General features: G+C 43.6%; 14 non-coding genes across 14 annotated transcripts in view; all 14 read left to right on the top strand.

Moving 5' to 3' along the window:
- Positions 1-30, top strand: part of TRNAF-AAA (transfer RNA phenylalanine (anticodon AAA)) — an 82-nt gene extending 52 nt beyond the window's left edge. Inside the window, exon 1 of the tRNA in view lies at positions 1-30. This exon is cut by the window's left edge and continues 52 nt beyond it. This is a non-coding gene — a tRNA (tRNA-Phe).
- Positions 31-19,865: 19,835 nt separating this feature from the next.
- Positions 19,866-19,947, top strand: TRNAS-AGA (transfer RNA serine (anticodon AGA)). Its single transcript has one exon. It is a non-coding gene; the product is annotated as a tRNA-Ser (tRNA).
- A 2,859-nt stretch (positions 19,948-22,806) lies between these two features.
- TRNAS-AGA (transfer RNA serine (anticodon AGA)) lies at positions 22,807-22,888 on the top strand. Its single transcript has one exon. It is a non-coding gene; the product is annotated as a tRNA-Ser (tRNA).
- Positions 22,889-27,119: 4,231 nt separating this feature from the next.
- TRNAH-GUG (transfer RNA histidin (anticodon GUG)) lies at positions 27,120-27,191 on the top strand. Its single transcript has one exon. It is a non-coding gene; the product is annotated as a tRNA-His (tRNA).
- A 1,498-nt stretch (positions 27,192-28,689) lies between these two features.
- TRNAS-AGA (transfer RNA serine (anticodon AGA)) lies at positions 28,690-28,771 on the top strand. The gene has a single exon. It is a non-coding gene; the product is annotated as a tRNA-Ser (tRNA).
- Positions 28,772-37,499: 8,728 nt separating this feature from the next.
- Positions 37,500-37,581, top strand: TRNAS-AGA (transfer RNA serine (anticodon AGA)). Its single transcript has one exon. It is a non-coding gene; the product is annotated as a tRNA-Ser (tRNA).
- Positions 37,582-40,440: 2,859 nt separating this feature from the next.
- Positions 40,441-40,522, top strand: TRNAS-AGA (transfer RNA serine (anticodon AGA)). The gene has a single exon. It is a non-coding gene; the product is annotated as a tRNA-Ser (tRNA).
- A 2,861-nt stretch (positions 40,523-43,383) lies between these two features.
- On the top strand, positions 43,384-43,465 carry TRNAS-AGA (transfer RNA serine (anticodon AGA)). Its single transcript has one exon. It is a non-coding gene; the product is annotated as a tRNA-Ser (tRNA).
- A 7,172-nt stretch (positions 43,466-50,637) lies between these two features.
- Positions 50,638-50,709, top strand: TRNAH-GUG (transfer RNA histidin (anticodon GUG)). The gene has a single exon. It is a non-coding gene; the product is annotated as a tRNA-His (tRNA).
- Positions 50,710-59,552: 8,843 nt separating this feature from the next.
- TRNAS-AGA (transfer RNA serine (anticodon AGA)) lies at positions 59,553-59,634 on the top strand. Its single transcript has one exon. It is a non-coding gene; the product is annotated as a tRNA-Ser (tRNA).
- Positions 59,635-62,493: 2,859 nt separating this feature from the next.
- TRNAS-AGA (transfer RNA serine (anticodon AGA)) lies at positions 62,494-62,575 on the top strand. Its single transcript has one exon. It is a non-coding gene; the product is annotated as a tRNA-Ser (tRNA).
- A 2,860-nt stretch (positions 62,576-65,435) lies between these two features.
- Positions 65,436-65,517, top strand: TRNAS-AGA (transfer RNA serine (anticodon AGA)). The gene has a single exon. It is a non-coding gene; the product is annotated as a tRNA-Ser (tRNA).
- Positions 65,518-68,377: 2,860 nt separating this feature from the next.
- Positions 68,378-68,459, top strand: TRNAS-AGA (transfer RNA serine (anticodon AGA)). Its single transcript has one exon. It is a non-coding gene; the product is annotated as a tRNA-Ser (tRNA).
- A 2,858-nt stretch (positions 68,460-71,317) lies between these two features.
- On the top strand, positions 71,318-71,399 carry TRNAS-AGA (transfer RNA serine (anticodon AGA)). Its single transcript has one exon. It is a non-coding gene; the product is annotated as a tRNA-Ser (tRNA).
- The last annotated feature ends 143 nt before the right edge of the window (positions 71,400-71,542 follow it).

Consider the following 71,542-nt stretch of genomic DNA (forward strand, 5'->3'; position numbering starts at 1 on the left):
CCCGCGCAGGTTCGAGACCTGCCGACAACGAGAATCTTTTTAACATCGGCTAAAATTTCAGAAGTTAACCTTTAGTATTTCTTCCATGTCAGATTTATAAATAGGAGGCTTATTTTGGTGTCACTATTGCCATATCACATATTTATTATCGCTCCCCCTTTCATATCTTTGCTATAACTCTCGTCCTTCATATGGCTGAGATACCCGCCACCCCCTCTCAACACAATCCCCAAGGATGGGAAACCGGAAACAGTTCTGAACTTTTGGAAGGTGGGAAGGGAGTTACCCTTCCCGGCCGTATTTATTAAAATATGAAACAAAATCAAAATATTAAAATATCAGTTTCATATCATGTACAATTTCGTTTCCACATTACGATGTTTTGGCTAACCTTAACATATTTCTAATACAAAGGTTCTCCTAGCCGAAACTAACATCCTACCAATACATTAATAACTTGAAATTGTACATCCTAACGTTAAGGGCCAACGGCAAGGTCGAACCGGTGTCAGATCCCTAAACCAGAAATACCCCCTCACTTGCGAGGGGCGACCGCACAGAGGGCTGTACCTCATGTGCACATACCAATTTCCCTTGTCTTGACGGGGGCCCCAATTAACTCGACGCCATTTTAAGGTCGTCCGAGGACTCGTGTGAGGTGTCTAGGAGGTAGCGTAGACCCCCTCCCCACCCCACACAACTTACCACATCTGCCGTCGCAGATGTCCTGGCCCCGGGAAATTCCCAGGAGGGGCCCGTAGCCCCTCCTATCCAGGGAGGGGCCTTGACCGCCTTCCCTTTCCTTTCGGCGTCCCATCCTTAGAAGGGACCGCCTACCCGTTGAGGGGCCAATGGCCACCTCCCCCCGGGCGCTCCCATCCGTAATGGGTGACGCCCCCCCATAGGGATCTTCCAATTACTGCTCACCGATCATGACCTTACCGCCACAGGCCGGATAGTTGACCGGCTATCCGGACCCCCCACAAAACTCCTACCTAAAGGTCATGCTGTAAACCCTTTAGCCAGGCTACGAGGTCTCCTATGAGTAACACATTCCCCACCCGGGACAAATGGACCCCATCCTCCAGGTACATACCATCCCCCTTGATACAACCATGAGGAATGGAATGCAATGCACTTGAACGGAACAGTCTACCCAATTTGTTGTTCACTTTCTTCACCGAATGATTTATAGCACACACCGAATTCGCCCCCCGCCACACCTTTTGGTGGAATCATATGGGACCATGCAATTGTGCACCCTGGAACCCTTCTCGGCAACCAGCTTACTGTGGATAGGATCGCCTCGAGAAGAAGTCGTCTACCAGTGGTCACCAAATCATTGCCCCCAAGATGCACTATGATTATAGATGGCGGTGACCTTGTCCGCCCTAACAAACCCTTGAAAAAGGATTGAAACTCGTCAATACAGAGCCCGCCCCTTCCGTAGAAGGTCACCCTGTACCCGTATTCCCCAGCTACGTGAAACATGTCACCTGCTTTGAATACGTCCGCGGCACGCCTCACGTATGAGTGGCCCACGACCCACACCACTATCTCCGCAGCCGGTGATCTTTGACCGCTGGTTCCCAGGTGTCGGGTCGACTGCACAGTCCGCCCCGCCTCGTAAGCTTGCGAAACTGTAAACCAAACAAAAACAAGAAGCGTGAGTACATGATATCAGCTTCACAACATGTGCAACCGCACATACCTTTTGTAACAATTCGAGGACCAACGCCCCAATTGTTTCACTTTTTCCACACTCAGACCCCCGGCTGTAGCCTCTGTAGCAGCCCCTATCCGAAAGGAATGGGTCCCAAACTCGCCGGGGTTCAAGCCCGCGGCCGAAATTGCCATTGCAAGCACCCGCTGGAACTGAAACCTCGTCAGTGGGGTGGCATCAGCGTGTCTCAACAAGGTCCCCCCCCATGATGCCGCCCTCTGTGCTAAATATTCCTCTACGCAAACAACAGGGCACATGGGAGATCCGGGATTCCGATGTATGACTACGCAGTCCCCGCTCGCACCCTGATCGGTCTTAGACCTGACAAACGAGACAATCATAGTCTCCCCCTTAACCTGAATGTGCTCTCGGCACAATCCTCCCACCGTATCCTGCTTGTTCTTCGCCACCAGTTCGCTTACCCGCATTGCCCCATGGAATGCTAACACAAAAGCGGCCCGGAATAACACTGCCTCATACTGGGATGAACATGTCGCAGGGAGTACGGATAACAACAGGGCCAACCTATCCAGACCTATCGGGTGCCTCTCATCTACTCTGCGACCCTCAAGGCGTTGCCACCCACGTAGCGCTTTCTGCACCACAAAAGACGCTGTCGGGTCCTGGATCCCATGCGCCCTCGCCATAAAGGAAATGGCGGCCCGGTGCCTTTGGGCCGTAGCTACTGACTTGCCTGCCTGATGTAAAGACAGCAAAAATTTTACGACAAGCTCTTCCTGGCCCCAAAGCTCCCCCCTAGCAGACCCCAAAAAGGACCAATAGGAACGGAACGCCCCTTCGTATGCCTTCCTTGTCCTGGGTGCTAAACTCTCTCCCACGAGGTTTTGTAGTTCGGGGCACCGAGAGACCAGAGAGCTTCGGGAAAGGGTGCCACCACCGGGTCCGCTGTGGGCAGAAAACCCCAGAAGGCCTGCATACGGAAACGAGAAAGCGCATCGGCCGCTTGGTTCAGTACCCCCGGGACATGTTTTGCCCTAAAGAGCACATTCAACTGCATACACAATAACACAATTTCTTTGAGCAGTCTCAGAATCCATTTGCAACGTGCTGCCTGACTATTGATACACTCAACCACGGTCATGTTATCAGACCAGAACACCACAGAGTGATCCCGGAACCCCTCAGGCCATGTTTTCAGGGCCACCAAAATAGGGAAGAGTTCGAGAAAAGCAATGTTATTCGTCAGCCCGCACTCGTGCCACCATGACGGCCATTTTTGAGCCGACCAATGTGTGCCGAATATGGCACCAAAACCTATACTCCCCGCCGAATCTGTCCACAGCCCCAGCTCCTCGCAGGAAACCGCCGGTTTATTCCAGACAATTCGACCATTGAAATCCGCCAGGAATGCCAACCAAATGCGCATGTCCTGGCGAATCTCTGCCGAGAGCCTCGTGCGGTGGTGTCCCTCCTTCAGGCCGACCATGGCTTGTGCAATCGAGCGGGAAAAGGGGCGGGCCATTGGCATTACTCTGAGGGTGAAATTCAACTGGCCCACCATTTGTTGCAATTGATGCAGGTTTACCTTAGTCTCATGAATACATGTTTCAAGGGATGCCCTGAATTTTACCACTTTTTCTCTTGGTAATCGAAAACAACCTTCTTCCGAGTCGAGCTCGATCCCCAGAAACTCGAGTGAAGTCGAGGGACCCACAGTCTTACCTGGTGCCAATGGCACACCAAAATGGTTCATTAAGACACAAAATTCATTTAAAGCCTGTCCACATTCTGGATCCCCGGCTGCCCCCAGGAACAGAAAGTCATCGAGATAATGCATAACGTGCTGAAAACCCGTCTTCTTTGTGAAGACCCATTGCAGAAAACAACTGAACTTTTCAAAATAAGCACAAGATATAGAGCATCCCATTGGCATACATCTATCCATGTAATAGCGACCCTGAAACATGAAACCAAGGAGACGCTGATCGTCTGGGTGTACCGGGAGCAACCGGAACGCTGACTCGATGTCTGACTTTGCCATCAGCGCCCCGGGCCCCAGGCGATTCATCATGGCGACGGCCTCATCGAAAGATGCGTACCGCACCGAACACACTTCCGGGTCTATCGCATCATTTACGGAAAGACCACGTGGAGCTGACAAGTTATGTATCAGCCTGAACTCACCCGGGTCCTTCTTAGGGACCACCCCTAAGGGGGAACAAACAAAGTTAGCAACCAGTGGTAAATCGAATGGACCGGCAACATGCCCTCGAGTCACCTCTTTCCCAATCTTTGCCTGTACCACCGCCGTATGCTGCAGGACCGACAGTTGGTTCTTACAACTTGCTACACCCCGAAAATCTCCCACTGGAATGCGGAAACCATATGAAAAACCGTCTCGCAACACTCCAGCGGAAACATGATCCGGGTATTCGTTGAGCCAAGGAATCATTGCCATGGTATCAATCGGGGTAGGTAAAGGCGCCCCTCGGCCTATTTCAGACCTGTTTGGCGCTTCCCCTACCACCGCTATCACCCGTCTTGGCTCTGCACATGGTCTCAGGATGAGAGGACTGTCCACACCCCCCACATTCATGTCTAAACTTGCATGACCCCTGGGGCCTCGTACATTTTCCCCTGTTAAAATTCCAACAAATCCCCCTTTTACCTGCGTTGCCACTCGACTTCGAGTGGTGCTCGTTACCTGCACCCGTCCGAAAGGGTGTCCCAGAGGATTGGCGGGAAGACTCACCCCCGTTACTCCCCGACAATGGTACTTTTAACATGCCTGAATTCTCCATCTTCTGCCAAGAAATGGAGTCATAACAATCCCATGTTAGAGCTGGGTCGTGCTCCTTAGCCTTCCTAAAAATATTGTCGTAACAAAACCACTGATTGCCCTCGTATGCTAGAGAATACTCCATGATACGTGTCTGATAAATAGGTAACTCTGTCAACAACTCAGGCCTTCGCTCACCCATAATGGAGGTAAAAATGCCAAATGCTCTGCCCCAAGTACCTATGTTTTCGTTGACCTTAAAGGCGGCCATTTTAGCGCGCCAAACACTCGGATGCATAAGCTCTTTTTGGCCCTTCACATGCTCCATCTCGTAATGGTCAGTAAGCAAAGAAAACATGTTCACATACTTATCGGCCCAAATCTTTTCCTTAATTTCAAGTGGAACATGCTGGGCCACTTTCTCCCTTCGTGAGGGTACAGACCCTTCCCCCGCAATCGGCAGTAACCGCTTACCTGCACTAGGTGCCGTACTTGCTGCCGAACTCGCGCCTGCTGCATTCCCAGCCACCGGAACCTGTGGGGGAACAGAAGATGGTGCTTTCGCAGCCTCTCTAGATTCCCGCAGTTGTCTCATTACTGCCCTGGCGTCGTCAGCCGTGGCGCCCTCACTATCTTTACCCAACCACGCTGCCAGTTGCGCCGCCAACTCTGGAGGCATATCATCCCCGTTCACAGGGGTAACCACCACGGGGATCGGATGCCCCTCCTTCGGAACCGAGATTGGCTCCTCTATCGGTGTATCGGGAACCGGGGCCTCCCCCCCAAGTGCCCCCCTCTTGGACATCTTGCTTCTCCCGCTAGGGGCTACTCCCGGCAATGCTGGTCCGACGATTCACTTCGGTCCTCCCTCCCCGTTCTTTGCCGCCATCTGCTTCTTCAAATCGGCTACCTCTTTTATGAGCATGCGGAGCATCTGATCGGTACCGACCCGCTTTCCGACCTTCTTGCCCGGCATTTTCACACGAAGATATCTGTAAAACAAAGACAAAAATTACAACGCTCAAAATTGGCTCTTCGTTCCGTCTCGAGCTCACGTGCAGCGGGGAGGTGCAGCTTCAGAGCACAGGAACAAGAGGATGCTTCTCTGGCTTGTTGCTCCTTTTATCCTTCTTCGGGCGGGCGTAAACCCGCCTCCGCCCGCCTCCGGGGGCGTGGTTGGCGGCTTCAGTGTCTAGGACAACCCACTCTAGGGCGGGAACAAAGCGCGCCCCGGCTACGCCGCTTCTGGCATACCAGCCGAGACTCGCCTCCCGCCCAAGATGGCTTCCCGGGGGATTCGGGGTACTCCACCATACGTTCGGGGGGACCGAGTGGTCGCCCCTTTCCATTAGCGCTGGTGCAAACGCTTCAAATTATTATACCCTGGCTCTCTCGGTCATACCTGTGCATGCACTTGAAACTTACTTTACCAATAAAAGAAGCAAATAGAGAAATAAAATAAAAGTGCTAGCTGGATTAGGCAAACACACTTCATAAAACTGCATTTTCTTTTCTATTCTCCCCCGTGCTACAAGCTTAACTGCTCCCTGTGTAATTTCTCTTAACCTGCTGTTCCTGGAAGAGAATTTCATCTACAAGCTCTTTCTGTGTGTTTCCTAGTCTTTTCTTTCCCTTTTCTTAGATTTGTAACTGTTCCTTTACGTGCTCTATTTAGGCGCCATTAATCTCATTTGAGCTCCATGTACCTGCTGCTGTTTTCTCCACACCTTATACTGCCTTTTCCCTCTTTCTCTCTTTCTCTGCGGTTGGTGGCTACTTTCCAAAGCGTCTGATGCCCCAATGTTCCTTCGTCTTGTTGTCAGACGTGAATTTGAAAAGCAACAAAATTAACAAGCCTTTACCACTCACACATGGCAGAAGTTTATACTTTAATTCAATGAGCTAAGAAAAGTGTGTTGTGGGGCCCCTACGAGCCATGGTGCTTGCTTCATCATAATTAGGCATGCAGTCATTAGCCACAGCTCTGATTATGGGTCACTGAGGTCAGTTTCAATAATTCCTCAAAAACCTAACCATGCAGTCCCCCCTAACTGTGTAGTTACCTTGCTTTACTGCTGTTTGTGTGATTAGCTGGGAGGAGCTCACGGCAGCATCCTCCCAATGAAAGTGTAGATGGACCGTTCCTTAACTCTTTCTTGCTTCAAATACAGATGGCTTGAGGAGGTACAGGGGAGTTGCAGGTCTAATAAACAGAATAGAATGTATGCGCCAGGTGTGTTTCTCTGCATTGGTGTCACATCACAGGCCCACCAGTGTATGTGTGATCTTTGACTCCTGCCAGTTCACAAGCAGGCGGCCAGGAAACGGTTTCAGCCTATCAACCACTGAGGAGATATAGCCTTTGTATAAGGAATGAGGAAGCAATGAACACATTCAGCCTATCACAGGAGTAGCCCTGAGTGTTCTGAATTATAATTTCTTCATGTCACTGTACGTTATTGAGACCAAGTAGCTCGCCGTGATCGTATAGTGGTTAGTACTCTGCGTTGTGGCCGCAGCAACCTCGGTTCGAATCCGTGTCACGGCATTACGGTTGGCAATGTCACAGCAGTTGGGTTTTTCCTTTACAGAATTCCCAAATGTACCAGTTGTTTTTGTAAAATGTCTATTAAAAACAGATCCTTTTCAATATTTAAACGATCTAACGACAAATCATTTAAACACACATGATTATAAGATGTAGGTATACTGTACATACTGACATAAATTATCGTTCTTGAACATATTTGCGGTAAGGGGAGCGGAGCTCTCCCCCAGGCCAATCAGAATGCAGATGAATGCAGTTGCAGTTGAGTGACCTGTGTTGTGGCTGTCTACAGGGAATGCACATATGTAGCTGTCTCGCAGCCCAATCCAGACGTCAATTGAAGACAGGTTTTCATGCAAATAGAGCAGTAAGTGCAGAGAAATGCTCACTCTCTAAAAATGGCATTTATACAATAGTAAGATTAAATCCAACCTCACCGGTAGATAGGATTGATCAATAAATAAATAAAGCTTCTCCTCTCTGATATGGAATTACCCCCCAAAAAGTATAAGGGAATACCCAATGCTAACCTATGAGAGGGGCAGACCTCACAGTAGTGAAAAATGTGATAGACTGTTTGATACTACTAGGACATACAAACTACCACAGTACATGTCTTACCTTTTACTTACATAGCATGATGCCCCTAGGACTACCTAGGGCCTACCTTAGGGGTTACTGATATGTAATAAAATTGAAGTTTAAGGCTTGGCAAGTAGTTTTAAATGCCAAGTCGAAGTGGCAGTACACTGCAGCACAGGCACTGCAGTAGCAGGCTTGAGACAGGTTTGAAATGCTATATCTTTGGGCGGCACAATCAGTCCCTGGGTATATGGTATACCACTTTACAAGGGGCTTTCAAGTAAATTAAATCTGTCAGTCAGGTATACTCCAAATATACACATGATTATGGAAGAAGCACGTGCACTTCAGCACTGATTAGCAGCGATAAAGTGATCAGAGTCCTAAGGCCAACAAAAAGATACAGCAAAATGCGGAGGTGAAAAGCAATAAGGTGGGGTTGGGACCACCTTAAGAATGCAAGGTCTAACAAAAACGAACTAAGGATAACATGAGTAAAACATCAGCTTTCTCTACAGCATTTGGTGAGACAAGTGGGCCTTCTTTTATCTTCCAGAAATGCAATCTTTCCCGGACCCCTTTATTATATAGCTCTTCAAGGAAAAAATATAAAGCACTTACAAAGGAGCCTCAAATACTCAAAGATGGTAGACTTCTGTAATATGGGCCATATACTAAAAGCAGCACGAAAACAGAGTGCAATAGGGTCCAAAAAACTTGAGTGACCCATGAGAGTATGCATGCAAGCCTATGGTATTCCAAACTAGAGATATACGCATGCAATTTTTGTTTTTAGGAGAGAATGTGCCTGCTGAAAAAAACATTATTTTTAAAAAGTGCATTGCAGAATATCAGGAATTTGCTGTGGGACACCTTGAAAACTTGCATACAGATTATGTGCACACGCCTTACAGTCAGTTGTTGTGGCCGAGTGGTTAAGGTAATTGACTAGAAATCCATTGGGGTCTCCCCGCGCAGGTTCGAATCCTGCCGACAACGATAATCTTTTTAACATCGGCTACAATTTCAGAAGTTAACCTTTAGTATTTCTTCCATGTCAGTTTTATAAATAGGTGGCTTATTTTGGTGTCACTATTGCCATATCACATATTTATTATCGCTCCCCCTTTCATATCTTTGCTATAACTCTCGTCCTTCATTAGCGCTGGTGCAAACGCTTCAAATTATTATACCCTGGCTCTCTCGGTCATACCTGTGCATGCACTTGAAACTTATTTATTTATTTATTTAAAGTTTTATATAGCGCGAACAAGACCCGTGGGTATCAGAGCGCTTCACATAAAAGTAGTTTAAATATTAACAAGAAGATAACCATTAAACAAACAAATAGATATGAGGTAGATAGTTATATGGCTATAGTGAGTGCTTAAGTAACTACATTCCACTCAGGTTCGTCGAATATAATACAAATTAACTTTACAACATGAGGTTATGTCATTTGTCCTTTTTGTCATACCTATGAGGTAGCGGTTATATAGTTTCAGGATGTGAGATAGTTGTATGAATTAGTTTTGACAAGAGGTAGCAATTGGTATACAGTTTAGTTACAAAAGGAAAGTCGACAGTATCAGACCATCATTATCTTTCATCTAATTCACGGCAGTCCTTCCCTTTCTGCTAGCATTCGATCTCATAGTGAGACATAACCTTGTCTATATAAGGTATTTACTCATTAAGAAGCTCTTCACTTCTCGCTTAAATTTTGAGGTATTAGGAATCTTCCTAATGCTTGGAGGAATTCCAAATCCTGGGGGCAGCTCCTGAGAACGCTCTGTCATAAGTTTTTTTCTTTCTGAATATGGCTGGGCGCAGCACCAACTCTTTGGCACTCCTGGCTGGTCTGTTGCCTCCTGATAGCTCAATTTTCTTGGATAGGTATCTAGGAGTATTTTAGTGGAGTGCTCTGTGGGTGATACATGCTATCTTTAGTTGAATTCTGGCCTCATAGGGTAGCCAATTCAACGCTTTCAGGTGAGGGGAGATGTGGTCAAACTTCCTAGATCCGGTGATGAGTCTCGCCGCAGCATTGAGGCAGGCTTTTAGTGGTGCTGTGGATGTTTTTGGTAGACCTGCTAAGGTGGTGCAACCATATTCAATCCTAGAGATGACTAAAGATTGGATTACCAGTTTCAGATCTGCTTCAGAGATGAATGGTTTCAATTTTCTTAGGTAGTTCAGGTGGAAGCGGGCGTTTTTTGCGATTGAATTAATATGAGTTTTCATGTCAAGACTCTCGTCTAAAGTGATTCCTAGCGACTTAGCTGAGTTGACTAGAGTTGGGGTGCAGTTGAGCGCAGTCACCAACTTGGTCCATTCCTTTATTTCCGTAACGCACTTTGGTGGAGAGATTAGTAAGAATTCTGTTTTTTGAGCATTTAGCTTCAGAAGATTGGTAGTTAGCCATTCCAATGCCCTTTTTAATATTTCATTCATTAGCTCAATGTCTTCAAGGGAGGTGATCTTTATATATATTTGCGTGTCATCCGCATACATATGATAAGATACCTGTGAGTTACTGAGAATTGTTGTAAGAGGTTCAACATACAAGTTAAACAGATCAGGGGATAATGTCGATCCTTGTGGGACTCCGATTGAGTTAGGGCAGGATGGTGAAATTGAATGATTGACCAGGAAACGTTGTGTTCTGTTCCGTAGGAAAGATTCGAACCATTTCAACACATTTCCAGACACTCCCATCCTGTCTTGTAGCCTGGCCAGTAAAGCTTCGTGATTTACTGTGTCAAATGCCGATGACAGGTCCAGGAGAATTAGCAAGCATGCTTGATTTCGATCAAGAGCCAGTAGCGCGTCGTCGACAATATGGAGGATCGCTGTTTCCGTGCTATGCCCTGATCTGAATCCTGATTGGCAATCATCTAGTAGGGAAAACTTGTTGATGTGTTGGCTCAGCTGGCCCTGCACGCATTTCTCAATTAGTTTGGCCAATAGAGGGACGTTGGTTACTGGTCGAAAGTTGTTCGGGTTTGTAGCATCTGCAGTAGGTTTTTTGATCAATGGAACAACTTGACCAGTTTTTAGACAGTCTGGGAGGGTCCCTTGTGACAGTGATGCATTTATTATTTTGGTCCAGATTGGCACCACAATGTGGCTGATTTCTCTTAAGCATTTCGCAGGTAGGGGATCTTGGTAGTGGTTGTTGGGTTTGATTTTCACGAGCATTTTGGCGATCATGTTCTGATTGTATAATTCGAATATGTCCCAGTTTACATTGTTTTTTGTTGTGCTACACACTGTAGTCGAATTGGGATCGTTCGTAGTCAGTGGTTGAATGGGGAGGTTATTTGCTGCGCTTAAGAGCTCCGTTTCCAGCGCTTTGGTTTTTCCGTGAAAAATATAGAAAATTCCTCGCTACTTATGGATGTTTTTACGTTTTCATGCGCTGTTTTGGTTAGTTTGTTTGATTGTTGTTTCAGGATTTCAAACAGTTTCCGTGGTCTGTTTTTGGCATTATCCAGTTCCGATCTTATGAATTCCTTTTTGGAGTTGATGATCTTTTTGTTATATTGGTTTCTAATTTTTCTGAGGGCTTTCAGCTCAGGGGATGAAGGGTTTTGTCTCCATTTTCTTTCGGCCATTCTTAGTTTGCGCCTATCTTCGTTCAATGATCCGTCAAACCATGGATTCTTCGTCTTTTCCGTTATTCTTTTTAGTTTTAATGGCATGGTGTTGTTGACGATGTTCCCGATTGAGGTTATATAATGCTCTGTCAACTCGTTTGCATTCTGTAAGTTGCTGGGTGGCTTTAAGTCACTCTCACAGCTTTGTACTAGTAGTTCAATATTAGTGTCTCTAGTGTCTCGGATCCATTTTTTAACATTGGCAGGTTGAACAGTCTTGCCCTTTTTAAATATGGGTATCCGGAATGTTATTGCATAGTGGTCCGACCAGTCACATGGGGCTATTGAGAGGATTGATGTATTTTTGATATCTGAAATAATCCAGTCAAGTGTTGCTCCTTTTGAGTGTGTGGGTTCTGTGCATGCTTGGTTGAGTTTTAGCTCAACAAGGAAATCCTTAAGCGTGTTGACTAGCTTGTCATTGCAGTCGTCCCAGTGTAAGTTAAAATCTCCTAAGAATATGTTATTGGCATTCGTGTTAGAGTTGGTCATAATGATCTCCATTTACTGTTCTATGAACTTAGCGTTCTCTCCTGGTGGGTGGTAAAACGCATGTAGATTGCATCTTTGATTCGTTGCTGATTTTATATTGAGACCTAAGTATTCGCAAGATTCTAGAGGGTCAGATTGAATTTGATTGACCTCTATCTCTGATCGGTAAATGCAGGCAATTCCTCCTCCCGTCTTTATAGGTCTATCTAGTCTCACAATGCTATATTCAGGTGGTACTAAGAGATCCATGGTTGGGGATGATGATTCCGATAGCCACGTTTCTGTAAGAATTGCCAGATCAATTTCTTTGTTGATGATGAGGTCTGCTATGTCTGACGCATGTTTTGTAGCCGATCGACAGTTGAGTAGGAGGCATGTCAGTTGTTTCCCAGGGTTCTTAATCTTCAGCGTTTCGTGTTCGGAATTAAGCAGGACTTGTTGTAAGTTGTTATGGTTAAGTTTCCTATCGTTCTTTCTTGATGTTCTATTAGGGTCAATCGGAACTGTTTTGATGTTCTCCTCTTCTTCATGATCAGGCGATTCATAGGATTAGAGTAAGGCAATGGCATCTTCCTTCGACAGGGCCTTCATCCTTTTTGGTCGGTTGTTCCTATTTGCTAGTGATATGTCAATTTCTTTGCTCTTTCTATGTATGGAGTGTACAAGATCTTGAATATTTGTGATCTTAGAATGGGTGCTTGCTGTCATTTCCAGTATTTCTTTCATCGCTTGTAGAGTACTAATTGTGATTTGTGTCATGTTGCTGACTAGTTTCTGAAGATCATTAGTAGCCTTCTGGTTCCTGATTAGTTTCTTGGGGATGGTTAGCCTGTGTGTCCAGGGGTTGTATGTCGCTTTTCTCGGTTTTCGATCTTTTCTTAGTGCCTCAGTCATTTCCTGTATATCCTCTGTTTGGTCGTCTGTTCCATTCCTTCTTGGGATGTGGTGTGAGTTGTCTGAGTTATGTAAAGATAGGAGAGTTTTTGTAGGTGAGGTTCTACCTGGTTTTAGTATAGTATTAGCGGTAGGTAGCGCACGGTTGTTGTCTCCTATCTTATCTGTTTCTTGGTTTACATCGAGTGGTTCACTCGGCACCACTGTGTGTTCTGCGTGGGAAGGCTCGGTGTTTGGAAGCGGTGTCGGCTCTTCTCTTTGGAGTTGGTCTTGTTCTTTATTCTCAAGACTCGTCGATCTTCCTGTCTGTTCTGTCTTATTTTTCGATATAATCTCTCCTGTTTCAGTTTTCTTTCCAGGTTTAGTAGCTGGCTCCACGCAGCCTCCCGTTCGATTGATATAAATCGTATCATGAGTGACTTCTGGTGGGGTTGGGTGTATTTGGTGTCTTAAGCCCTCTAGTGATTCTTTTATAGAAGGGAATATCTTGTCGAACTTCATGAGTTCACTGTTCACTGCCTGTATCAGCACTATTCCGGTTTTATATATGGTGATGCATAGTTCTGCTCTGCATCTTCTTGATGGTGAGGTCATTATTTTTGTGCCATGTGGGATGTTTTTCGTACCTTTTATGTTGAGCGTTCTTGTGAAGGCATTGCGCCATTTAGCCGTTTTATTAGTGTAAAAGATCAAGTCATGCGTTATAGTGCCTTTATCTGAATTAAAGTATGGGTCGGCGAACAGTGAGTCCGCGTTTTTCTTCAGGGTATTGTGCTTAAATTTTTTGGCTCAGTTTTTAGATAAATTAGATGGATATTTTATGACCTGGGCGTTTGAGTCGTCTCGGTACCTTTCGCCCATATTTGATTTGTGTTATAGATCTTATGGTGGCTTTTCTCTATAAGTCTCTTATATGTTCCAGGGGTTAGAGTTAAATCGTGGCATGCATAGATATCTCATTAGGTAAATTTTTCTTCAAAGGTAGTGTTAAATCCAAGTTTATCTATTATTAGTAATTTCCTTCTAATATAGTAGTCATGCCAGTTTCTCTTCCAGTTAATTTTCTTGGCACTTTGTTAGTTGTGATTTCAGGTAGCAGTAATTATATAGCCCTTATTGTGCTCTAAAACGTTTGAAAACTGGGTATTACAAAATGTCCGCCGTTTTGGTGCTTACTATAGGCAGGGGCTTTTTCTCTTTTCATTCTTTCTTTCAATTAGTCCATTTTCCATTTCTTGTCTCGACTTGGACTCAGTTATAGGCTCCTTCTTCTCTGTTTAGACCCTATTTGTCCTTTTTCCCTTTCTTGCCTCTTGGTTGTTTACTTCCTGCAGAGAGAGGAAGGACTACTTGTGTCTCAAGCGGCCGCCATTTTAAAGTCAGGCGCGCCGCTTCGAGTGCTGCCACAATAGTTTTCTTTCCCTTTTATTCCTCCTCCCTGCTATGCCTCTCACCCGCGGGTTCTCGCCATCTCCTGTAAATCTCGATGTCGCTCCTCCGCTCCCGCTCACCGCCTCAGGCCACCTCCGCGTTGTCCGTGTTCTCTCTCCTCTCCTCTCCTCAGCTAGCCTTGGTCTCCTGTCTCCGGTCTTAGCGGTGGGTTGCAGACACCATCGGCGCCAGGTACTCTCGGCGAACAGCGCCTCCGCACCTCCAAACTTACTTTACCAATAAAAGAAGCAAATAGAGAAATAAAATAAAAGTGCTAGCTGGATTAGGCAAACACACTTCATAAAACTGCATTTTCTTTTCTATTCTCCCCCGTGTTACAAGCTTAACTGCTCCCTGTGTAATTTCTCTTAACCTGCTGTTCCTGGATCAGAATTTCATCTACAAGCTCTTTCTGTGTTTTTTCCTAGTCTTTTCTTTCCCTTTTCTTAGATTTGTAACTGTTCCTTTACGTGCTCTATTTAGGCGCCATTAATCTCATTTGTGCTCCTTGTACCTGCTGCTGTTTTCTCCACACCTCATACTGTCTTTTCCCTCTTTCTCTCTTTCTCTGCGGTTGGTGGCTACTTTCCAAAGCGTCTGATGCCCCAATGTTCCTTTGTCTTGTTGTCAGACGTGAATTTGAAAAGCAACAAAATTAACAAGCCTTTACCACTCACACATGGCAGAAGTTTATACTTTAATTCAATGAGCTAAGAAAAGTGTGTTGTGGGGCCCCTACGAGCCATGGTGCTTGCTTCATCATAATTAGGCATGCAGTCATTAGCCACAGCTCTGATTATGGGTCACTGAGGTCAGTTTCAATAATTCCTCAAAAACCTAACCATGCAGTCCCCCCTAACTGTGTAGTTATCTTGCTTTACTGCTGTTTGTGTGATTAGCTGGGAGGAGCTCACGGCAGCATCCTCCCAACAAAAGTGTAGATGGACCGTTCCTTAACTCTTTCTTGCTTCACATACAGATGGCTTGAGGAGGTACAGGGGAGATGCAGGTCTAATAAACAGAATAGAATATCTGCGCCAGGTGTGTTTCTCTGCATTGGCGTTACATCACAGGCCCACCAGTGTATGTGTGATCTTTGACTCCTGCCAGTTCACAAGCAGGCGGCCAGGAAACGGTTTCAGCCTATCAACCACTGAGGAGATAAAGCCTTTGTATAAGGAATGAGGAAGCAATGAACACATTCAGCCTATCACAGGAGTAGCCGTGAGTGTTCCGAATTATAATTTCTTCATGTCACTGTACGTTATTGAGACCAAGTAGCTCACCGTGATCGTATAGTGGTTAGTACTCTGCGTTGTGGCCGCAGCAACCTCGGTTCGAATCCGAGTCACGGCATTGTGGTTGGCAATGTCACAGCAGTTGGGTTTTTCCTTTACAGAATTCCCAAATGTACCAGTTGTTTTTGTAAAATGTCTATTAAAACCGATCCTTTTCAATATTTAAACGATCTAACGACAAATTATTTAAACACACATGATTATAAGATATAGGTATACTGTACATACTGACATAAATTATCGTTCTTGAACATATTTGCGGTAAAGGGAGCAGAGCTCTCCCCCAGGCCAATCAGAATGCAGATGAATGCAGTTGCAGTTGAGTGACCTGTGTTGTGGCTGTCTACAGGGAATGCACATATGTAGCTGTCTCGCAGCGCAATCCAGACGTCAATTGAAGACAGGTTTTGATGCAAATAGAGCAGTAAGTGCAGAGAAATGCTCACTCTCTAAAAATGGCATTTATACAATAGTAAGATTAAATCCAACCTCACCAGTAGATAGGATTTATCAATAAATAAATAAAGCTTCTCCTCTCTGATATGGAATTACCCCCCAAAAAGTATAAGGGAATACCCAATGCTAACCTATGAGAGGGGCAGACCTCACAGTAGTGAAAAATGTAATAGACTGTTTGATACTACTAGGACATACAAACTACCACAGTACATGTCTTACCTTTTACTTACATAGCATGATGTCCCTCGGACTACCTAGGGCCTACCTTAGGGGTTACTGATATGTAATAAAATTGGAGTTTAAGGCTTGGCAAGTAGTTTTAAATGCCAAGTCGAAGTGGCAGTACACTGCAGCACAGGCACTGCAGTAGCAGGCTTGAGACAGGTTTGAAATGCTATTTCTTTGGGCGGCACAATCAGTCCCTGGGTATATGGTATACCACTTTACAAGGGGCTTTCAAGTAAATTAAATCTGTCAGTCAGGTATACTCCAATTATACACATGATTAGGGAAGAAGCACGTGCACTTCAGCACTGATTAGTAGCGATAAAGTGATCAGAGTCCTAAGGCCAACAAAAAGATACAGCAAAATGAGGAGGTGAAAAGCAATAAGGTGGGGTTGGGACCACCTTAAGAATGCAAGGTCTAACAAAAACGAACTAAGGATAACATGAGTAAAACATCAGGTTTCTCTACAGCATTTGGCGAGACAAGTGGGCCTTCTTTTATCTTCCATAAATGCAATCTTTCCCGGACCCCTTTATTATATAGCTCTTCAATGAAAAAATATAAAGCACTTACAAAGGAGCCTCAAATACTCAAAGATGGTAGACTTCTGTAATATGGGCCATATACTAAAAGCAGCACAAAAACAGAGTGCAATAGTGTCCAAAAAACTTGAGTGACCCATGAGAGTATGCATGCAAGCCTATGGTATTCCAAACTAGAGATATACGCATGCAATGTTTGTTTTTAGGAGAGAATGTGCCTGCTGAAAAAAAACTTATTTTTAAAAAGTGCATTGCAGAATATCAGGAATTTGCTGTGGGACACCTTGAAAACTTGCATACAGATTATGTGCAAACACCTTACAGTCGGTTGTTGTGGCCGAGTGGTTAAGGCGATGGACTAGAAGTCCTTTGGTGTCTCCCCGCGCAGGTTCGAATCCTGCCGACAACGAGAATCTTTTTAACATCGGCTACAATTTCAGAAGTTAACCTTTAGTATTTCTTCCATGTCAGTTTTATAAATAGGTGGCTTATTTTGGTGTCACTATTGCCATATCACATATTTATTATCGCTCCCCCTTTCATATCTTTGCTATAACTCTCGTCCTTCATTAGCGCTGGTGCAAACGCTTCAAATTATTATACCCTGGCTCTCTCGGTCATACCTGTGCATGCACTTGAAACTTACTTTACCAATAAAGGAAGCAAATAGAGAAATAAAATAAAAGTGCTAGCTGGATTAGGCAAACACACGTCATAATACTGCATTTTCTTTTCTATTCTCCCCCGTGTTACAAGCTTAACTGCTCCCTGTGTAATTTCTCTTAACCTGCTGTTCCTGGAAGAGAATTTCATCTACAAGCTCTTTCTGTGTTTTTTCCTAGTCTTTTCTTTCCCTTTTCTTAGATTTGTAACTGTTCCTTTACGTGCTCTTTTTAGGCGCCATTAATCTCATTTGAGCTCCTTGTACCTGCTGCTGTTTACTCCACACCTCATACTGTCTTTTCCCTCTTTCTCTCTTTCTCTGCGGTTGGAGGCTACTTTCCAAAGCGTCTGATGCCCCAATGTTCCTTCGTCTTGTTGTCAGACGTGAATTTGAAAAGCAACAAAATTAACAAGCCTTTACCACTCACACATGGCAGAAGTTTATACTTTAATTCAGTGAGCTAAGAAAAGTGTGTTGTTGGGCCCCTACGAGCCATGGTGCTTGCTTCATCATAATTAGGCATGCAGTCATTAGCCACAGCTCTGATTATGGGTCACTGAGGTCAGTTTCAATAATTCCTCAAAAACCTAACCATGCAGTCCCCCCTAACTGTGTAGTTATCTTGCTTTACTGCCGTTTGTGTGATTAGCTGGGAGGAGCTCACAGCAGCATCCTCCCAATAAAAGTGTAGATGGACCGTTCCTTAACTCTTTCTTGCTTCACATACAGATGGCTTGAGGAGGTACAGGGGAGATGCAGGTCTAATAAACAGAATAGAATATCTGCGCCAGGTGTGTTTCTCTGCATTGGTGTCCCATCACAGGCCCACCAGTGTATGTGTGATCTTTGACTCCTGCCAGTTCACAAGCAGGCGGCCAGGAAACGGTTTCAGCCTATCAACCACTGAGGAGATAAAGCCTTTGTATAAGGAATGAGGAAGCAATGAACACATTCAGCCTATCACAGGAGTAGCCCTGAGTGTTCCGAATTATAATTTCTTCATGTCACTGTACGTTATTGAGCCCAAGTAGCTCGCCGTGATCGTATAGTGGTTAGTACTCTGCGTTGTGGCCGCAGCAACCTCGGTTTGAATCCGAGTCACGGCATTGTGGTTGGCAATGTCACGGCAGTTGGGTTTTTCCTTTACAGAATTCCCAAATGTACCAGTTGTTTTTGTAAAATGTCTATTAAAAACAGATCCTTTTCAATATTTAAACGATCTAACGACAAATTATTTAAACACACATGATTATAAGATGTAGGTATACTGTACTTACTAACATAAATTATCGTTCTTGAACATATTTGCGGTAAGGGGAGCGGAGCTCTCCCCCAGGCCAATCAGAATGCAGATGAATGCAGTTGCAGTTGAGTGACCTGTGTTGTGGCTGTCTACAGGGAATGCACATATGTAGCTGTCTCGCAGCCCAATCCAGACGTCAATTGAAGACAGGTTTTCATGCAAATAGAGCAGTAAGTGAAGAGAAATGCTCACTCTCTAAAAATGGCATTTATACAATAGTAAGATTAAATCCAACCTCACCAGTAGATAGGATTTATTAATAAATAAATAAAGCTTCTCCTCTCTGATATGGAATTATCCCCCAAAAAGTATAAGGGAATACCCAATGCTAACCTATGAGAGGGGCAGACCTCACAGTAGTGAAAAATGTAATAGATTGTTTGATAGTACTAGGACATACAAACTACCACAGTACATGTCTTACCTTTTACTTACATAGCATGATTCCCCTAGGACTACCTAGGGCCTACCTTAGGGGTTACTGATATGTAAAAAAATTGGAGTTTAAGGCTTGGCAAGTAGTTTTAAATGCCAAGTCGAAGTGGCAGTACACTGCAGCACAGGCACTGCAGTAGCAGGCTTGAGACAGGTTTGAAATGCTATTTCTTTGGGCGGCACAATCAGTCCCTGGGTATATGGTATACCACTTTACAAGGGGCTTTCAAGTAAATTAAATCTGTCAGTCAGGTATACTCCAATTATACACATGATTAGGGAAGAAGCACGTGCACTTCAGCACTGATTAGTAGCGATAAAGTGATCAGAGTCCTAAGGCCAACAAAAAGATACAGCAAAATGCGGAGGTGAAAAGCAATAAGGTGGGGTTGGGACCACCTTAAGAATGCAACGTCTAACAAAAACGAACTAAGGATAACATGAGTAAAATATCAGGTTTCTCTACAGCATTTGGTGAGACAAGTGGGCCTTCTTTCATCTTCCATAAATGCAATCTTTCCCGGACCCCTTTATTATATAGCTCTTCAAGGAAAAAATATAAAGCACTTACAAAGGAGCCTCAAATACTCAAAGATGGTAGACTTCTGTAATATGGGCCATATACTAAAAGCAGCACGAAAACAGAGTGCAATAGGGTCCAAAAAACTTGAGTGACCCATGAGAGTATGCATGCAAGCCTATGGTTCTCCAAACTAGAGATATACGCATGCAATTTTTGTTTTTAGGAGAGAAAGTGCCTGCTGAAAAAAACATTATTTTTAAAAAGTGCATTGCAGAATATCAGGAATTTGCTGTGGGACACCTTGAAAACTTGCATACAGATTATGTGCACACGCCTGACAGTCAGTTGTTGTGGCTGAGTGGTTAAGGTGATGGACTAGAAATCCATTGGGGTCTCCCCGTGCAGGTTCGAATCCTGCCGACAACGAGAATCTTTTTAACATCGGCTACAATTTCAGAAGTTAACCTTTAGTATTTCTCCCATGTCAGTTTTATAAATAGGTGGCTTATTTTGGTGTCACTATTGCCATATCACATATTTATTATCGCTCCCCCTTTCATATCTTTGCTATAACTCTCGTCCTTCATTAGCGCTGGTGCAAACGCTTCAAATTATTATACCCTGGCTCTCTTGGTCATACCTGTGCATGCACTTGAAACTTACTTTACCAATAAAAGAAGCAAATAGAGAAATAAAATAAAAGTGCTAGCTGGATTAGGCAAACACACTTCATAAAACTGCATTTTCTTTTCTATTCTCCCCGTGTTACAAGCTTAACTGCTCCCTGTGTAATTTCTCTTAACCTGCTGTTCCTGGAAGAGAATTTCATCTACAAGCTCTTTCTGTGTTTTTTCCTAGTCTTTTCTTTCCCTTTTCCTAGATTTGTAACTGTTCCTTTACGTGCTCTATTTAGGCGCCATTAATCTCATTTGAGCTCCTTGTACCTGCTGCTGTTTTCTCCACACCTCATACTGTCTTTTCCCTCTTTCTCTCTTTCTCTGCCATTGGTGGCTACTTTCCAAAGCGTCTGATGCCCCAATGTTCCTTTGTCTTGTTGTCAGACGTGAATTTGAAAAGCAACAAAATTAACAAGCCTTTACCACTCACACATGGCAGAAGTTTATACTTTAATTCAATGAGCTAAGAAAAGTGTGTTGTGGGGCCCCTACGAGCCATGGTGCTTGATTCATCATAATTAGGCATGCAGTCATTAGCCACAGCTCTGATTATGGGTCACTGAGGTCAGTTTCAATAATTCCTCAAAAACCTAACCATGCAGTCCCCCCTAACTGTGTAGTTATCTTGCTTTACTGCTGTTTGTGTGATTAGCTGGGAGGAGCTCACGGCAGCATCCTCCCAATAAAAGTGTAGATGGACCGTTCCTTAACTCTTTCTTGCTTCACATACAGATGGCTTGAGGAGGTACAGGGGAGATGCAGGTCTAATTAACAGAATAGAATATCTGCGCCAGGTGTGTTTCTCTGCATTGGTGTCCCATCACACTCCCACCAGTGTATGTGTGATCTTTGACTCCTGCCAGTTCACAAGCAGGCGGCCAGGAAACGGTTTCAGCCTATCAACCACTGAGGAGATAAAGCCTTTGTATAAGGAATGAGGAAGCAATGAACACATTCAGCCTATCACAGGAGTAGCCCTGAGTGTTCCGAATTATAATTTCTTCATGTCACTGTGCGTTATTGAGCCCAAGTAGCTCGCCGTGATCGTATAGTGGTTAGTACTCTGCGTTGTGGCCGCAGCAACCTCGGTTTGAATCCGAGTCACGGCATTGTGGTTGGCAATGTCACGGCAGTTGGGTTTTTCCTTGACAGAATTCCCAAATGTACCAGTTGTTTTTGTAAAATGTCTATTAAAAACAGATCCTTTTCAATATTTAAACGATCTAACGACAAAATATTTAAACACAAATGATTATAAGATGTAGGTATACTGTACTTACTAACATAAATTATCGTTCTTGAACATATTTGCGGTAAGGGGAGCGGAGCTCTCCCCCAGGCCAATCAGAATGCAGATGAATGCAGTTGCAGTTGAGTGACCTGTGTTGTGGCTGTCTACAGGGAATGCACATATGTAGCTGTCTCGCAGCCCAATCCAGACGTCAATTGAAGACAGGTTTTCATGCAAATAGAGCAGTAAGTGAAGAGAAATGCTCACTCTCTAAAAATGGCATTTATACAATAGTAAGATTAAATCCAACCTCACCAGTAGATAGGATTTATTAATAAATAAATAAAGCTTCTCCTCTCTGATATGGAATTACCCCCCAAAAAGTATAAGGGAATACCCAATGCTAACCTATGAGAGGGGCAGACCTCACAGTAGTGAAAAATGTAATAGACTGTTTGATACTACTAGGACATACAAACTACCACAGTACATGTCTTACCTTTTACTTACATAGCATGATGCCCCTAGGACTACCTAGGGTCTACCTTAGGGGTTACTGATATGTAATAAAATTGGAGTTTAAGGCTTGGCAAGTAGTTTTAAATGCCAAGTCGAAGTGGCAGTACACTGCAGCACAGGCACTGCAGTAGCAGGCTTGAGACAGGTTTGAAATGCTATTTCTTTGGGCGGCACAATCAGTCCCTGGGTATATGGTATACCACTTTACAAGGGGCTTTCAAGTAAATTAAATCTGTCTGTCAGGTATACTCCAATTATACACATGATTAGGGAAGAAGCACGTGCACTTCAGCACTGATTAGTAGCGATAAAGTGATCAGAGTCCTAATGCCAACAAAAAGATACAGCAAAATGCGGAGGTGAAAAGCAATAAGGTGGGGTTGGGACCACCTTAAGAATGCAAGGTCTAACAAAAACGAACTAAGGATAACATGAGTAAAACATCAGGTTTCTCTACAGCATTTGGTGAGACAAGTGGGCCTTCTTTTATCTTCCATAAATGCCATCCTTCCTGGACCCCTTTATTATATAGCTCTTCCAGGAATAAATATAAAGCACTTACAAAGGAGCCTCAAATACTCAAAGATGGTAGACTTCTGTAATATGGGCCATGTACTAAAAGCAGCACGAAAACAGAGTGCAATAGGGTCCAAAAAACTTGAGTGACCCATGAGAGTATGCATGCAAGCCTATGGTATTCCAAACTAGAGATAGACGCATGCAATTTTTGTTTTTAGGAGAGAATGTGCCTGCTGAAAAAAACATTATTTTTTAAAAGTGCATTGCAGAATATCAGGAATTTGCTGTGGGACACCTTGAAAACTTGCATACAGATTATGTGCACACACCTTTCAGTCAGTTGTTGTGGCCGAGTGGTTAAGGCGATGGACTAGAAATCCATTGGGGTCTCCCCGCGCAGGTTCGAATCCTGCCGACAACGAGAATCTTTTTAACATCGGCTACAATTTCAGAAGTTAACCTTTAGTATTTCTTCCATGTCAGTTTTATAAATAGGTGGCTTATTTTGGTGTCACTATTGCCATATCACATATTTATTATCGCTCCCCCTTTCATATCTTTGCTATAACTCTCGTCCTTCATTAGCGCTGGTGCAAACGCTTCAAATTATTATACCCTGGCTCTCTCGGTCATACCTGTGCATGCACTTGAAACTTACTTTACCAATAAAAGAAGCAAATAGAGAAATAAAATAAAAGTGCTAGCTGGATTAGGCAAACACACTTCATAAAACTGCATTTTCTTTTCTATTCTCCCCCGTGTTACAAGCTTAACTGCTCCCTGTGTAATTTCTCCTAACCTGCTGTTCCTGGAAGAGAATTTCATCTACAAGCTCTTTCTGTGTTTTTTCCTAGTCTTTTCTTTCCCTTTTCTTAGATTTGTAACTGTTCCTTTACGTGCTCTACTGAGGCGCCATTAATCTCATTTGAGCTCCTTGTACCTGCTGCTGTTTTCTCCACACCTCATACTGTCTTTTCCCTCTTTCTCTCTTTCTCTGCGGTTGGTGGCTACTTTCCAAAGCGTCTGATGCCCCAATGTTCCTTCATCTTGTTGTCAGACGTGAATTTGAAAAGCAGCAAAATTAACAAGCCTTTACCACTCACACATGGCAGAAGTTTATACTTTAATTCAATGAGCTAAGAAAAGTGTGTTGTGGGGCCCCTACGAGCCATGGTGCTTGCTTCATCATAATTAGGCATGCAGTCATTAGCCACAGCTCTGATTATGGGTCAATGAGGTCAGTTTCAATAATTCCTCAAAAACCTAACCATGCAGTCCCCCCTAACTGTGTAGTCATCTTGCTTTACTGCTGTTTGTGTGATTAGCTGGGAGGAGCTCACGGCAGCATCCTCCCAATAAAAGTGTAGATGGACCGTTCCTTAATTCTTTCTTGTTTCACATACAGATGGCTTGAGGAGGTACAGGGGAGATGCAGGTCTAATAAACAGAATAGAATATCTGCGCCGGGTGTGTTTCTCTGCATTGGTGTCCCATCACAGGCCCACCAGTGTATGTGTGATCTTTGACTCCTGCCAGTTCACAAGCAGGCGGCCAGGAAACGGTTTCATCCTATCAACCACTGAGGAGATAAAGCCTTTGTATAAGGAATGAGGAAGCAATGAACACATTCAGCCTATCACAGGAGTAGCCCTGAGTGTTCAGAATTATAATTTCTTCATGTCACTGTACGTTATCGAGCCCAAGTAGCTCGCCGTGATCGTATAGTGGTTAGTACTCTGCGTTGTGGCTGCAGCAACCTCGGTTCTAATCCGAGTCATGGCTTTGTGGTTGGCAATGTCACGGCAGTTGGGTTTTTCCTTTACAGAATTCCCAAATGTACCAGTTGTTTTTGTAAAATGTCTATTAAAAACAGATCCTTTTCAATATTTAAACGATCTAACGACAAATTATTTAAACACACATGATTATAAGATGTAGGTATACTGTACTTCCTGACGTAAATTATCGTTCTTGAACATATTTGCGGTAAGGGGAGCGGAGCTCTCCCCCAGGCCAATCAGAATGCAGATGAATGCAGTTGCAGTTGAGTGACCTGTGTTGTGGCTGTCTACAGGGAATGCACATATGTAGCTGTCTCTCAGCCCAATCCAGACGTCAATCGAAGGCAGGTTTTAATGCAAATAGAGCAGTAAGTGCAGAGAAATGCTCACTCTCTAAAAATGGCATTTATACAATAGTAAGATTAAATCCAACCTCACCAGTAGATAGGATTTATCAATAAATAAATAAAGCTTCTCCTCTCTGATATGGAATTACCCCCAAAAAAGTATAAGGGAATACCCAATGCTAACCTATGAGAGGGGCAGACCTCACAGTAGTGAAAAATGTAATAGACTGTTTGATACTACTAGGACATACAAACTACCACAGTACATGTCTTACCTTTTACTTACATAGCATGATGCCCCTAGGACTACCTAGGGCCTACCTTAGGGGTTACTGATATGTAATAAAATTGGCGTTTAAGGCTTGGCAAGTAGTTTTAAATGCCAAGTCGAAGTGGCAGTACACTGCAGCACAGGCACTGCAGTAGCAGGCTTGAGACAGGTTTGAAATGCTATTTCTTTGGGCGGCACAATCAGTCCCTGGGTATATGGTATACCACTTTACAAGGGGCTTTCAAGTAAATTAAATCTGTCAGTCAGGTATATTCCAATTATGCACATGATTAGGGAAGAAGCACGTGCACTTCAGCACTGATTAGTAGCGATAAAGTGATCAGAGTCCTAAGGCCAACAAAAAGATACAGCAAAATGCGGAGGTGAAAAGCAATAAGGTGGGGTTGGGACCACCTTAAGAATGCAAGGTCTAACAAAAACGAACTAAGGATAACATGAGTAAAACATCAGGTTTCTCTACAGCATTTGGTGAGACAAGTGGGCCTTCTTTTATCTTCCATAAATGCAATCCTTCCTGGACCCCTTTATTATATAGCTCTTCCAGGAAAAAATATAAAGCACTTACAAAGGAGCCTCAAATACTCAAAGATGGTAGACTTCTGTAATATGGGCCATATACTAAAAGCAGCACGAAAACAGAGTGCAATAGGGTCCAAAAAACTTGAGTGACCCATGAGAGTATGCATGCAAGCCTATGGTATTCCAAACTAGAGATATACGCATACAATTTTTGTTTTTACGAGAGAATGTGCCTGCTGAAAAAAACATTATTTTTTAAAAGTGCATTGCAGAATATCAGGAATTTGCTGTGGGACACCTTGAAAACTTGCATACAGATTATGTGTACACACCTTCCAGTCAGTTGTTGTGGCCCAGTGGTTAAGGCGATGGACTAGAAATCCATTGGGGTCTCCCCGCGCAGGTTCGAATCCGGCCGACAACGAGAATCTTTTTAACATCGGCTACAATTTCAGAAGTTAACCTTTAGTATTTCTTCCATGTCAGTTTTATAAATAGGTGGCTTATTTTGGTGTCACTATTGCCATATCACATATTTATTATCGCTCCCCCTTTCATATCTTTGCTATAACTCTCGTCCTTCATTAGCGCTGGTGCAAACGCTTCAAATTATTATACCCTGGCTCTCTCGGTCATACCTGTGCATGCACTTGAAACTTACTTTACCAATAAAGGAAGCAAATAGAGAAATAAAATAAAAGTGCTAGCTGGATTAGGCAAACACACTTCATAAAACTGCATTTTCTTTTCTATTCTCCCCCGTGTTACAAGCTTAACTGCTCCCTGTGTAATTTCCCCTAACCTGCTGTTCCTGAAAGAGAATTTCATCTACAAGCTCTTTCTGTGTTTTTTCCTAGTCTTTTCTTTCCCTTTTCTTAGATTTGTAACTGTTCCTTTACGTGCTCTACTGAGGCGCCATTAATCTCATTTGAGCTCCTTGTACCTGCTGCTGTTTTCTCCACACCTCATACTGTCTTTTCCCTCTTTCTCTCTTTCTCTGCGGTTGGTGGCTACTTTCCAAAGCGTCTGATGCCCCAATGTTCCTTCGTCTTGTTGTCAGACGTGAATTTGAAAAGCAACAAAATTAACAAGCCTTTACCACTCACACATGGCAGAAGTTTATACTTTAATTCAATGAGCTAAGAAAAGTGTGTTGTGGGGCCCCTACGAGCCATGGTGCTTGCTTCATCATAATTAGGCATGCAGTCATTAGCCACAGCTCTGATTATGGGTCACTGAGGTCAGTTTTAATAATTCCTCAAAAACCTAACCATGCAGTCCCCCCTAACTGTGTAGTTATCTTGCTTTACTGCTGTTTGTGTGATTAGCTGGGAGGAGCTCACGGCAGCATCCTCCCAATAAAAGTGTAGATGGACCGTTCCTTAACTCTTTCTTGCTTCACATACAGATGGCTTGAGGAGGTACAGGGGAGATGCAGGTCTAATAAACAGAATAGAATATCTGCGCCTGGTTTGTTTCTCTGCATTGGTGTCCCATCACAGGCCCACCAGTGTATGTGTGATCTTTGACTCCGGCCAGTTCACAAGCAGGCGGCCAGGAAACGGTTTCAGCCTATCAACCACTGAGGAGATAAAGCCTTTGTATAAGGAATGAGGAAGCAATGAACACATTCAGCCTATCACAGGAGTAGCCCTGAGTGTTCCGAATTATAATTTCTTCATGTCACTGTACGTTATTGAGCCCAAGTAGCTCGCCGTGATCGTCTAGTGGTTAGAACTCTGCGTTGTGGCCGCAGCAACCTCGGTTCGAATCCGAGTCACGGCATTGTGGTTGGCAATGTCACGGCAGTTGAGTTTTTCCTTTACAGAATTCCCAAATGTACCAGTTGTTTTTGTAAAATGTCTATTAAAAACAGATCCTTTTCAATATTTAAACAATCTAACGACAAATTATTTAAACACACATGATTATAAGATGTAGGTATACTGTACTTACTGACATAAATTATCGTTCTTGAACATATTTGCGGTAAGGGGAGCGGAGCTCTCCCCCAGGCCAATCAGAATGCAGATGAATGCAGTTGCAGTTGAGTGACCTGTGTAGTGGCTGTCTACAGGGAATGCACATATGTAGCTGTCCCGCAGCCCAATCCAGACGTCAATCGAAGACAGGTTTCAATGCAAATAGAGCAGTAAGTGCAGAGAAATGCTCACTCTCTAAAAATGGCATTTATACAATAGAAAGATTAAATCCAACCTCACCAGTAGATAGGATTTATCAATAAATAAATAAAGCTTCTCCTCTCTGATATGGAATTACCCCCCAAAAAGTATAAGGGAATACCCAATGCTAACCTATGAGAGGGGCAGACCTCACAGTAGTGAAAAATGTAATAGACTGTTTGATACTACTAGGACATACAAACTACCACAGTACATGTCTTACCTTTTACTTACATAGCATGATGCCTCTAGGACTACCTAGGGCCTACCTTAGGGGTTACTGATATGTAATAAAATTGGAGTTTAAGGCTTGGCAAGTAGTTTTAAATGCCAAGTCGAAGTGGCAGTACACTGCAGCACAGGCACTGCAGTAGCAGGCTTGAGACAGGTTTGAAATGCTATTTCTTTGGGCGGCACAATCAGTCCCTGGGTATATGGTATACCACTTTACAAGGGGCTTTCAAGTAAATTAAATCTGTCAGTCAGGTATACTCCAATTATACACATGATTAGGGAAGAAGCACGTGCACTTCAGCACTGATTAGTAGCGATAAAGTGATCAGAGTCCTAAGGCCAACAAAAAGATACAGCAAAATGCGGAGGTGAAAAGCAATAAGGGGGGGTTGGGACCACCTTAAGAATGCAAGGTCTAACAAAAACGAACTAAGGATAACATGAGTAAAACATCAGGTTTCTCTACAGCATTTGGTGAGACAATGGGCCTTCTTTTATCTTCCATAAATGCAATCCTTCCCGGACCCCTTTATTATATAGCTCTTCAAGGAAAAAATATAAAGCACTTACAAAGGAGCCTCAAATACTCAAAGATGGTAGACTTCTGTAATATGGGCCATATACTAAAAGCAGCACGAAAACAGAGTGCAATAGGGTCCAAAAAACTTGAGTGACCCATGAGAGTATGCATGCAAGCCTATGGTATTCCAAACTAGAGATATACGCATGCAATTTTTGTTTTTAGGAGAGAATGTGCCTGATGAAAAAAACCTTATTTTTAAAAAGTGCATTGCAGAATATCAGGAATTTGCTGTGGGACACCTTGAAAATTTGCATACAGATTATGTGCACACACCTTACAGTCAGTTGTTGTGGCCGAGTGGTTAAGGCGATGGACTAGAAATCCATTGGGGTCTCTCCGCGCAGGTTCGAATCCTGCCGACAACGAGAATCTTTTTAACATCGGCTACAATTTCAGAAGTTAACCTTTAGTATTTCTTCCATGTCAGTTTTATAAATAGGTGGCTTATTTTGGTGTCACTATTGCCATATCACATATTTATTATCGCTCCCCCTTTCATATCTTTGCTATAACTCTCGTCCTTCATTAGCGCTGGTGCAAACGCTTCAAATTATTATACCCTGGCTCTCTCGGTCATACCTGTGCATGCACTTGAAACTTACTTTACCAATAAAAGAAGCAAATAGAGAAATAAAATAAAAGTGCTAGCTGGATTAGGCAAACACACTTCATAAAACTGCATTTTCTTTTCTATTCTCCCCCGTGTTACAAGCTTAACTGCTCCCTGTGTAATTTCTCTTAACCTGCTGTTCCTGGAAAATAATTTCATCTACAAGCTCTTTCTGTGTTTTTTCCTAGTCTTTTCTTTCCCTTTTCTTAGATTTGTAACTGTTCCTTTACGTGCTCTACTTAGGCGCCATTAATCTCATTTGAGCTCCGTGTACCTGCGGTTGGTGGCTACTTTCCAAAGCGTCTGATGCCCCAATGTTCCTTCGTCTTGTTGTCAGACGTGAATTTGAAAAGCAACAAAATTAACAAGCCTTTACCACTAACACATGGCAGAAGTTTATACTTTAATTTAATGAGCTAAGAAAAGTGTGTTGTGGGGCCCCTACGAGCCATGGTGCTTGCTTCATCATAATTAGGCATGCAGTCATTAGCCACAGCTCTAATTATGGGTCACTGAGGTCAGTTTCAATAATTCCTCAAAAACCTAACCATGCAGTCCCCCCTAACTGTGTAGTTATCTTTCTTTACTGCTGTTTGTGTGATTAGCTGGGAGGAGCTCACGGCAGCATCCTCCCAATAAAAGTGTAGATGGACCGTTCCTTAACTCCTTCTTGCTTCACATACAGATGGCTTGAGGAGGTACAGGGGAGATGCAGGTCTAATAAACAGAATAGAATATCTGCGCCAGGTGTGTTTCTCTGCATTGGTGTCCCATCACAGGCCCACCAGTGTATGTGTGATCTTTGACTCCTGCCAGTTCACAAGCAGGCGGCCAGGAAACGGTTTCAGCCTATCAACCACTGAGGAGATAAAGCCTTTGTATAAGGAATGAGGAAGCAAAGAACACATTCAGCCTATCACAGGAGTAGCCCTGAATGTTCCGAATTATAATTTCTTCATGTCACTGTACGTTATTGAGCCCAAGTAGCTTGCCGTGATCGTATAGTGGTTAGTACTCTGCGTTGTGGCTGCAGCAGGCTCGGTTCGAATCCGAGTCACGGCATTGTGGTTGGCAATGTCACGGCAGTTGAGTTTTTCCTTTACAGAATTCCCAAATGTACCAGTTGTTTTTGTAAAATGTCTATTAAAACAGATCCTTTTCAATATTTAAACGATCTAACGACAAATTATTTAAACACACATGATTATAAGATGTAGGTATACTGTACTTACTGACATAAATTATCGTTCTTGAACATATTTGCGGTAAGGGGAGCGGAGCTCTCCCCCAGGCCAATCAGAATGCAGATGAATGCAGTTGCAGCTGAGTGACCTGTGTTGTGGCTGTCTACAGGGAATGAACATATGTAGCTGTCTCGCAGCCCAATCCAGACGTCAATCGAAGACAGGTTTCAATGCAAATAGAGCAGTAAGTGCAGAGAAATGCTCACTCTCTGAAAATGGCATTTATACAATAGCGAGATTAAATCCAACCTCACCAGTAGATAGGATTTATCAATAAATAAATAAAGCTTCTCCTCTCTGATATGGAATTACCCCCCAAAAAGTATAAGGGAATACCCAATGCTAACCTATGAGAGGGGCAGACCTCACAGTAGTGAAAAATGTAATAGACTGTTTGATACTACTAGGACATACAAACTACCACAGTACATGTCTTACCTTTTACTTACATAGCATGATGCCCCTAGGACTACCTAGGGCCTACCTTAGGGGTTACTGATATGTAATAAAATTGGAGTTTAAGGCTTGGCAAGTAGTTTTAAATGCCAAGTCGTAGTGGAATTTGGAATTTGGAATTTGGAATGGTATTTATAAAGCGCAGGCGGTCGCTCCGGAAGGAGCATCATGGCGCTATGGGTCCTGATTCCAGTCACAGAGTGAAGTGGGGGAGGCTAGATGGCAGCTTTGGACCAGTCGTCGGGGAGCTTGAAGATCCAGGTTTTGAGAAGCTTCCGGAATGGTTTTTCGACTGTTTGAAGCCTGAGATGCCTTGGCATACTATTCCAGGCTTTAATGGCTAAGTTGCTTAGAGTTTTGCCGCCTTTGGATTTCAGGTTGAATTTAGACAGGGTCATGAGGTTATCTTGTGAAGATCTTAGGGAGCGGCACGGAGTATAATGCGGGAAGCGTTTAGTTAGGTAGGAAGGACCGGATTTGTTGAAGGCTCGGAAGGCTACAATGAGAATTTTGAAGAGAATTCTCTTGTGCAGGGGGAGCCAGTGTAGGGTCTTAAGGGCTGCGGAGATGGAAGATTTTCGTGGAAGTTTTAGGACAAGCCGGGCGGCAGTGTGCAAGACACTTTGTAGTTTGGCGAGGGTGGACTTTTTGGTCCCTGCCATGAGTCCGTTGCAGTAGTCCACACGGGACAGAATGAGGGCTACCGCTAACGTTTTTCTTGAGTCAAGCGGGAGGAAGTCAAAGAATTTCCTTAATGACTTGATTATGCCGAAGCATTTTCCTGCCGTATTCGAAGCGTGGAGATCGAAGGAGAGCTCGGAGTCGAAGAGGACCCCGAGGTTCCTGGCTGATGAAACGGTTTGGGGTGGGGCAGCAGAGTTGTCCGGCCACCACAGGGCAGGGCAGAAGGAAGCATTTTTTCCGATGGGAAGAATCTCGGTTTTGTTCGAGTTGCAGCGCAAATGATTGGTGTCCATCCATTGGAAGACTGCTGTAAGGCAGTGTTTCAGGTTGAGCTCAGCCGTGTTGGAATTGTCGTCAAGGGGAATGATCAACTGAGTATCGTCGGCATAAGAAGTGACGGTTATGCCGAACGATTCTATGAGGGTAAGGAGAGGGATAAGATAGATATTAAAGAGGAGGGGACTCAGGATGGAACCCTGAGGGACACCGCAGAACACCTTTTTCTCCTTGGAATGATAGGGGCCAAGTGTGACGGTTTGGAACCTGTCACTGAGGAAAGAACTGATCCAAGATAGGGCAGAGTTGGTGATACCGATATCTGAGAGTCTCTTAATCAGGATGGAATGGGAAATGGTGTCGAAAGCTGCCGTGAGGTCGAGAAGGATCAAAATAGCCTTCTTCCTTTGATCTTGAAGGGTTTTGATTGTTTCGGTCAGTTCGATCAGGGCCGTCTCAGTGGAATGTTTCGGCCGGAAACCGGATTGTTGGGGGTGAAGTAAGTTATTTGAGTCCAGGAAGGTCTTGAGCTCCTTGTGGACCAACTGTTCCGTTATTTTACCTAGTGCGGGTAGGAGGGTGATCGGACGGAGGTTAGTCAGGTCGGAGGGGGGTTTGTTCGACTTTTTCAAGAGCGGCTTGACCACCCCCTTCTTCCAGGAGCGTGGGACAGAACCGGATGAGAGGGATTGGTTGATTATAGTATTGATGGAGGGGTTGATATCGTCGATGATGAGGTGAAGAATCTTAGGTGGACAGGGGTCAGAGGGGGAGCCAGATTTGCAGGCGAGGATCGCATCTCTGGTCTGGGACAAGGTAACCGGAGTAAAGCTTTTGAGACTATTAGTAGGCTGGTTGAAATGGTCCGGGTCCCGGGGTGAAGGAACAGGGGGAGGGGGAGGGACATTTTTGTGAATGAGGGTGATTTTGTCATCAAAGTAGTCGGAGATTTTATCACAAAATTCTTGAGATGGAGGGATTTCCGGTTGAAGAGCTTTGGGTTTGGTAAAGGATTTAACTATTGCAAAAAGGGTTTTTTGCTTTTGGCTAGCATCCTTAATGGCGTTAACGTAGTAGATTTTTTTTGCTGATTTAATGGATGCAAGGTAGGTTTTCCTCTGTAGGATGTAATTTCTGCGATCGCAGTTGTCATAGGTTCTACGACATCTCCTCTCAGCTTTTCTGCAAAGGAGGTGAGCGGCGGTTAGGTCCGGCGTGTACCAAGGGGCCTTGGGTTTGGCTGTTTTCAAGGCCTTGTCCCGTTTGTGGGGGGGGCATCGACTCGAAAATTCGTGAGTGAGCCAGTTGTTGAGACCTATAGCGTCTCTATCTATATCACCCGAGGGGGAAGGGGCATTAGATGGGGAAAGAGGATGAAGAGTGAGGTTTTTCTGGACAGTATTCCAGTTGATGGAGTGGGCGGGCTGGCGCAAACGATTATTGCAAGTAGGGATACGGCCGCTAGAAATATGAAAGGGGATTAGACAATGATCAGTCCAGATTTGAGGTATGGGGGATAGGGAGGAGAGGGACGGGAAGTTAGAACAGATACCGTCCAAGGTGTGGCCAAGGGAGTGTGTAGGAAGCTTGACGCTTTGTTGTAGGTTGAAGACGTCCAACGACTGCAGAAAGTTTCTGGAGTGCGGGTCCGCTATTGATTCAAGATGTATATTGAAGTCTCCTAGGAGGGTAAAATGTGGGTAGCGAAGAAGGAAACTTCCAAGAGCGTCGTCTAGCGAGTCTAGAAATTTCGTAGCGTTACCAGGTGGACGATAGATGAGGCCACCGGTGAATGAGAGCATTTTGCTAAGGTTTATGCAGAATCCTAAGCCTTCTGCATCGGTGAGGGGATCAAGGCAGAAGGTGTGACAGTTAAAGGTGTTCCTAAGGATAATTGCGACACCTCCTCCTCTACCTTTCTGTCTATCCTGTCTATGGAAGGAGTAGCCCGGGGGGAGGGCGGTGGCAATGTCTGGGTTACTGTCTTCAGTGAGCCAGGTCTCGGTGATCATGAGACAGTCCAGATCGAGGTCAATGATGAGATCGTGGATGTCCTGGCTGTGTTTACACATTGACCTGGCATTTATCAGGGCACCTGTAAAGAGAGGTCGCAAGATTTTGGGGGGTGTTGACCGTTCTGCTTCTAGGTTGAGGGTCCAGTGACAGTTGGAGCAACTGGGGGAGACAAGTACCGTAGATAGATCAAATTTGCAGGGGCAGTCGAGCTTACCTCGGAGTTGGTGGAGGTCGCTAGAGGCGTACCTGAGGACTGATGAAATTTGGGCAGGGGTTCCGGCGCCTGGCGCGGTCTTAGCGCGGACGGGCGCAGACGGGCTTGCCTTAGGCGCGCCTTCGGCGCGCAAACGGCGCTCCCGCTGCGCTCGTCCGCTGCGCTTTCTATGCAAGCACATTTCTAGGGGGAGTAGGCGTGGCCTCTAGTGGGCGTGGTCGGCGAGCGCGCCAGGTGCAATGGCGGCCGCTTTGTCGATATGTTAGCGCGACACCATCAACAGCGCTGTGAAGTTTAAGAAAGAGGCTTTTGTCTGATCGTGCCTAGAACAATGATAGCGGTGAGACAAGTAGATAAGTGACACCACACAAATTAAAATATGATGCAAACCGAGTTTGTTTTCGTACCTCCAGCTCCCGGCTTCCGCCTCAGGACTGGGTCAGGAGTAAGAACGTTGCGCTGAGTAGTCAGCGTTTATATATGTTAAAAAGTGGGCGTGGCCTCTAGTGGGCGTGGTCGGCGAGCGCGCCAGGTGCAATGGCGGCCGCTTTGTCGATATGTTAGCGCGACAGCGTCAACAGCGCTGTGAAGTTTAAGAAAGAGGCTTTTGTCTGATCGTGCCTAGAACAATGATAGCGGTGAGACAAGTAGATAAGTGACACCACACAAATTAAAATATGATGCAAACCGAGTTTGTTTTCGTACCTCCAGCTCCCGGCTTCCGCCTCAGGACTGGGTCAGGAGTAAGAACGTTGCGCTGAGAAGTCAGCGTTTATATATGTTAAAAAGTGGGCGTGGCCTCTAGTGGGCGTGGTCGGCGAGCGCGCCAGGTGCAATGGCGGCCGCTTTGTCGATATGTTAGCGCGACAGCGTCAACAGCGCTGTGAAGTTTAAGAAAGAGGCTTTTGTCTGATCGTGCCTAGAACAATGATAGCGGTGAGACAAGTAGATAAGTGACACCACACAAATTAAAATATGATGCAAACCGAGTTTGTTTTCGTACCTCCAGCTCCCGGCTTCCGCCTCAGGACTGGGTCAGGAGTAAGAACGTTGCGCTGAGAAGTCAGCGTTTATATATGTTAAAAAGTGGGCGTGGCCTCTAGTGGGCGTGGTCGGCGAGCGCGCCAGGTGCAATGGCGGCCGCTTTGTCGATATGTTAGCGCGACAGCGTCAACAGCGCTGTGAAGTTTAAGAAAGAGGCTTTTGTCTGATCGTGCCTAGAACAATGATAGCGGTGAGACAAGTAAATAAGTGACACCACACAAATTAAAATATGATGCAAACCGAGTTTGTTTTCGTACCTCCAGCTCCCGGCTTCCGCCTCAGGACTGGGTCAGGAGTAAGAACGTTGCGCTGAGAAGTCAGCGTTTATATATGTTAAAAAGTGGGCGTGGCCTCTAGTGGGCGTGGTCGGCGAGTGCGCCAGGTGCAATGGCGGCCGCTTTGTCGATATGTTAGCGCGACAGCGTCAACAGCGCTGTGAAGTTTAAGAAAGAGGCTTTTGTCTGATCGTGCCTAGAACAATGATAGCGGTGAGACAAGTAGATAAGTGACACCACACGAATTAAAATATGATGCAAACCGAGTTTGTTTTCGTACCTCCAGCTCCCGGCTTCCGCCTCAGGACTGGGTCAGGAGTAAGAACGTTGCGCTGAGAAGTCAGCGTTTATATATGTTAAAAAGTGGGCGTGGCCTCTAGTGGGCGTGGTCGGCGAGCGCGCCAGGTGCAATGGCGGCCGCTTTGTCGATATGTTAGCGCGACAGCGTCAACAGCGCTGTGAAGTTTAAGAAAGAGGCTTTTGTCTGATCGTGCCTAGAACAATGATAGCGGTGAGACAAGTAGATAAGTGACACCACACGAATTAAAATATGATGCAAACCGAGTTTGTTTTCGTACCTCCAGCTCCCGGCTTCCGCCTCAGGACTGGGTCAGGAGTAAGAACGTTGCGCTGAGAAGTCAGCGTTTATATATGTTAAAAAGTGGGCGTGGCCTCTAGTGGGCGTGGTCGGCGAGCGCGCCAGGTGCAATGGCGGCCGCTTTGTCGATATGTTAGCGCGACAGCGTCAACAGCGCTGTGAAGTTTAAGAAAGAGGCTTTTGTCTGATCGTGCCTAGAACAATGATAGCGGTGAGACAAGTAGATAAGTGACACCACACAAATTAAAATATGATGCAAACCGAGTTTGTTTTCGTATCTCCAGCTCCCGGCTTCCGCCTCAGGACTGGGTCAGGAGTAAGAACGTTGCGCTGAGAAGTCAGCGTTTATATATGTTAAAAAGTGGGCGTGGCCTCTAGTGGGCGTGGTCGGCGAGCGCGCCAGGTGCAATGGCGGCCGCTTTGTCGATATGTTAGCGCGACAGCGTCAACAGCGCTGTGAAGTTTAAGAAAGAGGCTTTTGTCTGATCGTGCCTAGAACAATGATAGCGGTGAGACAAGTAGATAAGTGACACCACACGAATTAAAATATGATGCAAACCGAGTTTGTTTTCGTACCTCCAGCTCCCGGCTTCCGCCTCAGGACTGGGTCAGGAGTAAGAACGTTGCGCTGAGAAGTCAGCGTTTATATATGTTAAAAAGTGGGCGTGGCCTCTAGTGGGCGTGGTCGGCGAGCGCGCCAGGTGCAATGGCGGCCGCTTTGTCGATATGTTAGCGCGACAGCGTCAACAGCGCTGTGAAGTTTAAGAAAGAGGCTTTTGTCTGATCGTGCCTAGAACAATGATAGCGGTGAGACAAGTAGATAAGTGACACCACACGAATTAAAATATGATGCAAACCGAGTTTGTTTTCGTACCTCCAGCTCCCGGCTTCCGCCTCAGGACTGGGTCAGGAGTAGTGGCAGTACACTGCAGCACAGGCACTGCAGTAGCAGGCTTGAGACAGGTTTGAAATGCTATTTCTTTGGGCGGCACAATCAGTCCCTGGGTATATGGTATACCACTTTACAAGGGGCTTTCAAGTAAATTAAATCTGTCAGTCAGGTATAATCCAATTATACACATGATTAGGGAAGAAGCACGTGCACTTCAGCACTGATTAGTAGCGATAAAGTGATCAGAGTCCTAAGGCCAACAAAAAGATACAGCAAAATGCGGAGGTGAAAAGCAATAAGGTGGGGTTGGGACCACCTTAAGAATGCAAGGTCTAACAAAAACGAACTAAGGATAACATGAGTAAAACATCAGGTTTCTCTACAGCATTTGGTGAGACAAGTGGGCCTTCTTTTATCTTCCATAAATGCAATCCTTCCTGGACCCCTTTATTATATAGCTCTTCCAGGAAAAAATATAAAGCACTTACAAAGGAGCCTCAAATACTCAAAGATGGTAGACTTCTGTAATATGGGCCATATACTAAAAGCAGCACGAAAACAGAGTGCAATAGGGTCCAAAAAACTTGAGTGACCCATGAGAGTATGCATGCAAGCCTATGGTATTCCAAACTAGAGATATACGCATGCAATTTTTGTTTTTACAAGAGAATGTGCCTGCTGAAAAAAACATTATTTTTTAAAAGTGCATTGCAGAATATCAGGAATTTGCTGTGGGACACCTTGAAAACTTGCATACAGATTATGTGCACACACCTTACAGTCAGTTGTTGTGGCCGAGTTGTTAAGGCGATGGACTAGAAATCCATTGGGGTCTCCCCGCGCAGGTTCGAATCCTGCCGACAACGAGAATCTTTTTAACATCGGCTACAATTTCAGAAGTTAACCTTTAGTATTTCTTCCATGTCAGTTTTATAAATAGGTGGCTTATTTTGGTGTCACTATTGCCATATCACATATTTATTATCGCTCCCCCTTTCATATCTTTGCTATAACTCTCGTCCTTCATTAGCGCTGGTGCAAACGCTTCAAATTATTATACCCTGGCTCTCTCGGTCATACCTGTGCATGCACTTGAAACTTACTTTACCAATAAAAGAAGCAAATAGAGAAATAAAATAAAAGTGCTAGCTGGATTAGGCAAACACACTTCATAAAACTGCATTTTCTTTTCTATTCTCCCCAGTGTTACAAGCTTAACTGCTCCCTGTGTAATTTCTCCTAACCTGCTGTTCCTGGAAGAGAATTTCATCTACAAGCTCTTTCTGTGTTTTTTCCTAGTCTTTTCTTTCCCTTTTCTTAGATTTGTAACTGTTCCTTTACGTGCTCTACTTAGGCGCCATTAATCTCATTTGAGCTCCGTGTACCTGCTGCTGTTTTCTCCACACCTCATACTGTCTTTTCCCTCTTTCTCTCTTTCTCTGCGGTTGGTGGCTACTTTCCAAAGCGTCTGATGCCCCAATGTTCCTTCGTCTTGTTGTCAGACGTGAATTTGAAAAGCAACAAAATTAACAAGCCTTTACCACTCACACATGGCAGAAGTTTATACTTTAATTTAATGAGCTAAGAAAAGTGTGTTGTGGGGCCCCTACGAGCCATGGTGCTTGCTTCATCATAATTAGGCATGCAGTCATTAGCCACAGCTCTGATTATGGGTCACTGAGGTCAGTTTCAATAATTCCTCAAAAACCTAACCATGCAGTCCCCCCTAACTGTGTAGTTATCTTGCTTTACTGCTGTTTGTGTGATTAGCTGGGAGGAGCTCACGGCAGCATCCTCCCAATAAAAGTGTAGATGGACCGTTCCTTAACTCCTTCTTGCTTCACATACAGATGGCTTGAGGAGGTACAGGGGAGATGCAGGTCTAATAAACAGAATAGAATATCTGCGCCAGGTGTGTTTCTCTGCATTGGTGTCCCATCAGAGGCCCACCAGTGTATGTGTGATCTTTGACTCCTGCCAGTTCACAAGCAGGCGGCCAGGAAACGGTTTCAGCCTATCAACCACTGAGGAGATAAAGCCTTTGTATAAGGAATGAGGAAGCAATGAACACATTCAGCCTATCACAGGAGTAGCCCTGAATGTTCCGAATTATAATTTCTTCATGTCACTGTACGTTATTGAGCCCAAGTAGCTCGCCGTGATCGTATAGTGGTTAGTACTCTGCGTTGTGGCTGCAGCAGGCTCGGTTCGAATCCGAGTCACGGCATTGTGGTTGGCAATGTCACGGCAGTTGGGTTTTTCCTTTACAGAATTCCCAAATGTACCAGTTGTTTTTGTAAAATGTCTATTAAAACAGATCCTTTTCAATATTTAAACGATCTAACGACAAATTATTTAAACACACATGATTATAAGATGTAGGTATACTGTACTTACTGACATAAATTATCGTTCTTGAACATATTTGCGGTAAGGGGAGCGGAGCTCTCCCCCAGGCCAATCAGAATGCAGATGAATGCAGTTGCAGTTGAGTGACCTGTGTTGTGGCTGTCTACAGGGAATGAACATATGTAGCTGTCTCGCAGCCCAATCCAGACGTCAATCGAAGACAGGTTTCAATGCAAATAGAGCAGTAAGTGCAGAGAAATGCTCACTCTCTGAAAATGGCATTTATACAATAGTGAGATTAAATCCAACCTCACCAGTAGATAGGATTTATCAATAAATAAATAAAGCTTCTCCTCTCTGATATGGAATTACCCCCCAAAAAGTATAAGGGAATACCCAATGCTAACCTATGAGAGGGGCAGACCTCACAGTAGTGAAAAATGTAATAGACTGTTTGATACTACTAGGACATACAAACTACCACAGTACATGTCTTACCTTTTACTTACATAGCATGATGCCCCTAGGACTACCTAGGGCCTACCTTAGGGGTTACTGATATGTAATAAAATTGGAGTTTAAGGCTTGGCAAGTAGTTTTAAATGCCAAGTCATAGTGGCAGTACACTGCAGCACAGGCACTGCAGTAGCAGGCTTGAGACAGGTTTGAAATGCTATTTCTTTGGGCGGCACAATCAGTCCCTGGGTATATGGTATACCACTTTACAAGGGGCTTTCAAGTAAATTAAATCTGTCAGTCAGGTATACTCCAATTATACACATGATTAGGGAAGAAGCACGTGCACTTCAGCACTGATTAGTAGCGATAAAGTGATCAGAGTCCTAAGGCCAACAAAAAGATACAGCAAAATGCGGAGGTGAAAAGCAATAAGGTGGGGTTGGGACCACCTTAAGAATGCAAGGTCTAACAAAAACGAACTAAGGATAACATGAGTAAAACATCAGGTTTCTCTACAGCATTTGGTGAGACAAGTGGGCCTTCTTTTATCTTCCATAAATGCAATCTTTCCCGGACCCCTTTATTATATAGCTCCTCCAGGAAAAAATATAAAGCACTTACAAAGGAGCCTCAAATACTCAAAGATGGTAGACTTCTGTAATATGGGCCATATACTAAAAGCAGCACGAAAACAGAGTGCAATAGGGTCCAAAAAACTTGAGTGACCCATGAGAGTATGCATGCAAGCCTATGGTATTCCAAACTAGAGATATACGCATGCAATTTTTGTTTTTACGAGAGAATGTGCCTGCTGAAAAAAACATTATTTTTTAAAAGTGCATTGCAGAATATCAGGAATTTGCTGTGGGACACCTTGAAAACTTGCATACAGATTATGTGCACACACCTTACAGTCAGTTGTTGTGGCCGAGTGGTTAAGGCGATGGACTAGAAATCCATTGGGGTCTCCCCGCGCAGGTTCGAATCCTGCCGACAACGAGAATCTTTTTAACATCGGCTACAATTTCAGAAGTTAACCTTTAGTATTTCTTCCATGTCAGTTTTATAAATAGGTGGCTTATTTTGGTGTCACTATTGCCATATCACATATTTATTATCGCTCCCCCTTTCATATCTTTGCTATAACTCTCGTCCTTCATTAGCGCTGGTGCAAACGCTTCAAATTATTATACCCTGGCTCTCTCGGTCATACCTGTGCATGCACTTGAAACTTACTTTACCAATAAAAGAAGCAAATAGAGAAATAAAATAAAAGTACTAGCTGGATTAGGCAAACACACTTCATAAAACTGCATTTTCTTTTCTATTCTCCCCCGTGTTACAAGCTTAACTGCTCCCTGTGTAATTTCTCCTAACCTGCTGTTCCTGGAAGTGAATTTCATCTACAAGCTCTTTCTGTGTTTTTTCCTAGTCTTTTCTTTCCCTTTTCTTAGATTTGTAACTGTTCCTTTACGTGCTCTACTGAGGCGCCATTAATCTCATTTGAGCTCCTTGTACCTGCTGCTGTTTTCTCCACACCTCATACTGTCTTTTCCCTCTTTCTCTCTTTCTCTGCGGTTGGTGGCTACTTTCCAAAGCGTCTGATGCCCCAATGTTCCTTCGTCTTGTTGTCAGACGTGAATTTGAAAAGCAACAAAATTAACAAGCCTTTACCACTCACACATGGCAGAAGTTTATACTTTAATTCAATGAGCTAAGAAAAGTGTGTTGTGGGGCCCCTACGAGCCATGGTGCTTGCTTCATCATAATTAGGCATGCAGTCATTAGCCACAGCTCTGATTATGGGTCACTGAGGTCAGTTTCAATAATTCCTCAAAAACCTAACCATGCAGTCCCCCCTAACTGTGTAGTTATCTTGCTTTACTGCTGTTTGTGTGATTAGCTGGGAGGAGCTCACGGCAGCATCCTCCCAATAAAAGTGTAGATGGACCGTTCCTTAACTCTTTCTTGCTTCACATACAGATGGCTTGAGGAGGTACAGGGGAGATGCAGGTCTAATAAACAGAATAGAATATCTGCGCCAGGTTTGTTTCTCTGCATTGGTGTCCCATCACAGGCCCACCAGTGTATGTGTGATCTTTGACTCCTGCCAGTTCACAAGCAGGCGGCCAGGAAACGGTTTCAGCCTATCAACCACTGAGGAGATAAAGCCTTTGTATAAGGAATGAGGAAGCAATGAACACATTCAGCCTATCACAGGAGTAGCCCTGAGTGTTCAGAATTATAATTTCTTCATGTCACTGTACGTTATTGAGCCCAAGTAGCTCGCCGTGATCGTATAGTGGTTAGTACTCTACGTTGTGGCCGCAGCAACCTCGGTTCGAATCCGAGTCACGGCATTGTGGTTGGCAATGTCACGGCAGTTGGGTTTTTCCTTTACAGAATTCCCAAATGTACCAGTTGTTTTTGTAAAATGTCTATTAAAAACAGATCCTTTTCAATATTTAAACGATCTAACAACACATTATTTAAACACACATGATTATAAGATGTAGGTATACTGTACTTACTGACATAAATTATCGTTCTTGAACATATTTGCGGTAAGGGGAGCGGAGCTCTCCCCCAGGCCAATCAGAATGCAGATGAATGCAGTTGCAGTTGAGTGACCTGTGTTGTGGCTGTCTACAGGGAATGCACATATGTAGCTGTCCCGCAGCCCAATCCAGACGTCAATCGAAGACAGGTTTCAATGCAAATAGAGCAGTAAGTGCAGAGAAATGTCTCACTCTCTAAAAATGGCATTTATACAATAGTAAGATTAAATCCAACCTCACCAGTAGATAGGATTTATCAATAAATAAATAAAGCTTCTCCTCTCTGATATGGAATTACCCCCCAAAAAGTATAAGGGAATACCCAATGCTAACCTATGAGAGGGGCAGACCTCACAGTAGTGAAAAATGTAATAGACTGTTTGATACTACTAGGACATACAAACTACCACAGTACATGTCTTACCTTTTACTTACATAGCATGATGCCCCTAGGACTACCTAGGGCCTACCTTAGGGGTTACTGATATGTAATAAAATTGGAGTTTAAGGCTTGGCAAGTAGTTTTAAATGCCAAGTCGTAGTGGCAGTACACTGCAGCACAGGCACTGCAGTAGCAGGCTTGAGACAGGTTTGAAATGCTATTTCTTTGGGCGGCACAATCAGTCCCTGGGTATATGGTATACCACTTTACAAGGGGCTTTCAAGTAAATTAAATCTGTCAGTCAGGTATACTCCAATTATACACATGATTAGGGAAGAAGCACGTGCACTTCAGCACTGATTAGTAGCGATAAAGTGATCAGAGTAGTAAGGCCAACAAAAAGATACAGCAAAATGCGGAGGTGAAAAGCAATAAGGTGGGGTTGGGACCACCTTAAGAATGCAAGGTCTAACAAAAACGAACTAAGGATAACATGAGTAAAACATCAGGTTTCTCTACAGCATTTGGTGAGACAAGTGGGCCTTCTTTTATCTTCCATAAATGCCATCCTTCCTGGACCCCTTTATTATATAGCTCTTCCAGGAATAAATATAAAGCACTTACAAAGGAGCCTCAAATACTCAAAGATGGTAGACTTCTGTAATATGGGCCATGTACTAAAAGCAGCACGAAAACAGAGTGCAATAGGGTCCAAAAAACTTGAGTGACCCATGAGAGTATGCATGCAAGCCTATGGTATTCCAAACTAGAGATAGACGCATGCAATTTTTGTTTTTAGGAGAGAATGTGCCTGCTGAAAAAAACATTATTTTTTAAAAGTGCATTGCAGAATATCAGGAATTTGCTGTGGGACACCTTGAAAACTTGCATACAGATTATGTGCACACACCTTACAGTCTGTTGTTGTGGCCGAGTGGTTAAGGCGATGGACTAGAAATCCATTGGGGTCTCCCCGCGCAGGTTCGAATCCTGCCGACAACGAGAATCTTTTTAACATCGGCTACAATTTCAGAAGTTAACCTTTAGTATTTCTTCCATGTCAGTTTTATAAATAGGTGGCTTATTTTGGTGTCACTATTGCCATATCACATATTTATTATCGCTCCCCCTTTCATATCTTTGCTATAACTCTCGTCCTTCATTAGCGCTGGTGCAAACGCTTCAAATTATTATACCCTGGCTCTCTCGGTCATACCTGTGCATGCACTTGAAACTTACTTTACAAATAAAAGAAGCAAATAGAGAAATAAAATAAAAGTGCTAGCTGGATTAGGCAAACACACTTCATAAAACTGCATTTTCTTTTCTATTCTCCCCCGTGTTACAAGCTTAACTGCTCCCTGTGTAATTTCTCCTAACCTGCTGTTCCTGGAAGAGAATTTCATCTACAAGCTCTTTCTGTGTTTTTTCCTAGTCTTTTCTTTCCCTTTTCTTAGATTTGTAACTGTTCCTTTACGTGCTCTACTGAGGCGCCATTAATCTCATTTGAGCTCCTTGTACCTGCTGCTGTTTTCTCCACACCTCATACTGTCTTTTCCCTCTTTCTCTCTTTCTCTGCGGTTGGTGGCTACTTTCCAAAGCGTCTGATGCCCCAATGTTCCTTCGTCTTGTTGTCAGACGTGAATTTGAAAAGCAACAAAATTAACAAGCCTTTACCACTCACACATGGCAGAAGTTTATACTTTAATTCAATGAGCTAAGAAAAGTGTGTTGTGGGGCCCCTACGAGCCATGGTGCTTGCTTCATCATAATTAGGCATGCAGTCATTAGCCACAGCTCTGATTATGGGTCAATGAGGTCAGTTTCAATAATTCCTCAAAAACCTAACCATGCAGTCCCCCCTAACTGTGTAGTTATCTTGCTTTACTGCTGTTTGTGTGATTCGCTGGGAGGAGCTCACGGCAGCATCCTCCCAATAAAAGAGTAGATGGACTGTTCCTTAACTCTTTCTTGCTTCACATACAGATGGCTTGAGAAGGTACAGGGGAGATGCAGGTCTAATAAACAGAATAGAATATCTGCGCCAGGTGTGTTTCTCTGCATTGGTGTCCCATCACAGGCCCACCAGTGTATGTGTGATCTTTGACTCCTGCCAGTTCACAAGCAGGCGGCCAGGAAACGGTTTCAGCCTATCAACCACTGAGGAGATAAAGCCTTTGTATAAGGAATGAGGAAGCAATGAACACATTCAGCCTATCACAGGAGTAGCCCTGAGTATGCCGAATTATAATTTCTTCATGTCACTGTACATTGTTGAGCCCAAGTAGCTCGCCGTGATCGTATAATGGTTAGTACTCTGCGTTGTGGCCGCAACAACCTCGGTTCGAATCCGAGTCACGGCATTGGGGTTGGCAATGTCAGGGCAGTTGGGTTTTTCCTTTACAGAATTCCCAAATGTACCAGTTGTTTTTGTAAACTGTCTATTAAAAACAGATCCTTTTCAATATTTAAACAATCTAACAACAAATTATTTAAACACACATGATTATAAGATGTAGGTATACTGTACTTACTGACATAAATTATCGTTCTTGAACATATTTGCGGTAAGGGGAGCGGAGCTCTCCCCCACGCTAATCAGAATGCAGATGAATGCAGTTGCAGTTGAGTGACCTGTGTTGTGGCTGTCTACAGGGAATTCACATATGTAGCTGTCTCGCAGCCTAATCCAGACGTCAATCGAAGACAGGATTCAATGCAAATAGAGCAGTAAGTGCAGAGAAATGCTCACTCTCTAAAAATGGCATTTATTCAACAGTAAGATTAAATCCAACCTCACCAGTAGATAGGATTTATCAATAAATAAATAAAGCTTCTCCTCTCTGATATGGAATTACCCCCCAAAAAGTATAAGGGAATACCCAATGCTAACCTATGAGAGGGGCAGACCTCACAGTAGTGAAAAATGTAATAGACTGTTTGATACTACTAGGACATACAAACTACCACAGTACATGTCTTACCTTTTACTTACATAGCATGATGCCCCAAGGACTACCTAGGGCCTACCTTAGGGGTTACTGATATGTAATAAAATTGATGTTTAAGGCTTGGCAAGTAGTTTTAAATGCCAAGTCGAAGTGGCAGTACACTGCAGCACAGGCACTGCAGTAGCAGGCTTGAGACAGGTTTGAAATGCTATTTATTTGGGCGGCACAATCAGTCCCTGGGTATATGGTATACCACTTTACAAGGGGCTTTCAAGTAAATTAAATCTGTCAGTCAGGTATACTCCAATTATACACATGATTAGGGAAGAAGCACGTGCACTTCAGCACTGATTAGTAGCGATAAAGTGATCAGAGTCCTAAGGCCAACAAAAAGATACATCAAAATGCGGAGGTGAAAAGCAATAAGGTGGGGTTGGGACCACCTTAAGAATGCAAGGTCTAACAAAAACGAACTAAGGATAACATGAGTAAAACATCAGGTTTCTCTACAGCATTTGGTGAGACAAGTGGGCCTTCTTTTATCTTCCATAAATGGAATCTTTCCCGGACCCCTTTATTATATAGCTCTTCAAGGAAAAAATATAAAGCACTTACACAGGAGCCTCAAATACTCAAAGATGGTAGACTTCTGTAATATCGGTCATATACTAAAAGCAGCACGAAAACAGAGTGCAATAGGGTCCAAAAAACTTGAGTGACCCATGAGAGTATGCATGCAAGCCTATGGTATTCCAAACTAGAGATATACGCATGCAATTTTTGTTTTTAGGAGAGAATGTGCCTGCTGAAAAAAACATTATTTTTAAAAATTGCATTGCAGAATATCAGGAATTTGCTGTGGGACACCTTGAAAACTTGCATACAGATTATGTGCACACACCTTACAGTCAGTTGTTGTGGCCGAGTGGTTAAGGCGATGGACTAGAAATCCATTGGGGTCGCCCCGTGCAGGTTCGAAACCTGCCGACAATGAGAATCTTTTTAACATCGGCTACAATTTCAGAAGTTAACCTTTAGTATTTCTTCCATGTCAGTTTTATAAATAGGTGGCTTATTTTGGTGTCACTATTGCCATATCACATATGTATTATCGCTCCCCCTTTCATATCTTTGCTATAACTCTCATCCTTTATTAGCGCTGGTGCAAACGCTTCAAATTATTATACCCTGGCTCTCTCGGTCATACCTGTGCATGCACTTGAAACTTACTTTACCAATAAAAGAAGCAAATAGAGAAATAAAATAAAAGTGCTAGCTGGATTAGGCAAACACACTTCCTAAAACTGCATTTTCTTTTCTATTCTCCCCCGTGTTACAAGCTTAACTGCTCCCTGTGTAATTTCTCCTAACCTGCTGTTCCTGGAAGAGAATTTCATCTACAAGCTCTTTCTGTGTTTTTTCCTAGTCTTTTCTTTCCCTTTTCTTAGATTTGTAAATGTTCCTTTACGTGCTCTATTTAGGCGCCATTAATCTCATTTGAGCTCCGTGTACCTGCTGCTGTTTTCTCCACACCTCATACTGTCTTTTCCCTCTTTCTCTCTTTCTCTGCGGTTGGTGGCTACTTTCCAAAGCGTCTGATGCCCCAATGTTCCTTCATCTTGTTGTCAGACGTGAATTTGAAAAGCAACAAAATTAACAAGCCTTTACCACTCACACATGGCAGAAGTTTATACTTTAATTTAATGAGCTAAGAAAAGTGTGTTGTGGGGCCCCTACGAGCCATGGTGCTTGCTTCATCATAATTAGGCATGCAGTCATTAGCCACAGCTCTGATTATGGGTCACTGAGGTCAGTTTCAATAATTCCTCAAAAACCTAACCATGCAGTCCCCCCTAACTGTGTAGTTATCTTGCTTTACTGCTGTTTGTGTGATTAGCTGGGAGGAGCTCACGGCAGCATCCTCCCAATAAAAGTGTAGATGGACCGTTCCTTAACTCCTTCTTGCTTCACATACAGATGGCTTGAGGAGGTACAGGGGAGATGCAGGTCTAATAAACAGAATAGAATATCTGCGCCAGGTGTGTTTCTCTGCATTGGTGTCCCATCACAGGCCCACCAGTGTATGTGTGATCTTTGACTCCTGCCAGTTCACAAGCAGGCGGCCAGGAAACGGTTTCAGCCTATCAACCACTGAGGAGATAAAGCCTTTGTATAAGGAATGAGGAAGCAATGAACATATTCAGCCTATCACAGGAGTAGCCCTGAATGTTCAGAATTATAATTTCTTCATGTCACTGTAAGTTATTGAGCCCAAGTAGCTCGCCGTGATCGTATAGTGGTTAGTACTCTGCGTTGTGACTGCAGCAGGCTCGGTTCGAATCTGAGTCACGGCATTGTGGTTGGCAATGTCACGGCAGTTGGGTTTTTCCTTTACAGAATTCCCAAATGTACCAGTTGTTTTTGTAAAATGTCTATTAAAACAGATCCTTTTCAATATTTAAACGATCTAACGACAAATTATTTAAACACACATGATTATAAGATGTAGGTATACTGTACTTACTGACATAAATTATCGTTCTTGAACATATTTGCGGTAAGGGGAGCGGAGCTCTCCCCCAGGCCAATCAGAATGCAGATGAATGCAGTTGCAGTTGAGTGACCTGTGTTGTGGCTGTCTACAGGGAATGAACATATGTAGCTGTCTCGCAGCCCAATCCAGACGTCAATCGAAGACAGGTTTCAATGCAAATAGAGCAGTAAGTGCAGAGAAATGCTCACTCTCTGAAAATGGCATTTATACAATAGTGAGATTAAATCCAACCTCACCAGTAGATAGGATTTATCAATAAATAAATAAAGCTTCTCCTCTCTGATATGGAATTACCCCCCAAAAAGTATAAGGGAATACCCAATGCTAACCTATGAGAGGGGCAGACCTCACAGTAGTGAAAAATGTAATAGACTGTTTGATACTACTAGGACATACAAACTACCACAGTACATGTCTTACCTTTTACTTACATAGCATGATGCCCCTAGGACTACCTAGGGCCTACCTTAGGGGTTACTGATATGTAATAAAATTGGAGTTTAAGGCTTGGCAAGTAGTTTTAAATGCCAAGTCGAAGTGGCAGTACACTGCAGCACAGGCACTGCAGTAGCAGGCTTGAGACAGGATTGAAATGCTATTTCTTTGGGCGGCACAATCAGTCCCTGGGTATATGGTATACCACTTTACAAGGGGCTTTCAAGTAAATTAAATCTGTCAGTCAGGTATACTCCAATTATACACCTGATTAGGGAAGAACCACGTGCACTTCAGCACTGATTAGTAGCGATAAAGTGATCAGAGTCCTAAGGCCAACAAAAAGATACAGCAAAATGCGGAGGTAAAAAGCAATAAGGTGGGGTTGGGACCACCTTAAGAATGCAAGGTCTAACAAAAACGAACTAAGGATAACATGAGTAAAACATCAGGTTTCTCTACAGCATTTGGTGAGACAAGTGGGCCTTCTTTTATCTTCCATAAATGCAATCCTTCCTGGACCCCTTTATTATATAGCTCTTCCAGGAAAAAATATAAAGCACTTACAAAGGAGCCTCAAATACTCAAAGATGGTAGACTTCTGTAATATGGGCCATATACTAAAAGCAGCACGAAAACAGAGTGCAATAGGGTCCAAAAAACTTGAGTGACCCATGAGAGTATGCATGCAAGCCTATGGTATTCCAAACTAGAGATATACGCATGCAATTTTTGTTTTTACGAGAGAATGTGCCTGCTGAAAAAAACATTATTTTTTAAAAGTGCATTGCAGAATATCAGGAATTTGCTGTGGGACACCTTGAAAACTTGCATACAGATTATGTGCACACACCTTACAGTCAGTTGTTGTGGCCGAGTGGTTAAGGCGATGGACTAGAAATCCCTTGGGGTCTCCCCGCACAGGTTCGAATCCTGCCGACAACGAGAATCTTTTTAACATCGGCTACAATTTCAGAAGTTAACCTTTAGTATTTCTTCCATGTCAGTTTTATAAATAGGTGGCTTATTTTGGTGTCACTATTGCCATATCACATATTTATTATCGGTCCCCCTTTCATATCTTTGCTATAACTCTCGTCCTTCATTAGCGCTGGTGCAAACGCTTCAAATTATTATACCCTGGCTCTCTCGGTCATACCTGTGCATGCACTTGAAACTTACTTTACCAATAAAAGAAGCAAATAGAGAAATAAAATAAAAGTGCTAGCTGGATTAGGCAAACACACTTCATAAAACTGCATTTTCTTTTCTATTCTCCCCCGTGTTACAAGCTTAACTGCTCCCTGTGTAATTTCTCCTAACCTGCTGTTCCTGGAAGATAATTTCATCTACAAGCTCTTTCTGTGTTTTTTCCTAGTCTTTTCTTTCCCTTTTCTTAGATTTGTAACTGTTCCTTTACGTGCTCTACTGAGGCGCCATTAATCTCATTTGAGCTCCTTGTACCTGCTGCTGTTTTCTCCACACCTCATACTGTCTTTTCCCTCTTTCTCTCTTTCTCTGCGGTTGGTGGCTACTTTCCAAAGCGTCTGATGCCCCAATGTTCCTTCGTCTTGTTGTCAGACGTGAATTTGAAAAGCAACAAAATTAACAAGCCTTTACCACTCACACATGGCAGAAGTTTATACTTTAATTCAATGAGCTAAGAAAAGTGTGTTGTGGGGCCCCTACGAGCCATGGTGCTTGCTTCATCATAATTAGGCATGCAGTCATTAGCCACAGCTCTGATTATGGGTCACTGAGGTCAGTTTCAATAATTCCTCAAAAACCTAACCATGCAGTCCCCCCTAACTGTGTAGTTATCTTGCTTTACTGCTGTTTGTGTGATTAGCTGGGAGGAGCTCACGGCAGCATCCTCCCAATAAAAGTGTAGATGGACCGTTCCTTAACTCTTTCTTGCTTCACATACAGATGGCTTGAGGAGGTACAGGGGAGATGCAGGTCTAATAAACAGAATAGAATATCTGCGCCAGGTTTGTTTCTCTGCATTGGTGTCCCATCACAGGCCCACCAGTGTATGTGTGATCTTTGACTCCTGCCAGTTCACAAGCAGGCGGCCAGGAAACGGTTTCAGCCTATCAACCACTGAGGAGATAAAGCCTTTGTATAAGGAATGAGGAAGCAATGAACACATTCAGCCTATCACAGGAGTAGCCCTGAGTGTTCCGAATTATAATTTCTTCATGTCACTGTACGTTATTGAGCCCAAGTAGCTCGCCGTGATCGTATAGTGGTTAGTACTCTGCGTTGTGGCCGCAGCAACCTCGGTTCGAATCCGAGTCACGGCATTGTGGTTGGCAATGTCACGGCAGTTGGGTTTTTCCTTTACAGAATTCCCAAATGTACCAGTTGTTTTTGTAAAATGTCTATTAAAAACAGATCCTTTTCAATATTTAAACGATCTAACGACAAATTATTTAAACACACATGATTATAAGATGTAGGTATACTGTACTTACTGACATAAATTATCGTTCTTGAACATATTTGCGGTAAGGGGAGCGGAGCTCTCCCCCAGGCCAATCAGAATGCAGATGAATGCAGTTGCAGTTGAGTGACCTGTGTTGTGGCTGTCTACAGGGAATGCACATATGTAGCTGTCTCGCAGCCCAATCCAGACGTCAATCGAAGACAGGTTTCAATGCAAATAGAGCAGTAAGTGCAGAGAAATGCTCACTCTCTGAAAATGGCATTTATACAATAGTGAGATTAAATCCAACCTCACCAGTAGATAGGATTTATCAATAAATAAATAAAGCTTCTCCTCTCTGATATGGAATTACCCCCCAAAAAGTATAAGGGAATACCCAATGCTAACCTATGAGAGGGGCAGACCTCACAGTAGTGAAAAATGTAATAGACTGTTTGATACTACTAGGACATACAAACTACCACAGTACATGTCTTACCTTTTACTTACATAGCATGATGCCCCTAGGACTACCTAGGGCCTACCTTAGGGGTTACTGATATGTAATAAAATTGGAGTTTAATGCTTGGCAAGTAGTTTTAAATGCCAAGTCGAAGTGGCAGTACACTGCAGCACAGGCACTGCAGTAGCAGGCTTGAGACAGGTTTGAAATGCTATTTCTTTGGGCGGCACAATCAGTCCCTGGGTATATGGTATACCACTTTACAAGGGGCTTTCAAGTAAATTAAATCTGTCAGTCAGGTATACTCCAATTATACACCTGATTAGGGAAGAAGCACGTGCACTTCAGCACTGATTAGTAGCTATAAAGTGATCAGAGTCCTAAGGCCAACAAAAAGATACAGCAAAATGCGGAGGTGAAAAGCAATAAGGTGGGGTTGGGACCACCTTAAGAATGCAAGGTCTAACAAAAACGAACTAAGGATAACATGAGTAAAACATCAGGTTTCTCTACAGCATTTGGTGAGACAAGTGGGCCTTCTTTTATCTTCCATAAATGCAATCCTTCCCGGACCCCTTTATTATATAGCTCTTCAAGGAAAAAATATAAAGCACTTACAAAGGAGCCTCAAATACTCAAAGATGGTAGACTTCTGTAATATGGGCCATATACTAAAAGCAGCACGAAAACAGAGTGCAATAGGGTCCAAAAAACTTGAGTGACCCATGAGAGTATGCATGCAAGCCTATGGTATTCCAAACTAGAGATATACGCATGCAATTTTTGTTTTTACAAGAGAATGTGCCTGCTGAAAAAAACATTATTTTTTAAAAGTGCATTGCAGAATATCAGGAATTTGCTGTGGGACACCTTGAAAACTTGCATACAGATTATGTGCACACACCTTACAGTCAGTTGTTGTGGCCGAGTTGTTAAGGCGATGGACTAGAAATCCATTGGGGAGAGCTGAGGAGGCACAACGCTACGCCGCCACCGAGCACCGAGCGCTGTTACACTACCCAGGAGCTCCCTTGCTGGGAGAACGCCGCCACCGAGCCAGGAGTCACTCACCTGACAGCTCCCTTGCTGGGAGAACGCCGCCACCGGAGCCAAGAGTCAAAGCCTGGGGTAATCGCGCCGCCGCTCCGGGACTACAGTTCCCGGCAGGCAACGCGGCGGCGCGCAACTGTGACGTCGCGCCAGGAGGCGCTTCTTAACTGGGACAGAGCCGGCGGAGCGGGGGAGAGCTGAGGAGGCACAACGCTACGCCGCCACCGAGCACCGAGCGCTGTTACACTACCCAGGAGCTCCCTTGCTGGGAGAACGCCGCCACCGAGCCAGGAGTCACTCACCTGACAGCTCCCTTGCTGGGAGAACGCCGCCACCGGAGCCAAGAGTCAAAGCCTGGGGTAATCGCGCCGCCGCTCCGGGACTACAGTTCCCGGCAGGCAACGCGGCGGCGCGCAACTGTGACGTCGCGCCAGGAGGCGCTTCTTAACTGGGACAGAGCCGGCGGAGCGGGGGAGAGCTGAGGAGGCACAACGCTACGCCGCCACCGAGCACCGAGCGCTGTTACACTACCCAGGAGCTCCCTTGCTGGGAGAACGCCGCCACCGAGCCAGGAGTCACTCACCTGACAGCTCCCTTGCTGGGAGAACGCCGCCACCGGAGCCAAGAGTCAAAGCCTGGGGTAATCGCGCCGCCGCTCCGGGACTACAGTTCCCGGCAGGCAACGCGGCGGCGCGCAACTGTGACGTCGCGCCAGGAGGCGCTTCTTAACTGGGACAGAGCCGGTGGAGCGGGGGAGAGCTGAGGAGGCACAACGCTACGCCGCCACCGAGCACCGAGCGCTGTTACACTACCCAGGAGCTCCCTTGCTGGGAGAACGCCGCCACCGAGCCAGGAGTCACTCACCTGACAGCTCCCTTGCTGGGAGAACGCCGCCACCGGAGCCAAGAGTCAAAGCCTGGGGTAATCGCGCCGCCGCTCCGGGACTACAGTTCCCGGCAGGCAACGCGGCGGCGCGCAACTGTGACGTCGCGCCAGGAGGCGCTTCTTAACTGGGACAGAGCCGGCGGAGCGGGGGAGAGCTGAGGAGGCACAACGCTACGCCGCCACCGAGCACCGAGCGCTGTTACACTACCCAGGAGCTCCCTTGCTGGGAGAACGCCGCCACCGAGCCAGGAGTCACTCACCTGACAGCTCCCTTGCTGGGAGAACGCCGCCACCGGAGCCAAGAGTCAAAGCCTGGGGTAATCGCGCCGCCGCTCCGGGACTACAGTTCCCGGCAGGCAACGCGGCGGCGCGCAACTGTGACGTCGCGCCAGGAGGCGCTTCTTAACTGGGACAGAGCCAGCTACGCGGTACGCGAGCGGGACGCCCGGGGCGAAGCCCGGGCAAAGGGCGGGCCCTCTTAGGCCCTCAGAGGCCCGAGGAGCCTGGCCTGGGCTAGACACCCTGCCAGTTTGCAAATAGCCAAAGGACATCGAGATTGCAAAACTGTAAGTTGGCTAAAAACTCGCTGCCATATACTAGTGTGAGTCCCTGAGATCTTGCTTAAGTTTATTTATTCCTCCTGTTCAGGGGGTTATTAGTTGGGTTTTGCCATGAATCACCCAGAGACCAGAAGCATGGCAGCCGCTGGGGTAAAGAAATTAACAGGTACCCTAGATGACTTCATAGTTCGCACACATGCTCTCATAGATGAAGGGATCATACTGATGGACAGAAGGGTGTCCCAAGATTTAGCCATGGCAAAACGTTCATCTCTGGGCCATATTGCTCAAGCTTGCACACCCAATAATGTTTCCGCTCCTAAAACACTTGCAATGGTACATAAGGGTCAGGGTTCCGACTTACCAGCCTCGCAGGAAGGTCTGGAAGCGACTCCAAATCTTTCATTGTTGCTGGAAAATGCCTCAGTGGTAATTGAAAATGAAACTTCAGCTAGTACCCTGATTGAAAAGGGGAGGAAGGAGGGGGCAATCCCTAAACAAAAGTGTACTAAACAAAAGTCCAATAAAACGACTACTCGAAAAGGGAAAAAACCCCAGTTTAGTAAAACCCATGACCCAATTCAGCTAGACCCAACACAGTCTAATGTAAGCACTAATCTAGATGCACATGCCAATATTAATGACACCGCAGGGGGGCCCCGGGTAAGCACGGGCATAACATTAAGCCTACCAGACGAAACCATCTTGGATAGTAGTCTGGAGGGAATCCTGGAACTAAGTGGGGTAGTTGACAATCAACCGGGAGGGGGAGAGGATAGTAGTAGCCTAAGTATGGCTAACAATAACATCTTCGCTATGCTAAAAATTCTATTAGAACCTATTGAGGTTAGGCTACGATGTCTGGAAACAATATTGACTAACATCCATAAAGACATCAGTGCCCCTAGCTTTAATGCGAACAGTAAAGTTCCTCCAAAAAAACCAACTACGAATAGACCTCCCACAGCTGCAAAAAATAATGTTACTATCAATCCACCATCAAACCCCACCACCATTCCACCTCCAAATCCCACCAATAATTCACTTCCAAAACAGACACCAACACCTAAAAATTTAACTACTACTGATAAAGCAGCACCACCTACACAAACTCCCAAGGACAAAGCTAACCTAGAAAAAAGGGAGTCACGTAGAAACATACATCTACCTCCAGAAGCCTCTCCATACGTGGTGGTCCTTACTGGAGTCCCACAACCTGATAATAAATCTTATGAAAATAATGGGGGTCTTATAAATAAAACAATACACTGGCTAAACGATAATTACCCCTTGCCACCAGCCCTTAAAAGTAACATTCTCATGGTGGAAAGGGCTCCGTGGGTGGGGTATAATAATAACAACAAAAAAAGGTCACACGGTGATTGCGTGGTGATAACATTTGAGAATCCCCGCACTGCAGAATTTATTTCATCGAGGCCCCCAAGAAATTATGGTCAGTCTATTGTGGCTAGGCCTTTATCCTTCTTTTATCCGGAGGGTGAACAACCGGATAATAGGTGGAGCTGGACCAGGGACAAACGACATAATGGTGGTAACATTGGTCAGGTTTTTGATAATAATTATCACAACACACAGTGGAATGGGAGGTTTGAAGATGGTTGGAACACTGTGAAGCATAAAGGGAGGCCCCCTTACTTTCATCCTCAAGGCTATGACCTAGGGCACCCAGGCATTCCGCATTTCCCTTCGTTCTTCCCCTGTTATAACCGGTATGATTGTTTGGAAAGTGTGGACTGACTCCCCGAGATCAAGGAAGATGTCTTGTTGCCTAACAACTCTTTGGGCTTGGGTTCGATAAGCTGTCCCGGGCCTGATGAAATCTTAGTAACACAGGGGGGGGACCAGTCTATACAAGGGAGTCAGGTCAGTAGACCAGGAGACAGTATAGATACCTCAACTGTAGGAAAAGATTATTGTAAGGTGCTTTTTTGGAATGTGGCCGGGCTAAAACAAAAGATTACTAATCCAACCTGGGATGAGGCCATTACTGATGTGGGAATACTAGCCCTCCAAGAAACTTGGGCTACCACCCCAATACATCTTAATGGCTATAAAACATATTTTACCCCGGCGGTGGGGGGAACTTTTGGGAGACCCAAGGGGGGGTTGATTGTATACATATCCAATTTGCTAGTATACGATAATATTTCGTTCTCCCCTGGATCCAGTTATTATCAAAAAATTGTAATTTATACAAGGAAGGGTCCAAAGATGGTTCTTTTTAATTTTTACAACAATTGTTCAGATGGCATGATTAAGGATGTACTTGACACATTAACTATAGAAATGCAAAATGAACTTGATAAGAGCAAGAGGGCTGAAGTTATGCTTTTATGGGGAGGTGATTTTAATTGTACTCTCTGCAAAAAGGGCCAAAAGGGCATTTGTGGTTTAATGCTGGAACAAGATGTCAACTTAACCCATTTCGAACACACCCGATTAGGTGACTCATTAAATGAGATAATTTTTAACTTTAACTTTGGGTTTTCAAATGAGGTAGCACATCATACAATGCCATTTGTACCAACATTTGTTGGTCGGGGTGCCTCATCTATCATTGATTTTAATTTGTGTACGATAAGCTCTGCGAGCAGACTGATCAAAGCAAATATCATGGATTTACCATTGAGTGATCACCTGCCACAGGTACTAAAATTGGATAATCTATTTGCTGCAACTGATACTAGAGAGGATCCGGACCAAAGGGTCCAGGATGTGAGGTTGGGTGCTCAAAATGGTTACAACCTTAAATGGAGCAGACTGGTCCCGGATGACTTCCTGTATAAAATACTGAGTAAATGCATGAATAGTTTCTCGATCTGTTTAGATGAGTATGCTGAGCATTGTGATATAATAACCCATTTTAATGTTATCTCTAGTACTATTAAGGAAGCCTTGTGGGTTGAAAGGAATAATTCCTTAAAGTCCAGCAGGAAATGGTTCGATAGGAATTGCACTAGAGCCTTAACAAAACTTAGACTTGCAATCCACAAAAGACCACGGGATGCAATCCTAATTAGAAATGCTAGGAAGGTCTATAACTTTGCACTGAAGGATAGAAAGGCCTTGATAAAAAGGGAGGCTTGGGACAATCTATGCGCTGCCTCAAAATCAAAGGACCCGGCTGCTTTTTGGAGGGTCATTAATACCCCCCTTTTATATGATCAAAAAGCACGCCTGGAAATTGCTATCTCAGAAAATGAGTGGGTGGCTCATTTTTCCTCCCTTTATAAGGCTGTGGAACTGATTCCAGATGTAGGCCAGGATGTGGGGTTGTTAAATTTAGACACCACTAGAACTCTGACTGTAACCCTCCCAGAAGTGATAGCTAGTCTGAAGGCGACTAAGGGGGGCAAGGCAGCAGGGCCAGACGGCATACCAGCTGACCTCTATAAAGCTAATATTGAATTATGGGGGCCTTTGCTGGTTCAGCTTTTTAATGCCGCCCTGGCAAATAGTCCAATCCCTACCTGGTTCACATCGGTAATAGTCCCCATTTTCAAAAAAGGTGACAGGCTAAGTTGTACTTGCTATAGGCCAATTTCTTTATTGGACTCTTCCATAAAAATTCTGGGGAGAGTGATTTTAGCAAAACTGCAGAGCTGGGCTGAGGATAATGGAGTACTAAGTGATTTTCAATTTGGGTTTCAAAAGGGTTTGGGGACCATTGAGCAAGGTTTGAATCTTTTCACCCTGCAACAGAAATACATAAAGGTTAAAAAACAACGTCTATACCTTACTTTCGTTGATTTAACATCAGCTTTCGATTGTGTGTCACACACCAAACTATGGTCTATTATGGCCGAATTGGGTATAGAAAATGCCATTATATGTTTTCTGAGAGAACTTTATTCTGGGGCCACTGCTAGTGTCAGATACGGGAATAATGGTAAATGCAGTAGACAATTTGGGATTGGTAGGGGTGTGCGCCAAGGGTGCGTTTTAGCCCCCTTTCTATTTTTGTTATACATAAATGGATTGGAGAAGCATCTCGTGCATGAGGGCAGAGACATGCCTATGGTGAGAGGTAGGCCTGTCCCTGCACTGATGTACGCTGATGATGCCGTTTTGATGGCTCGTACAACAATGGCTTTACAAACTCTGGTTACAGCCTTTAACACCTTTATGCTTGGCTTAGATTTGAAAATCAACTGCTCTAAAACTTTATCAATGTTCTGTGGGCCCAGAACTAGCAAACATTTGAAGCCAATCTTCATTAATACCGATCCCCTAGAAAGGACCCCTACTTTCCCGTATCTGGGCATATTGTTCCATGAAAGTGGCTCATGGACTACAGCGATTCATGCGAGATCCTTGCTATTTTCTAAGACTATTATGGCCCTAAAATGCTTTATGAAAAAATTAGGTAAAAAACCCATAAAGGAGATTTTAACTGTGTATAATGCGACCTGTATATCTGTAGCCACCTATGGTGCCGGATTATGGGGGTACTCAAATGTTAATGCGCTTCAAATCATGGAAAACAAGTTTTTATGTCACATCCTGTCCGTACCCCAAAGCACCGCAACAATGATATGCCACGCTGAACTGGGTATACCCTATATTACAGACACTATTAAAATTCAGCCAATCCTTCTTTGGCATAGGGTTTGGACAAATGATGAATGTGTTGTTAACCGGGCTATTTTAAAGGATATCATGGTACTGGACAATATCAGTGACTTTAAATGGATAGGCTATGTCAAAAACTTTCTTGGAAAAATAAACTGCCTCCAATACTTTGAGGACCCGCAATCCATGGAATATATATCTAGAAGGGATCTGAAAAACCTATGTACGGTGTACCTCAAGGAAATGAGACATATAGAAGAGGAGAGAAAAAAGACTGTTTCCGCCCACCAGGACATTCTATGTGGAGAGAGATTGCAGCCATATCTTTCATTGTATATGTCCAACCATGAACGCTACCTCTTGACCCGTTTTAGACTGAATATTGTTTTTAGGACATTATCATTCCCGTCGATGAATTGTTGGTCGAAGGATCTATGTCCCTGTCCATGTGATGAAGTATCCCATCAATCCGATATACACATTTTATTTTTTTGTAAATTTTATACCTTTCCTCGGAAAAATCTGATTATCCCTATCCTCAAGGATCTAAATGTATATAGATGTCGCCTAGCGTTTACAGAGTGCCAGAAAATGGAAACTGTTTTTATGGTTGCCTCAATTGCAGAATTTTTAAAATTGGTCTTTAAGTGCCGTAAATCAATTCGATTTGATTGATTGTTTTTACCGTATATATGAATTTAACTTTGATGATTCTCCTTTTTCTTGTGTTTTTAAAAATAAGCATACCTCACCTCTTGTAATTTGTAATTTGCACTTGTCATGCTACTTTCATGGTTATCTTGCTTTTTAACCGAATAAAGTATTTTTGAATCTTGAATCTATAGCTCTTCAAGGAAAAAATATAAACACTTACAAAGGAGCCTCAAATACTCAAAGATGGTAGACTTCTGTAATATGGGCCATATACTAAAAGCAGCACGAAAACAGAGTGCAATAGGGTCCAAAAAACTTGAGTGACCCATGAGAGTATGCATGCAAGCCTATGGTATTCCAAACTAGAGATATACGCATGCAATTTTTGTTTTTAGGAGAGAATGTGCCTGCTGAAAAAAACATTATTTTTTAAAAGTACATTGCAGAATATCAGGAATTTGCTGTGGGACACCTTGTAAACTTGCATACAGATTATGTGCATACACCTTACAGTCAGTTGTTGTGGCCGAGTGGTTACGGCGATGGACTAGAAATCCATTGGGGTCTCCCCGCGCAGGTTCGAATCCTGCCTACAACGAGAATCTTTTTAACATCGGCTACAATTTCAGAAGTTAACCTTTAGTTTTTCTTCCATGTCAGTTTTATAAGTAGGTGGCTTATTTTGGTGTCACTATTGCCATATCACATATTTATTATCGCTCCCCCTTTCATATCTTTGCTATAACTCTCGTCCTTCATTAGCGCTGGTGCAAACGCTTCAAATTATTATACCCTGGCTCTCTCGGTCATACCTGTGCATGCACTTGAAACTTACTTTACCAATAAAAGAAGCAAATAGAGAAATAAAATAAAAGTGCTAGCTGGATTAGGCAAACACACTTCATAAAACTGTATTTTCTTTTCTATTCTCCCCGTGTTACAAGCTTAACTGCTCCCTGTGTAATTTCTCTTAACCTGCTGTTCCTGGAAGAGAATTTCATCTACAAGCTCTTTCTGTGTTTTTTCCTAGTCTTTTCTTTCCCTTTTCTTAGATTTGTAACTGTTCCTTTATGTGCTCTATGTAGGCGCCATTAATCTCATTTGAGCTCCTTGTACCTGCTGCTGTTTTCTCCACACCTCATACTGTCTTTTCCCTCTTTCTCTCTTTCTCTGCGGTTGGTGGCTACTTTCCAAAGCGTCTGATGCCCCAATGTTCCTTCGTCTTGTTGTCAGACGTGAATTTGAAAAGCAACAAAATTAACAAGCCTTTACCACTCACACATGGCAGAAGTTTATACTTTAATTCAATGAGCTAAGAAAAGTGTGTTGTGGGGCCCCTACGAGCCATGGTGCTTGCTTCATCATAATTAGGCATGCAGTCATTAGCCACAGCTCTGATTATGGGTCACTGAGGTCAGTTTCAATAATTCCTCAAAAACCTAACCATGCGGTCCCCCCTAACTGTGTAGTTATCTTGCTTTACTGCTGTTTGTGTGATTAGCTGGGAGGAGCTCACGGCAGCATCCTCCCAATAAAAGTGTAGATGGACCGTTCCTTAACTCTTTCTTGCTTCACATACAGATGGCTTGAGGAGGTACAGGGGAGATGCAGGTCTAATAAACAGAATAGAATATCTGCGCCAGGTGTGTTTCTCTGCATTGGTGTCCCATCACAGGCCCACCAGTGTATGTGTGATCTTTGACTCCTGCCAGTTCACAAGCAGGCGGCCAGGAAACGGTTTCAGCCTATCAACCACTGAGGAGATAAAGCCTTTGTATAAGGAATGAGGAAGCAATGAACACATTCAGCCTATCACAGGAGTAGCCCTGAGTGTTCCGAATTATAATTTCTTCATGTCACTGTACGTTATTGAGCCGAAGTAGATCGACGTGATCGTATAGTGGTTAGTACTCTGCGTTGTGGCCGCAGCAACCTCGGTTCGAATCCGAGTCACGGCATTGTGGTTGGCAATGTCACGGCAGTTGGGTTTTTCCTTTACAGAATTCCCAAATGTACCAGTTGTTTTTGTAAAATGTCTATTAAAAACAGATCCTTTTCAATATTTAAACGATCTAACAACAAATTATTTAAACACACATGATTATAAGATGTAGGTATACTGTACTTACTGACATAAATTATCGTTCTTGAACATATTTGCGGTAAGGGGAGCGGAGCTCTCCCCCAGGCCAATCAGAATGCAGATGAATGCAGTTGCAGTTGAGTGACCTGTGTTGTGGCTGTCTACAGGGAATGCACATATGTAGCTGTCTCGCAGCCCAATCCAGACGTCAATCGAAGACAGGTTTCAATGCAAATAGAGCAGTAAGTGCAGAGAAATGCTCACTCTCTAAGAATGGCATTTATACAATAGTAAGATTAAATCCAACCCCACCAGTAGATAGGATTTATCAATAAATAAATAAAGCTTCTCCTCTCTGATATGGAATTACCCCCCAAAAAGTATAAGGGAATACCCAATGCTAACCTATGAGAGGGGCAGACCTCACAGTAGTGAAAAATGTAATAGACTGTTTGATACTACTAGGACATACAAACTACCACAGTACATGTCTTACCTTTTACTTACATAGCATGATGCCCCTAGGACTACCTAGGGCCTACCTTAGGGGTTACTGATATGTAATAAAATTGGAGTTTAAGGCTTGGCAAGTAGTTTTAAATGCCAAATCGAAGTGGCAGTACACTGCAGCACAGGCACTGCAGTAGCAGGCTTGAGACAGGTTTGAAATGCTATTTCTTTGGGCGGCACAATCAGTCCCTGGGTATATGGTATACCACTTTACAAGGGGCTTTCAAGTAAATTAAATCTGTCAGTCAGGTATACTCCAATTATACACATGATTAGGGAAGAAGCACGTGCACTTCAGCACTGATTAGTAGCGATAAAGTGATCAGAGTCCTAAGGCCAACAAAAAGATACAGCAAAATGCGGAGGTGAAAAGCAATAAGGTGGGGTTGGGACCACCTTAAGAATGCAAGGTCTAACAAAAACGAACTAAGGATAACATGAGTAAAACATCAGGTTTCTCTACAGCATTTGGTGAGACAAGTGGGCCGTCTTTTATCTTCCATAAATGCAATCCTTCCCGGACCCCTTTATTATATAGCTCTTCAAGGAAAAAATATAAAGCACTTACAAAGGAGCCTCAAATACTCAAAGATGGTAGACTTCTTTAATATGGGACATATACTAAAAGCAGCATGAAAACAGAGTGCAATAGGGTCCAAAAAACTTGAGTGACCCATGAGAGTATGCATGCAAGCCTATGGTATTCCAAACTAGAGATATACGCATGCAATGTTTGTTTTTAGGAGAGAATGTGCCTGCTGAAAAAAACATTATTTTTAAAAAGTTCATTGCCGAATATCAGGAATTTGCTGTGGGACACCTTGAAAACTTGCATACAGATTATGTGCACACACCTTGCAGTCAGTTGTTGTGGCCGAGTGGTTAAGGCGATGGACTAGAAATCCATTGGGGTCTCCCCGCGCAGGTTCGAATCCTGCCGACAACGAGAATCTTTTTAACATCGGCTACAATTTCAGAAGTTAACCTTTAGTATTTCTTCCATGTTAGTTTTATAAATAGGTGCCTTATTTTGGTGTCACTATTGCCATATCACATATTTATTATCGCTCCCCCTTTCATATCTTTGCTATAACTCTCGTCCTTCATTAGCGCTGGTGCAAACGCTTCAAATTATTATACCCTGGCTCTCTCGGTCATACCTGTGCATGCACTTGAAACTTACTTTACCAATAAAAGAAGCAAATAGAGAAATAAATTAAACGTGCTAGCTGGATTAGGCAAACGCACTTCATAAAACTGCATTTTCTTTTCTATTCTCCCCCGTCTTACAAGCTTAACTGCTCCCTGTGTAATTTCTCTTAACCTGCTGTTCCTGGATGAGAATTTCATCTACAAGCTCTTTCTGTGTTTTTTCCTAGTCTTTTCTTTCCCTTTTCTTAGATTTGCAACTGTTTCTTTACGTGCTCTATTTAGGCGCCATTAATCTCATTTGAGCTCCTTCTACCTGCTGCTGTTTTCTCCACACCTCATACTGTCTTTTCCCTCTTTCTCTCTTTCTCTGCGGTTGGTGGCTACTTTCCAAAGCGTCTGATGCCCCAATGTTCCTTCGTCTTGTTGTCAGACGTGAATTTGAAAAGCAACAAAATTAACGAGCCTTTACCACTCACACATGGCAGAAGTTTATACTTTAATTCAATGAGCTAAGAAAAGTGTGTTGTGGGGCCCCTACGAGCCATGGTGCTTGCTTCATCATAATTAGGCATGCAGTCATTAGCCACAGCTCTGATTATGGGTCACTGAGGTCAGTTTCAATAATTCCTCAAAAACCTAACCATGCAGTCCCCCCTAACCGTGTAGTTATCTTGCTTTACTGCTGTTTGTGTGATTAGCTGGGAGGAGCTCACGGCAGCATCCTCCCAATAAAAGTGTAGAGTGACCGTTCCTTAACTCTTTCTTGCTTCACATACAGATGGCTTGAGGAGGTACAGGGGAGATGCAGGTCTAATAAACAGAATAGAATATCTGCGCCAGGTGTGTTTCTCTGCATTGGTGTCCCATCACAGGCCCACCAGTGTATGTGTGATCTTTGACTCCTGCCAGTTCACAAGCAGGCGGCCAGGAAACGGTTTCAGCCTATCAACCACTGAGGAGATAAAGCCTTTGTATAAGGAATGAGGAAGCAATGAACACATTCAGCCTATCACAGGAGTAGCCCTGAGTGTTCCGAATTATAATTTCTTCATGTCACTGTACGTTATTGAGCCCAAGTAGCTCGCCGTGATCGTATAGTGGTTAGTACTCTGCGTTGTGGCTGCAGCAACCTCGGTTCGAATCCGAGGCACGGCATTGAGGTTGGCAATGTCACGGCAGTTGGGTTTTTCCTTTACAGAATTCCCAAATGTACCAGTTGTTTTTGTAAAATGTCTATTAAAAACAGATCCTTTTCAATATTTAAATGATCTAACGACAAATTATTTAAACACACATGATTATAAGATGTAGGTATACTGTACTTACTGACATAAATTATCGTTCTTGAACATATTTGCGGTAAGGGGAGCGGACCTCTCCCCCAGGCCAATCAGAATGCAGATGAATGCAGTTGCAGTTGAGTGACCTGTGTTGTGGCTGTCTACAGGGAATGCACATATGTAGCTTTCTCGCAGCCCAATCCAAACGTCAATTGAAGACAGGTTTTCATGCAAATAGAGCAGTAAGTGCAGAGAAATGCTCACTCTCTAAAAATGGCATTTATACAATAGCAAGATTAAATACAACCTCACCAGTAGATAGGATTTATCAATAAATAAATAAAGCTTCTCCTCTCTGATATGGAATTACCCCCCAAAAAGTATAAGGGAATACCCAATGCTAACCTATGAGAGGGGCAGACCTCACAGTAGTGAAAAATGTAATAGACTGTTTGATACTACTAGGACATACAAACTACCACAGTACATGTCTTACCTTTTACTTGCATAGCATGATGCCCCTAGGACTACCTAGGGCCTACCTTAGGGGTTACTGATATGTAATAAAATTGGAGTTTAAGGCTTGGCAAGTAGTTTTAAATGCCAAATCGAAGTGGCAGTACACTGCAGCACAGGCACTGCAGTAGCAGGCTTGAGACAGGTTTGAAATGCTATTTCTTTGGGCGGCACAATCAGTCCCTGGGTATATGGTATACCACTTTACAAGGGGCTTTCAAGTAAATTAAATCTGTCAGTCAGGTATACTCCAATTATACACATGATTAGGGAAGAAGCACATGCACTTCAGCACTGATTAGTAGCGATAAAGTGATCAGAGTCCTAAGGCCAACAAAAAGATACAGCAAAATGCGGAGGTGAAAAGCAATAAGGTGGGGTTGGGACCACCTTAAGAATGCAAGGTCTAACAAAAACGAACTAAGGATAACATGAGTAAAACATCAGGTTTCTCTACAGCATTTGGTGAGACAAGTGGGCCGTCTTTTATCTTCCATAAATGCAATCCTTCCCGGACCCCTTTATTATATAGCTCTTCAAGGAAAAAATATAAAGCACTTACAAAGGAGCCTCAAATACTCAAAGATGGTAGACTTCTTTAATATGGGACATATACTAAAAGCAGCATGAAAACAGAGTGCAATAGGGTCCAAAAAACTTGAGTGACCCATGAGAGTATGCATGCAAGCCTATGGTATTCCAAACTAGAGATATACGCATGCAATGTTTGTTTTTAGGAGAGAATGTGCCTGCTGAAAAAAACATTATTTTTAAAAAGTTCATTGCCGAATATCAGGAATTTGCTGTGGGACACCTTGAAAACTTGCATACAGATTATGTGCACACACCTTGCAGTCAGTTGTTGTGGCCGAGTGGTTAAGGCGATGGACTAGAAATCCATTGGGGTCTCCCCGCGCAGGTTCGAATCCTGCCGACAACGAGAATCTTTTTAACATCGGCTACAATTTCAGAAGTTAACCTTTAGTATTTCTTCCATGTTAGTTTTATAAATAGGTGCCTTATTTTGGTGTCACTATTGCCATATCACATATTTATTATCGCTCCCCCTTTCATATCTTTGCTATAACTCTCGTCCTTCATTAGCGCTGGTGCAAACGCTTCAAATTATTATACCCTGGCTCTCTCGGTCATACCTGTGCATGCACTTGAAACTTACTTTACCAATAAAAGAAGCAAATAGAGAAATAAATTAAACGTGCTAGCTGGATTAGGCAAACGCACTTCATAAAACTGCATTTTCTTTTCTATTCTCCCCCGTCTTACAAGCTTAACTGCTCCCTGTGTAATTTCTCTTAACCTGCTGTTCCTGGATGAGAATTTCATCTACAAGCTCTTTCTGTGTTTTTTCCTAGTCTTTTCTTTCCCTTTTCTTAGATTTGCAACTGTTTCTTTACGTGCTCTATTTAGGCGCCATTAATCTCATTTGAGCTCCTTCTACCTGCTGCTGTTTTCTCCACACCTCATACTGTCTTTTCCCTCTTTCTCTCTTTCTCTGCGGTTGGTGGCTACTTTCCAAAGCGTCTGATGCCCCAATGTTCCTTCGTCTTGTTGTCAGACGTGAATTTGAAAAGCAACAAAATTAACGAGCCTTTACCACTCACACATGGCAGAAGTTTATACTTTAATTCAATGAGCTAAGAAAAGTGTGTTGTGGGGCCCCTACGAGCCATGGTGCTTGCTTCATCATAATTAGGCATGCAGTCATTATCCACAGCTCTGATTATGGGTCACTGAGGTCAGTTTCAATAATTCCTCAAAAACCTAACCATGCAGTCCCCCCTAACCGTGTAGTTATCTTGCTTTACTGCTGTTTGTGTGATTAGCTGGGAGGAGCTCACGGCAGCATCCTCCCAATAAAAGTGTAGAGTGACCGTTCCTTAACTCTTTCTTGCTTCACATACAGATGGCTTGAGGAGGTACAGGGGAGATGCAGGTCTAATAAACAGAATAGAATATCTGCGCCAGGTGTGTTTCTCTGCATTGGTGTCCCATCACAGGCCCACCAGTGTATGTGTGATCTTTGACTCCTGCCAGTTCACAAGCAGGCGGCCAGGAAACGGTTTCAGCCTATCAACCACTGAGGAGATAAAGCCTTTGTATAAGGAATGAGGAAGCAATGAACACATTCAGCCTATCACAGGAGTAGCCCTGAGTGTTCCGAATTATAATTTCTTCATGTCACTGTACGTTATTGAGCCCAAGTAGCTCGCCGTGATCGTATAGTGGTTAGTACTCTGCGTTGTGGCTGCAGCAACCTCGGTTCGAATCCGAGGCACGGCATTGAGGTTGGCAATGTCACGGCAGTTGGGTTTTTCCTTTACAGAATTCCCAAATGTACCAGTTGTTTTTGTAAAATGTCTATTAAAAACAGATCCTTTTCAATATTTAAATGATCTAACGACAAATTATTTAAACACACATGATTATAAGATGTAGGTATACTGTACTTACTGACATAAATTATCGTTCTTGAACATATTTGCGGTAAGGGGAGCGGACCTCTCCCCCAGGCCAATCAGAATGCAGATGAATGCAGTTGCAGTTGAGTGACCTGTGTTGTGGCTGTCTACAGGGAATGCACATATGTAGCTTTCTCGCAGCCCAATCCAAACGTCAATTGAAGACAGGTTTTCATGCAAATAGAGCAGTAAGTGCAGAGAAATGCTCACTCTCTAAAAATGGCATTTATACAATAGCAAGATTAAATACAACCTCACCAGTAGATAGGATTTATCAATAAATAAATAAAGCTTCTCCTCTCTGATATGGAATTACCCCCCAAAAAGTATAAGGGAATACCCAATGCTAACCTATGAGAGGGGCAGACCTCACAGTAGTGAAAAATGTAATAGACTGTTTGATACTACTAGGACATACAAACTACCACAGTACATGTCTTACCTTTTACTTGCATAGCATGATGCCCCTAGGACTACCTAGGGCCTACCTTAGGGGTTACTGATATGTAATAAAATTGGAGTTTAAGGCTTGGCAAGTAGTTTTAAATGCCAAGTCGAAGTGGCAGTACACTGCAGCACAGGCACTGCAGTAGCAGGCTTGAGACAGGTTTGAAATGCTATTTCTTTGGGCGGCACAATCAGTCCCTGGGTATATGGTATACCACTTTACAAGGGGCTTTCAAGTAAATTAAATCTGTCAGTCAGGTATACTCCAATTATACACATGATTAGGGAAGAAGCACGTGCACTTCAGCACTGATTAGTAGCGATAAAGTGATCAGAGTCCTAAGGCCAACAAAAAGATACAGCAAAATGCGTAGGTGTAAAGCAATAAGGTGGGGTTGGGACCACCTTAAGAATGCAAGGTCTAACAAAAACGAACTAAGGATAACATGAGTAAAACATCAGGTTTCTCTACAGCATTTGGTGAGACAAATGGGCCTTCTTTTATCTTCCATAAATGCAATCTTTCCCGGACCCCTTTATTATATAGCTCTTCAAGGAAAAAATATAAAGCACTTACAAAGGAGCCTCAAATACTCAAAGATGGTAGACTTCTGTACTATGGGCCATATACTAAAAGCAGCACGAAAACAGAGTGCAATAGGGTCCAAAAAACTTGAGTGACCCATGAGAGTATGCATGCAAGCCTATGGTATTCCAAACTAGAGATATACGCATGCAATTTTTGTTTTTAGGAGAGAATGTGCCTGCTGAAAAAAACATTATTTTTAAAAAGTGCATTGCAGAATATCAGGAATTTGCTGTGGGACACCTTGAAAACTTGCATACAGATTATGTGCACACACCTTGCAGTCAGTTGTTGTGGCCGAGTGGTTAAGGCGATGGACTAGAAATCCATTGGGGTCTCCCCGCGCAGGTTCGAATCCTGCCTACAACGAGAATCTTTTTAACATCGGCTACAATTTCAGAAGTTAACCTTTAGTTTTTCTTCCATGTCAGTTTTATAAATAGGTGGCTTATTTTGGTGTCACTATTGCCATATCACATATTTATTATTGCTCCCCCTTTCATATCTTTGCTATAACTCTCGTCCTTCATTAGCGCTGGTGCAAACGCTTCAAATTATTATACCCTGGCTCTCTCGGTCATACCTGTGCATGCACTTGAAACTTACTTTACCAATAAAAGAAGCAAATAGAGAAATAAAATAAAAGTGCTAGCTGGATTAGGCAAACACACTTCATAAAACTGTATTTTCTTTTCTATTCTTCCCGTGTTACAAGCTTAACTGCTCCCTGTGTAATTTCTCTTAACCTGCTGTTCCTGGAAGAGAATTTCATCTACAAGCTCTTTCTGTGTTTTTCCTAGTCTTTTCTTTCCCTTTTCTTAGATTTGTAACTGTTCCTTTATGTGCTCTATGTAGGCGCCATTAATCTCATTTGAGCTCCTTGTACCTGCTGCTGTTTTCTCCACACCTCATACTGTCTTTTCCCTCTTTCTCTCTTTCTCTGCGGTTGGTGGCTACTTTCCAAAGCGTCTGATGCCCCAATGTTCCTTCGTCTTGTTGTCAGACGTGAATTTGAAAAGCAACAAAATTAACAAGCCTTTACCACTCACACATGGCAGAAGTTTATACTTTAATTCAATGAGCTAAGAAAAGTGTGTTGTGGGGCCCCTACGAGCCAGGGTGCTTGCTTCATCATAATTAGGCATGCAGTCATTAGCCACAGCTCTGATTATGGGTCACTGAGGTCAGTTTCAATAATTCCTCAAAAACCTAACCATGGAGTCCCCCCTAACTGTGTAGTTATCTTGCTTTACTGCTGTTTGTGTGATTAGCTGGGAGGAGCTCACGGCAGCATCCTCCCAATAAAAGTGTAGATGGACCGTTCCTTAACTCTTTCTTGCTTCACATACAGATGGCTTGAGGAGGTACAGGGGAGATGCAGGTCTAATAAACAGAATAGAATATCTGCGCCAGGTGTGTTTCTCTGCATTGGTGTCCCATCACAGGCCCACCAGTGTATGTGTGATCTTTGACTCCTGCCAGTTCACAAGCAGGCGGCCAGGAAACGGTTTCAGCCTATCAACCACTGAGGAGATAAAGCCTTTGTATAAGGAATGAGGAAGCAATGAACACATTCAGCCTATCACAGGAGTAGCCCTGAGTGTTCCGAATTATAATTTCTTCATGTCACTGTACGTTATTGAGCCGAAGTAGATCGACGTGATCGTATAGTGGTTAGTACTCTGCGTTGTGACCGCAGCAACCTCGGTTCGAAATCGAGTCACGGCATTGTGGTTGGCAATGTCACGGCAGTTGGGTTTTTCCTTTACAGAATTCCCAAATGTACCAGTTGTTTTTGTAAAATGTCTATTAAAAACAGATCCTTTTCAATATTTAAACGATCTAACGACAAATTATTTAAACACACATGATTATAAGATGTAGGTATACTGTACTTACTGACATAAATTATCGTTCTTGAACATATTTGCGGTAAGGGGAGCGGATCTCTCCCCCAGGCCAATCAGAATGCAGATGAATGCAGTTGCAGTTGAGTGACCTGTGTTGTGGTTGTCTACAGGGAATGCACATATGTAGCTGTCTCGCAGCCCAATCCAGACGTCAATCGAAGACAGGTTTCAATGCAAATAGAGAAGTAAGTGCAGAGAAATGCTCACTCTCTAAAAATGGCATTTATACAATAGTAAGATTAAATCCAACCTCACCAGTAGATAGGATTTATCAATAAATAAATAAAGCTTCTCCTCTCCGATATGGAATTACCCCCCAAAAAGTATAAGGGAATACCCAATGCTAACCTATGAGAGGGGCAGACCTCACAGTAGTGAAAAATGTAATAGACTGTTTGATACTACTAGGACATACAAACTACCACAGTACATGTCTTACCTTTTACTTACATAGCATGATGCCCCTAGGACTACCTAGGGCCTACCTTAGGGGTTACTGATATGTAATAAAATTGGAGTTTAAGGCTTGGCAAGTAGTTTTAAATGCCAAGTCGAAGTGGCAGTACACTGCAGCACAGGCACTGCAGTAGCAGGCTTGAGACAGGTTTGAAATGCTATTTCTTTGGGTGGCACAATCAGTCCCTGGGTATATGGTATACCACTTTACAAGGGACTTTCAAGTAAATTAAATCTGTCAGTCAGGTATACTCCAATTATACACATGATTAGGGAAGAAGCGCGTGCACTTCAGCACTGATTAGTAGCGATAAAGTGATCAGAGTCCTAAGGCCAACAAAAAGATACAGCAAAATGCGGAGGTGAAAAGCAATAAGGTGGGGTTGGGACCACCTTAAGAATGCAAGGTCTAACAAAAACGAACTAAGGATAACATGAGTAAAACATCAGGTTTCTCTACAGCATTTGGTGAGACAAGTGGGCCTTCTTTTATCTTCCATAAATGCAATCCTTCCCGGACCCCTTTATTATATAGCTCTTCAAGGAAAAAATATAAAGCACTTACAAAGGAGCCTCAAATACTCAAAGATGGTAGACTTCTTTAATATGGGACATATACTAAAAGCAGCACGAAAACAGAGTGCAATAGGGTCCAAAAAACTTGAGTGACCCATGAGAGTATGCATGCAAGCCTATGGTATTCCAAACTAGAGATATACGCATGCAATTTTTGTTTTTAGGAGAGAATGTGCCTGCTGAAAAAAACCTTATTTTTAAAAAGTGCATTGCAGAATATCAGGAATTTGCTGTGGGACACCTTGAAAACTTGCATACAGATTATGTGCACACACCTTGCAGTCAGTTGTTGTGGCTGAGTGGTTAAGGCGATGGACTAGAAATCCATTGGGGTCTCCCCGCGCAGGTTCGAATCCTGCCGACAACGAGAATCTTTTTAACATCGGCTACAATTTCAGAAGTTAACCTTTAGTATTTCTTCCATGTCAGTTTTATAAATAGGTGGCTTATTTTGGTGTCACTATTGCCATATCACATATTTATTATCGCTCCCCCTTTCATATCTTTGCT

The sequence above is a fragment of the Lissotriton vulgaris genome, unplaced genomic scaffold, assembly GCF_964263255.1.
Source record: "Lissotriton vulgaris unplaced genomic scaffold, aLisVul1.2 SCAFFOLD_301, whole genome shotgun sequence".
In the NCBI taxonomy this organism is placed as follows: domain Eukaryota; kingdom Metazoa; phylum Chordata; class Amphibia; order Caudata; family Salamandridae; genus Lissotriton; species Lissotriton vulgaris.